The sequence below is a fragment of the Hemicordylus capensis genome, chromosome 4 (assembly GCF_027244095.1).
Source record: "Hemicordylus capensis ecotype Gifberg chromosome 4, rHemCap1.1.pri, whole genome shotgun sequence".
Taxonomy (NCBI): domain Eukaryota; kingdom Metazoa; phylum Chordata; class Lepidosauria; order Squamata; family Cordylidae; genus Hemicordylus; species Hemicordylus capensis.
Genome location: NC_069660.1, coordinates 274,545,808 through 274,617,896, shown reverse-complemented (window position 1 = coordinate 274,617,896; position 72,089 = coordinate 274,545,808). Strand labels below are relative to the sequence as shown.

The 72,089-nt window shown below is 43.6% G+C and overlaps 1 protein-coding gene across 1 annotated transcript; it reads right to left on the bottom strand.

Moving 5' to 3' along the window:
* Nucleotides 1-13,908: 13,908 nt before the first annotated feature.
* On the bottom strand, nucleotides 13,909-71,344 carry STMN2 (stathmin 2). Its single transcript, XM_053249448.1, has 5 exons — nucleotides 71,133-71,344; nucleotides 30,191-30,286; nucleotides 27,252-27,424; nucleotides 17,309-17,500; nucleotides 13,909-15,384 (listed from the first exon to the last, which is right to left on the bottom strand). The coding sequence occupies exons 1-5, from the start codon at nucleotides 71,149-71,151 to the stop codon at nucleotides 15,325-15,327; spliced, it is 540 nt and encodes a 179-aa protein (XP_053105423.1). The 5' UTR covers nucleotides 71,152-71,344; the 3' UTR covers nucleotides 13,909-15,324.
* Between the last annotated feature and the right edge of the window lie 745 nt (nucleotides 71,345-72,089).

Here is a 72,089-nt window from a genome sequence, read left to right as displayed (position 1 = left end):
TTATCTTGTTCTCCAATGGGTCTTTTATTAGAGTACTGCTAAAGCCTTATGCCAAACTGCATGAGCAATGCAGTGGTTCAGACAGTGAATAACAGCCTGCTTGCTTTTAGACAGGTTGGCAGGGAGACCGGAAGAGTAGATTAAAAAGTGTGGGTAGCATTGAAGGTCTTTTGTTGGCTGGTATACGCACACTTGATGTATAGCCAGTCCTTTTCTGAAAGATACCCATGAAGCAATGGATTCCATTGCTTCATTTCACTCTCACAGCAACCTTGTAATGTGGCTACTGCTATTACCATTTTTTAAAAGGGCAAATAGAAATTTAAGGAGATTGGATGACATTTGTACCCAAATTGTTCCTCTGTCTGTGGTTGGAACAAGAGGGAGAAGAACAACTCCCTCAGGTTCCTCCTATTAGTATTCTAACTTCCAGTGATCCAGCAGTGGCTAACATGTGGCTCTCCAACGGTTGTTGGACTATACTACCCATCATCCCAGATACATTAAATTAAAGCTGGGGGTAATAGGAGTTGTAGTCTAGTCCAACAACCGCTGCAGAGCCTTGGGTTGGCCCACACTGGAGGTGAACTGTGTGGCAGGAGCAGTAAGAAATGATTTTCGTATGAGTGTGGGCCACTCTAGCAGGCCCCCACCTATTAGGATTCTTCTTCTAGTTTATCCTTGCTTCCCACTTCACTTCCTCTTTGGTGTCCTCTGTGCCAATTTTAGATTATGAACCCCTGACACTGGTATCTGTCTTGTCAGTACTGTACAGATGATGCTACTGTATAATACAAATACTACTAATAAATGTGGCCCACATACAGTGCAGGGAAATGTGGGTGAGTTCAGCACGACCTGCACTGATGCATGTGTGTAAAACCTGTGAGAGGAGAGATTACTCCCTGTATCCCATTTGTCTCTTGGTTAGGTATTTCACTGGACACCAGTACCAAAGTTTCAAACAAAGCTTTATTTCAGTGCTAGCAAAAGCTTTGGGGTGCGGCTGCCTACCCAATCTGGCAGGCCACCCCCCACCTTTTTATACCTTTGAGTAAACAACTTTTGTACCTGCACATCGTATACAAGTTGAAGTGTTACTTTAATCCCAAAGGTTCTGATTTGGCTACAAGTGTTATATGTCCTATTTACACTCTCAAGACATCTGGCTTGTGGCCTTGGTTCCCCTCCCTGTTGAGACATACTTTTAAGCAGTGCCATCATAAAATCAGTATCAGCATCATCAGGAGAAGGCATAACCTCCCTAAATGCCTGCCTGGAGGCAGTGATGGGCTGGATGAGACGTAACAAGCTGAGGCTGAATCCAGATAAAACAGAGGTACTTATTGTGCGGGGTTGGAACTTGGGAGATGATTTTGATCTGCCCATTCTGGATGGTGTCACACTTCCCCAGAAGGAACAGGTACGCAGTCTGGGGGTGCTTCTGGACACAAAATCTCCCTGGTGTCCCAGGTTGAGGCAGTGGCCAGAAGTGCCTTTTATCAGCTTCGGCTGATACGCCAGCTGTGTCCATTTATTGAGATAAATGACCTCAGAACAGTAGTACATCTGCTGGTCACCTCCAGACTTGACTACTGCAATGCGCTCTATGCGGGGCTGCCTTTGTACATTGTCCGGAAACTGCAGTTAGTCCAGAATGCGGCAGCCAGGTTGGTCTCTGGGTCATCTTGGAGAGACCATATCACTCCCATCTTAAAAGATCTACACTGGCTGCCGATAAGTTTCTGGGCAAAGTGCAAGGTTTTGGTTATAACCTATAAAGCCCCAAACAGCTTGGGCCCTGGGTATTTAAGAGAATGCCTATTTTAATATGAACCACACCGCCCATTGAGATCATCTGGAGAGGTTCGTCTGCAGTTGCCAGCGGCTTGTCTGGTGGCTACTCCGGGACGGGCCTTCTCTATTGCTGCCCCGAGGCTTTGGAACACACTTCCTGTTGAAATAAGAGCCTCCCCATCTCTTACAAAGACACATAAACTTCAAAAATCACTTAAAAATCCCTTTGCCCAATTCCTTTCAAATAATTCTGATAGCTTCCTTGCCCCCCCTGGGAACTACCACCCACCACACTCCGCTCTAGACCACTCCTTTCCCCCCGACATGAAGCTATACATTTGCTGCAATCTTAATTAGTCCCTATGAGGAATTCAAAAATACTTTTAAAATTCACCAATAATCGGCGGAGTGTCTGATTGCCTTGGGGTTTTGTGGGTGGTAGGCACCCCTGGGTGCCTACCACCCACCCCACTTTTGTGCTCCTAGGTGCTATACAATAGGGCATACTGGGCTGGTTCAGGTCCCATTATACCCTATGAAAAAATAATTAAAATATTTCAAATATTCATAAAAAATCGTAGGAGTTTCTGATTGCTTTGGGTGGTTGGTGGAACCCATGGGTGCTCCACAATAGGGAATAATGGGATGGTTCATGTCCCATTATACCCTATGAGAAAAAAATAAAAATAAATTTCAAAAATTCACAAAAAACTGTACAAGTGTCCATTTGCTTTGAGGTTTGGGTGGTCGGTACCCATGGGTGCCAGCTACCACCCCACCCACTTTTGGAGGTTTGAACCAGTTCAAAATGGTTCAATCCTGTTCGAATCAACCCCCCAGTTTGGTTTGAATTCGAACCTGTATTTTGAACCTGATGGCTGGTTCAGTTCGAATTCAAACCATCAAACCAAACTGGTTCAAATTCGAACCAGTTCGCACATCCCTAATTTGTTCACCCAGGCTTTTAATTAGACATTGTTTTAACTGTGTTTTAATTGTTTTTTAAATAGTTTTAACATTTTAAATTTTAATGTGTTAATCTTTTTATTCGTTTTTATTGTCTTGTAAACCACCCAGAGAACTCGCGTTTTGGGTGGTATAAAAATGTGATAAATAAATAAATAAAATATCCCCGAGGCGTGGGGTTATCTATCAACAGCTGCAAGCTTCATTGATAAGGCGTTTATCATAGTTAGCTAAGTGCTGTGCAAACCAACCATGCTTTTTGGCTGTTGAGAGCAATTGCAAATAATATTCCAACAAACCTCACCTGCACTGCTGTGGAGCCGTACAGTTTCACAATCCGACACCCAGTCTTCGCAATGGGTGGTGTGCAACTGTGTTTGTGAACTTGAAGCTGGAGCAGGGCTGTTCAGTTCTGCAACAGCACATGTGGTGTTTTACTCACACACACACACACCCAGCACAGGTGGTGCTGAAGTTATGTATTTCCCGATGCTGTATGTTGGCCTCCATTAATCACCACTATCATCTCTGGTAATCTGTTCCTTCATGCTACTGAAAGTTACACATATTCATATGAAACATTTAAAAAAGTGTCTATGTGTAAAATCCAAAATGTGTAGGACCAGACTCCATGGCTGATTCCTAGATTTTATCTGGGGTTTTGACTTTGCAGTCTGGCTAGGCTTTCCAGATTCTTCCATCATGCTGGATAAAGGTTAGTGCAGATAAACATTCTGAAAGACATTTTGGCAAGAAATGGAAGCATCATTATTGTTGGAACTTACTGTGTATCATATTGTCAGTTCTTGACCTAGACATGCTTGTCTATGTGTATGTGTCTATGTTCAGGCTTGCTGGTGAAGTCAAGTTTCAGTTAAGCTTCTTACTTGTTCGGAATTTAAAACAGAGACGTTCTCTCTCACTTGCAAAAGAGACTGTTATGTTTGTTAGCTAGTATTTAAGAACTAATACATGTTCAAGCTCTTGTTTCCTGCAGCTAAAACTAAGCTTCCTGTGCAATTAGTTATAGAAGATAAGTAATCACGCTGCAACCATTATAACTTAGCAGTGCTTTACCAAGAGTCGTCAAACTTTGAAACTGTTCACATAGGAAATGGCTATGAATTATGCTTGCAGCATATCAGAACTGTTGCTTTAAGGTCAATGCACAGAGGTCAATGCACAGAGCAACAAGCTCGATGCATATCTTGAAATGTAGCTCAGAGTGATTGTGACAGGACTGTTTTTGATGCTATTGTTAAATGCTTCCTACTTTTAATTGATCTGAAGTTTCAAGGGCAGTGGTACAGGGTTTAGTTTCTGCTGAAAAAGTGCTCGCAGTGTCATTTTAATACTTGCCGTCTTAAAAATATACAAGCGGAGCATAGTGGAGGCAAATACATGCCTGTAAGCAGACAGCGGAGCTAATAATCCCCCATCAAAAAGCACTGCAAGGATGCTTCAGCAAAGGCAGAGCAGTCTTTGACTCATTCCCTCTAAATTCAAACTGCTGTCTACTTCAAAATGTTTCTCGCCACACTATCCAGATGGATGTCACCATTCCAAAATGTTCTGGATATTCTATTCCAAAAACTGGAGCCAGATTTTAATCATCAAGAGGGTATCGCTTTCCTCTTACTGAGGAAACATCACGGACCATTACCATTACCACCAGGACCATTACCAGGCTACCAGCTTAACAAACAGTGGTCTTCCATCATCTGTAATACATTGTGTTATGAATTTAAATTTATTCCAGTGATAGACTAAATTTGCTTTGGATACAGAGCAACAAAATAATATGAATTCAAGAAGAGCCTGTAAAGGTGTATGGGAGGGGATTTTTAATGGGAATGTTTTGCTTTTATACTGTGCAAAATGAACAAAGTTACTAATATAATAATATATATAGAATCAATAGCTTCTCTTCTTTAGTTTCAGGAAAATCAGCTCTTCTAGAAAAGTCTCTAAGGATAGGTTTATACATGTAGCACAATGAGGCAAGAGAGTGCTGAGAGGGCAGAATCGTCTGTATCACTTTGAGCTATAGATAAGCTATTCTATTCCTGAATGTTTCACTTTCCTTGTGGAAAAAATCTCTGCAAGTAAAAAGCTAGTGCATCAGGGAAAAAATTGTCTATTGTTCTGTTTTTCTACTCAAGGAAGTTTTTTTTTTAAATGTAGGGAAGCATAAAAATATGACTTACAACTGCTGTCTGAAGTGATTCCTACCACTTCACAATTCTGCTAACTTATTTCTACTTCATTCTCCCTTAATATGTAGACCAGGCCTTAGAAATGAACTGAAAATTCTAAGCATGGGGACTTGGTATGCTGTGGAATAATTAAAAGGTTATTATATAGCTATTCTAGCTATATAATTCTATAGAATTGTCAAAAAGTCCTGAACAATCTTCTTATGCTTTATATCTCTTTAGAATGGCTTGACAGAACTATAATAAAATGACTCTAAAATGACTCTATAAGTCATAAAATGACTTATATTATTCTAGGCTTGCAAACACAGATATTGTAGTATTTACTCAGAGAAAATCACCTTAAGTGGTGCAGTGGGGAAATGTTTGACTAAGAAGCAGAAGGTTGCCAGTTCGAATCCCCGCTGGTACTATATCATCTTATTTGCTTGTTATTTCTCTTTGTAAACCGCCCTGAGCCATTTTTGGAAGGGTGGTATAGAAATTGAATAATAATAATAATAATAATAATAATATCGGGCAGCAGCGATATAGGAAGATGCTGAAAGGCATCATCTCATACTGCATGGGAGGAGGCAATGGTAAACCTCTCCTTTATTCTACCAAAGAAAACCACAGGGCTCTGTGGGCACCAGGGTTCGAATTCAACTTCACGGCACACTTTACCTTTACTCAGAGAAGAGTGATCATTCCTTTTACTAGCCAGGTATATTCTCCTCTGAAACTGAATGCTATTTAACAGGCTGATGCCTCCGTGCTCAGTTTCTCTATAGTTAATGATCCTGTGATGCCCTCTGGTGATCAAGTAGAATTTTACAGATTTTTTAAAAATCCTGTGAAATCAGATTGTACAAATGAAAGTGTATTTTAGTAAAGGTAAAGTGTGCCATTGAGTCGATGTCGACTCCTGGAGACCAAAACAACTTAATATAATCATTTTGATTAATAAATTTTAAACATTTGAACTGGCTTTTACAACTTTTCTGGAAGACCATCTGGTTTGTGGAGTAACCACATTGTAAAGCTGCAGTAGAAACTGGGATTCAATCTAGATGGAGTTGTGCTTCTCCTGAATGAACAGGTTTGCATAGGAATGTAGGAAGCTGCCTTATACCAAGTCAGACCATTTGTCCATCTAGCTCAGTATTGTCCACGCAGACTAGCAGCAGCATCTCCAAGGTTGCAGGCAGGAGTCTTTCTTAGCACTGTCTTGGAGATGCCTGGGAGGGAACCTGGAACCTTCTGCATGCAAGTGTGCAGGTGCTCCTCCCAGAGTGGCCCCATCCCTTAAGGGGATATCTTACAGTGCTCACATGTAGTCTCCCATTCTTATGCAAACTGGAGTGGATCCTGCTTAGCAAAGGGGACAATTCATGCTTGTTACCACAAGACCAGCTTTCCAACCCTTGCAGTTGGAAGGACTATTAGATTCGGTCTTGTGGATAGATGAATCCTCAGGTATCCTCTGTGGCCCATAGCTCTTCTGACAGCGTTGACTGTTTTGCTGCCTGTGATTTGCTGGATAACACATGATCTGGCTACAGTTATCCATGCTTTACTAACGTATTGCAGTGTGCTCTACATGGGGCCAGTGTTCTCTCTAATTTTTTTTTCATCTGTGTGTTTAAGGAATTTGGTTCTGAGTATCAAGATAGTATGTGTGCACGTGCATTCAGAATGGGGCCTTCCTGATTCAAACTGAGTGGGTTCTAAAATTAACTGAGCAGACATTAAAAAACTTGTGAGCATGCGCACGTGCGCATGCCTTAGAGGGAACACTGCATGGGGCTGCTGCTTACATAGCTTACATAGGAAGCTGCCTTTTACTGAATCAGACCACTGGTCCATATAAAACTCAGTATTGTCTATGTGGTCTGGCTACAGCTCCCCCCCCCCGGTTTTAGATGGATATTTCCTAGCCCTACATGGAAAAGGACCTTCTGCATTCAAAACAGATGCATTTCCACTGAGCTTCAGTCCTTCACCTGTTTTTGTAGACTGTCCGGAAACTACAACTGGTGCACATGTAACAGCTTGTTTACTGACCAGCTTAACTATGAAGTAGCATATCATGCCAGTTCAATACAATTAAAAGTTCTGGTTTAAAGGGTTTCAGGCCATACATGGCTTCAGACCATGGCACTTGAAAGACTACCTGTCTGACTACCGGGGTCTCAGAGAGTCCTCTTTTCTGAAGTAAGATGGGTGGCAACAGAAGCAAGGCCTTTTTGGTTATGGCCTTGCCTCTGAAATGCCATTCCTCCATTCATTTACCAGGCTCCAGCCTCAGGGGCGTAGCAAGGTGGGAGTGGGTCAGGAGAGCTGAGATTTTAAAATGGACCCCTCACTGCCCTCCTCTCCTTCTCCTGGCCCGATGTCTCTGCTAACTATCCCAACTAGTTACAAGGTGTAAATAACAGCAGAACCACGCCAAGGTTTTTATTGTTTAACTGATTTTAACTGATTTTATTGTTTAAACTGATTTTCTAATCCCTGCTAACTTGGCAAAGAGATACCTTTTCACGTGGTGATTTTCTTTATTTAGCAGGGGGAGAGTAACTGGCCCTATCCACCCCAGCACAGTACTTCCAGTGACTGTTGCTGGTGTCTAGCTTATGTTTCTTTTTAGATTGTGAGCCCTTTGGGGACAGGGATCCATTTTATTTATCTTATCTATTTGTTGTTTCTCTGTGTAAACTGCCCTGAGCCATTTTTGGAAGGGTGGTGTAGAGAATGAATGAATGAAGGAAGGAAATGTGATTTTTATGGAGTTGTATTGTATTTTAACTTTTGTAAACTAACTAATAATAATAAATAATAGTAATCTCTCACTGCTTGGCATTAACTGCAAGCCTACTATTTAGAAGAACATTGTAACTCTATTTTAGGACTGGGAAGTCACTTTAGGGCTGCACCCAAACACTTCTCCTCATAGTAAAATTTAGTAGGACCTACTCCCAGGTAAAGACTACTCAAGTAATGGTTTATAATGAAGTAATGATAAAACACTACCTTTCTCAAGGCTTCATTTCAATATCAGCACTTGCACTTTCCCTCTTAAAGGCAAAAAGCCAGCCTGGGGGGTGGGGGAGGAGGGCAATAAGGCAAACAACCCACCACAAAACTAAGAAGGGATTTAATTCTCTGAGGACTTCAAAATGAACTGCTGCCTATTGATCTTGGGCTGGTTCCTTCTTTGGAACTCTGAAAAGAGCTTTCGCTTCCTTTCCCAAGAGCCAGTCAGTGCCACGCACTTTATTATATGTACGTCTGTGTGTGTACACACACACAGACACCCCTCCCCAATGCGAAGGGCTCTCTTGGCTTCTTGTCTCCTCCAGCCGTGCACCTGCCCGGGCTTCCTTCAGTTGTATTCATCCTCCGAAATTGATGTGAGTGTTAAGGCCTGGAGCTACCAGAACAGCATGTCTTTCTCTAGTACCATTAAATGACTTGCATCATCCACAATTTACAAAACCTTTAAAAAATAATTTAGGATGATGTTCTATTGTGGCACATAGGTTAGATATAGATATAGATATAGATATAGATATAGATATAGATATAGATATAGATATAGATATAGATATAGATATATAAATTTTACTATACTTTTTGTTACTACTATTCAGCCTCATTTAAGATTTCTTTAATTCATGAGCTGAGCTTCAGTGAGGGGGGGGCGGCATTTTACAAACTTGTCTCTTGCCACTCCAACCTTGCTACGCCCCTGCTTAGAGGCATCGGAGGGATTGATTGTTGTCTTCTGGACATCCCACTCCCTCCCAGACACTGTACTCACCTCCGTGAAGAAGTTATCCATGGCTGCTACAACTTGCGGGAGCCCAATCAAACTGAAGGCAGCTTCAGCAAGCAGCCATGTGTTGTCAAGTGGGTTCTTCTTATTCGTAGCCAGGCTGAGGGACTGCAGTTCGTTACGCCCTTTCTTCCCTTGCTGCCATCCTTTGGCCTCCTTCGCCTTGTCTTGCCCTCTCTCCTCTCCAGCCAAGCGGCCACCAACACGTTCATTCAGACGAGCAGAGCCTTTTGTCTCTGGTGCAGTACTCCTCAAAGCTTCAGCAAGTGGGGGTTGCTGCTGCACGAGGACTCTTGGGGGGCACATGGCTTCTCCCCCCTTGCCCCCACGAGCACAGAGCAACAAGCCTGGATAGATTTAGAAAGGGGGGGGGATCCAAAGGAAGGACTGGAAACAGCTGAGAAGGAAAGCACACTGCAATTCTCCCAAAGTGATTGACTCCTGGCTCCCTGTGCAGCTGCTGCAAGTCAGGGAGAAGGCACTCACACAGCAGTTCAGAGCGCCGCTTCGCTTTTCCAGGTGGTGGCAGTTGCTCAAGGGCCCTCTCGGGTCATGGCAGTGGAGTCCCCTGAGATTAACAAATCCCCGCCCTGAGAGCAAGCGATCCAGCCAATCGCAGGCAAGCACCTCTTTGGAATCTTCATCTAGGAGGCACAAGAGCTGCCTTTTTGACTGCAGTGGGATGCAGTGTGGTGGCGGCAGCGAATTCTTGCACACTGCTGCAGCTACAGTTGCTCCTGTTGGGGGCCACCCAACAGGCTGCACAGGCGCAGCTCCTCAGATCTTGCTGCGGCCCTCCTGGGCAGTGGGTGGGCTGCTATTAGGCGGGTGCTGGGGAGTTGAGGTCATGTGACTTGCCTCTGGGGGGCCTTTTTGGGTGGCAAGCCAGGAGACAACTGTCTCCCTTTCCGCAATGGAACTTACGCCCCTGTCCAGCCTTATTGTCTTTTAGATAGAGATTTAAATCAGTGCTGCTTTGATCAGCTTTTATGGGTAGTGTTTTCCTGAGCTGACATTGCTGATTATTTTAGCCTGCCTTTTCATGTTTTCTTGCTTTTTAAATTTTTTTACTGTTAGCCATTTTGTGAATCACTTTGGTTAAGCAACAGAATGTACATATTTGTGCAGTGCTGCATCAAAATGGCCACCACCATTTTCCCTTCCCATTGCCAGACAGTGCAGTCATAGGAATCAATTCAGTGATTTCTTGGGCTGGGGCGGGAGGCTGGCAGGTGGGTGGACACGAGTCACACTTTCTAGGGGTGTTGCTTCTCCTGCTGGTTGTACAACTACCTCCCCCCCCTTCCCCTTTTCCATTTGCACAAAAGTCTCTGGAGAAATGGTTTCAGGGCACTTTTCATCTGACCCCTGCAACCAGAGCTAAAATTTGTCAATAGACAACTTTTGTCTCAGCATTACTGTTTAACAACAACATTAATCATGATGTCTGATGATGTCCCTGGAGAGCATCTATCTATGTGGTTGCTAAGAGTTGACACCGACTTGACGGCACTTAATCTATCAATGATGATGTCTCTTGATGTTCAAGAGACAACAACCATATTCACATGTAAACCCACATATTTACTGAAGGTTGTCTCTAGCTACCAGCTGCTGAAGTTGAAGCCCAACCCATACCTGCTCAGGTGCTATAAAAGGACTTCTCCATCTGGGAGAAGGCAGAATTTACTGTTTAACATCCATCCAGTTGCTGATTTGGAGGTCAAACTGGGGAGTCAACTTGGGGTAGACGGTCTTCCACCTGAAGGGGGCTGGGACTGCGGATGGTGGATGTGACGTCATTTCCCCTCCACATATTCAAATAATATGCAAAAGGCTCAGGACTCTTCTACTACAACAACAAATATTATATACGACTGTTCAACAAAAGTTCTCAAAGCTGTTTATATAGAAAAATAATATGATTCCTTGTCCCCAAAGAGAGAAACTTTGTATGTTGATGCATGATTATTTCCCCCTGAAGAAGAGGCTTTCTACCCTGAAATGTGTTGGGACTTGTTTCCCCCAATAACTCACTTTTAGACCATTCCGGCTTTTCCCTTCTGCTTCTTTTGGTATGGTGCGTCCCCTCCCATTTGTTTTAATGAACTATAGGGCCTCCTGAAGTCCAGTGCTGTGCTCATTCTGGTTGTTAAGTCACCATAGAGAGCCACTGGTCCTATGGCAGGCGTTTCCACAGTGCTGATTTGTAACTGTAAGTAGCCCTACTCCTACAAAATGGGAATTTGGGAAGAGCCTAGAGGATTCTGGGTTGCTTGCTTGCTACATGGTGGATGTAGGCCTTTTACACCATATCAACAAGGTCAAGAAGGTTTATATGCCACATGATATGTGTACCTGAGGTCATTCACACATCTGAAAAATGGGTAGGACAGGTGTACTACCCAGGTTTGGGAACTGAGTGTGCTCCCAATTCTTAGTTGTGTGGGAGCAAATAAATAGGTAGGAGGAGGGATTGTATGTAGAACTGATTGTATGGGATCAAGGTAGGAGAAAAAGCTGGGTAAGACAGCATTGTCCTATCGAGCATTTGATCAAGGTAGGAGGAAAAACTGTCCTACCCAGTTTTTCCTCCAGCCTTGACTCCACAAAATCATTTCTCCCACCTCCTACCTAGCTATTTTCTCCTGCACAACTGAAAATTTGGAACACACACACAGCTCCCTAACCGGGGTAGGACACTTGTCCTACCCAGTTTTTGGTTGTGTGAATGACCTCATTATGTTGAGAAGACTGCTGAGGACAGGGCTCTTGCAACTGTCTCTAAGGAAAAGGGTAAGCTTTTCCTCTCTTTTCTCACTCCAGGTACCCTCCCCACTCAACAGTGGTTCAGGTTGTGTGGACTTTATTCACTTTGGGGTGGACTATTATCATTACATTAGAGCCCTTCGATTCACATGCCCCAATCCAACAAAACTGGACTGATCTCAGCACAGTGATGCATCAGCTGGTAACCTCCAGGCTCGACTATTGCAATGCGCTCTGTGTGGGGCTGCTTTTGTTCATAGTTCAGAAACTTCCATTAGTTCAAAATGCAGCAGCCAGATTGGTCTCTGGGGTAACCAGGAGAGACCATATTATGCCTGTCCTCAAACAGTTGCACTGGCTGCTGATATGTTTCTGGGCAAAATACAAGTGCTGGTTATTACCTTTAAAGTCCTGAATGGCTTGGGTCTGGGCTATCTTAAAGATTTCCTTCTTCTGCATGATCCCCATCGCACATTGAAGTCATCTGGAGAAGTCCAGTTATCACCAGTTCGTCTGGTGGTGACTCGGAACTGAGCCTTCTCTGTAGCTGCTCCTAGCCTATGGAATGCACTCCAGGCAGCTATCCGCAGTTTAGGGTCGCTGTTGGCCTTTAAGAGAGCCTTAAAAATTTACTTGTTTGGCCTGGCCTTCCAAGGTTTTTAAATTTTGTTTTAAAGTATTTTAATTGGTTTTAAATGGTTTTGAATTGTTTTAAAGTTGTTTTTGTATTGTTTTAAGCAATGTGTTTTAAATGGTGTTTACCTTTTGGATGGGGTGGTCTATAAATGTAATAAATAAATAAATAAGATCCATGTAAGCAGCTTTTAAAAAATCACTGCCAGTGTAAATGAACATTGAATAGTCACTTGGAGCTATCACAATACGCATCCAAGTCTGTTGGATGAGTCAGTTCATAGAGTCATCCTTTGCCAACCATAATTTTACCAATTGCGGGTTTGAATATATGCGAATGGGTAATTGTGACAGGTCTTGCTAACCATGACCCGAGTATCCATGGTTGGCGAGGGTTTTTTTAGTGATTTTGGGAGGGTTTCAGTGATTTGGGGGGTGGGTTTCAGAGGTTCAATCTGCTTATTCCTCTTGGTGATGCTTGCTGACCTTGCTTTCCCTTGCCAATTTAAAATGCCTTTGAGTAATTTTAGGGGCTTCAAAAATTTCCAGTGGTTTGATCTGCTCATTCTTCTTGGTGATATTTCAGGATTTTGTTCTACCTGGGTTTGGGAGTTGCGTGTGCTCCCAGTTTTCAGTTGTGTGGAAGCAAGGCAGGAGGAAAACCTGGGTAGCTTTTCCTCCTACCTTGCTTCCAATCACTTCTACCCAGGTTTTCCTCTTACCTTGCTTCAACACAACCAAAAATTAGGTACACACCCACAGCTTCCAAACCTGGATAGAACACAGTTTTTGATTGTATGAATGGCCTCATTGGCTGACAGCCTGACTAAATTGTTCAAGAGAAGTCATGGCTATCTTGTCTTATTAATTTCAATGGGACTTCCACTGAGTAATTTAGTCAGGATGTTAGTCATCACGATTTCTTTCATTGCTTCTCCCCTCTCTTTGTTTCTGATGTGCTTACATTGGATATGATCTCAAACGCTTCTAATGATGGACTGGCTGAAAAGATAGAAAAAGATAAATTGGCACAGTTGTCTCGTGTAGGACTGCCAACACTCCAGGATGTAGGACTGCCAACACTCCAGGACAAGGGCAGCCCAAGGTATTGCAGTGCCTGAGGCAAGGTGCCAAATGCTGACTTGCCCCACACCCTTGGTGGGATGAACTGACTTTCAGAACTGACCCTTGCAAGCACTGAAAGTAATGCAGGGGGCAAGGAAGAGGGAATATTGGCAGTATATCTTCTCTCTGTGTGTTTCTTGCAAGCTTTCCAAGGAGTGTGAGGAGAGGCACTCTTTGCAAGGGTCCAAAGAGCTGCTCTAATGGTGGAGAACATCTTGCCACCCTGCTAGCATCCCAATAACCTGCCACCTAAGATGACTGCCTCACCTTGCCTCATGAAATGTGCATCCCTGTCTCCAGGAACTGACATCAATCTCCTGGTGAAAGTGGCCATGGAGATTATAATGGGTTGATTTTGTGAACAATACGGGGTGGGGGATATTGTGTGTGTGTGGGGGGACTATCCAGGAACAGCTTCAATCAAAGGTGGCAATTCTAGTTGCATTCCCAGCTTGCAAGTGAGTTACCTGATCCAACGGGTAACTCATACGTTCCCATTATTTCTGTTTTTAGGGACTTTCTGGTTGTTGTACACTGTGATACCCTTGATCTTGGGAGAAGAAGTGGAGTGAGACAAGAGACCAGTCCTTTTTCAGTTCACAGAACCCCAATTCTTTATTAATCACAGCTTGCTCACAATGACATACAGGAAAAATAGCACTAATGAAGAATAGAATATGCAGGCAGCAATTTCCAGGAAGGTTTGGGACCACTTCAGACTGACAGCTGTTTGATGGGATGTGCATATTGATTTGGTGATACCTTACTTGGCACAAGCACCTCACTAGCACCCTGCTGCTTCAGCCCTCACCCTTCTTGGTATCTTAAGTTAATTAGGCAGTAGAGACTAACACCAGAGAGCAATAGTCAGCAGGATTAAACATGATTTCATTGAGTCTGGATGAAAAATACTCCAAATAATATGTTCTGTTATGAAACAGAGTAGGTCAAGGCTGTATTCCTGCCCGCAGTGATGCACCTGGCTATCTCATTGATTTCAGCAACTGCAGGCAGGACTATGACCTGAAATAAATCGAACAGGTCATGGCATCTATTCCTAAAAGCTTCTTGACTTGAATGAATGTATTTTGCTCAGCAGTGGAATTTTAAATGAGCAAGTTAGAGTCATTTTGAATTCTAGCATTTTAAAAACCGTGTGGTTTTTACAAGATAGAGTGTTATTTTTCTGGTGCATCCAATATCTATTTTTAAAATTCAGACCCAAATCGTTGCCATTTGCTTCATCTTTGAAAAATATTTTCTCTGAAGGCAGAGTAAATGATTACTGTGAATACCAGTTTAGGTTACAATCCTATATACACTTACCTAGGAATAAGTCCCATTTAATACTGTGAGCCTTACTTTTGGGTAAATGGATATAGTTTTGCACTCTGATATGTAGACGTGTAGAGCTATGAGGCTCTAAATAAATTATGGCTGCTTAATGTTCTAAGAGTGTGTTTTCAGGACCACTTTGTCAAGTCAGAATGCCTGTAATTTACTTATTGGCTTAAGGAAGTATATTGATTGCAAAGCTTTCTGGGTAATTAGGCAATGACTGGACTCTAGCACCACAGACCTTCTACTGACTTGGTTGTTCAACTGGAATGAAAATAGCTCAGCATGGATTTTGCTGCAGAGAACCTCATAGGAACAGATCTAACAAATTCAACTGAATGGAAATAGACAACATCAAAAGCCTGTTACAGGACATGTAAAGATTATGAAATAACTTGCATAATGCAATACTTGTATTTTTTAACAAAAATGTAAGTATTTACAAAATAAGATCCCGGTTTTATTTTTAAACATCAAGCAAATCATTCTGCAAAGACTGCATTGTTTTTAATTTTTTGTTTTGTTTTTATTGAGTTCTTGATTCTTTTTTTTTTTTAAACCATGTCATACATTTCCCATACTAATATCTCATGATCTGTAGTAATATAGGCAGGGGAGTTTGGGGAGTGATGGGGGAATTCCCCATCCTCTCCACTGCTGGGCTCAGCCAGACAGTTCCACCTGGAGCTCCTTGTTTCTGCGGACCTCTGCGGCATGCCTCTCCTGTGCGGGGGGGGGGGGGGAGGCAAGAAGGGAAAAGTCAGCCATGCAATCTTTCTCCAGAAATATTTTCAATGACTAGTACCCTTGGTTTCATGCGCTATTCTACAGGAATATAAGAAGTTGCTGACATACAGAGCAATGATGCACTGGTGCAATGAGAGTGCTGCCTAACAGAACTTCCCCACCAACTGCGCAGTGCAGTGCAGAAGCAGCAATTTCGGATATCCTCCTTTCCCTCAGAGCTGGGTCTGCCCTGGTTTGCATTTGAATGGGAGACTATATGTGAGCACTGTAAGATACCTCCCTTAGGGCATGGTGCCACTCTGGGAAGAGCACATTCATGCTTGCCTGAAGAAGGCTCCAAGTTCCCTCCCTGGCATCTCTGGAGTTCCCTCCAAGTCTCTGGAGGTTGGAAGACTTGTTAAGTTCTGAACTAAAGCAGCATTAGCACACTCATGATGGTGCTGGTTGACAAATTTTAACAACTTCCCCTTCCCCCAGAAGCACTCCATGCCACCTGGAATTTTGTCCCTGAGGGCTGTGTGATGCTTAGGGACATATTTTCATGTGGCACAGCATGCTTCTAGGAGAAAAGTAGGTCGTCAAATTTTTTCCCCTCTCCATTATTGCAGGAGGGACTTGTCGAAACTGTAAGCCATCTGTACTTGTTGAAACCATAAACAGCACCAGTACTTCTCATATAGCACTCACACTTTCTAAGGCTCGATGTCAGCCTCTATGTATGCAGAGCTTACATATGGTAGGGGCTAGGACAGTGAATGTCTGTCCTTCCTCTAGGTCCAGAGGACTTCCACAAGTGGGATGCAATTATATTTGCACAGAACCTACATGTGTAAACCTCAATACATGAAGGCCTGAACACTGCAGTAATTTCCAGATTTAATGTGGGTTACTCATTCTTTGGACCTATGAATACTGGACTTTATTAACATTAACCCTATGCAAACATTAAGTCCAATGTGTGGATATCCAATGAACCTAAATGCAGGACAGCCACATCCAGGACAGTGGAAGGAGTGAGGACATGTGATCTTCCCTTATTTTAGACCGTTTTTCCTATGCTGTACAATGATAAAGTTCTTGTGGAAATCAGGTAGAAAAGGTATTGCTAAATAAATTAAAAAAACCCTGACCATACACCTATACACTATGCATGCAGTAGGAAATTTCTCTTGATCCCTTTGGGGAGAAAAGAAACAACACTCAAATACTGAGTCTGATTTTGAACCTCAAAGTGGGAACATTTTTAGCACCTTACACTGAGTGACCTCAAACAATATCAGATCACTAGTTACAGAAAACTGCCTCTTAAGATGGATGCCTGAGTGCAAAAATCTCTTTACACCGCCTAGAGATTTTATAATCGGCGGTATATAAATTCAATAAATAAAATAAATAATAAATAAATAATTTACACACACTTGTAATTTCCCCCTGTCCATCTGACCTGAAAGGTAGTGCCAATATATTGGGGCTATGAGGAACTGCCTATAGGCACTTAGATGGAAAGAAGCAATAAGGTAATGGGTAGGGCCCTATTCAGACATTATGTTGTACGTTCGTACAGGTCTGTGTTTTTCTGTGAATGACTGCATATGCGTTCATTTTCAAAGTGAACCTGGATAAAGGCCCCCTCAAATGCACAGTACAGAAAGGTACTACTCTACATGTGCTACATATATGAATAATTGTCCATACGGATCTGTATGTGCATAAATAATACACAGATTGTCTCTGTGTTGAACATAACACATGGACGGCTTGCATCTGCTGTCTTGGCTTTCTTTTCTACTACTCTGGGGGGAACCAAGGTAGTGGCTATTTTCTTTATGCTTGCTATATCTATAAAGAGAACACCTAACAATAACCTACAGCTTTGCCCCAATAATCTCATCCTGGTTACCTTCTCCTGAAGGCGTTCAACAAGAGCAGCTAGGTTAGCTTCACGGTTTTCTTTTATTTGTTCCATCTTCAGTATCAGTTTTTCCTCTGCCATTTTGCTGAAGTTATTGTTCTCTTCCAAAGCCTTCTGAAGGACTTCTCGTTCATGTTCCCTCTTTTCTGCCAGTTGTTTCAGCACCTGGGCCTCCTGGGACTGGGTGGGGAATAAAAACGATTTGGTGGTACAGTCAGTTTCAGAAGCATTCGGGCACATTTGACAGAACATATTCTGTTTGTCAGCCGCAAAGGGATCCTATAAATTTGGGTAGAAGAGGAAATTTCCCACCCTTCTTTGACAAGCTGTACACACATCCACCTCATGAATACACCTATTGAATTCAATGCACAGAATCTCTAGACTCCTTTGCTTCTTATCTTCCTAGCCATGTCTGTTCCTTCCTTGCACATCTTGTCTGTTGGCATGAATTTTAAGACCATGGGCCAAAATATTTGGGGTGATGACTTCAATATTCATTTTATACATCTAGATGAGGGGTAAGAAAGAATGCACACTCCTATGTGGTAACAGAAACCTGGTGACATTTTAGCAGATGCCATATTTTCAAGGGGCTTGCTGTAAACCAAGGGCAGTTTCAGTAATGGAGAGTTTAATGTATTCACATGTGAGACAGGAAATGCTAACAAAGTCTGACAATTCTGAGAATACTGAAGCATACGGATTCCTGAATTATGTAGGTACTCCTGATATGTGCCCAAATATTTCTGCCTTATGATTTTTCTTAACATTTTATAGGTGATTGACTGGCATACAGAGCAATATTCTGTCTGGCTTGTAACAGAGCATGTGCACAATCAATGACATAAGAACAGCCCTGCTGGATCAGGCCCACGGCCCATCTAGTCCAGCATCCTGTTTCACACAGTGGCCCACCAGATGCCGCTGGAAGCCACAGACAGGAGTTGAGGGCGTGCCCTCTCTCCTGCCATTACTCCCCTGCAGCTGGTACTCAGAGGCACCCTGCCCTTGAGGCTGGAGGTGGCCCACAGCCCTCTGACTAGTAGCCATTGATAGACCTCTCCTCCATGAAGTCATCCAAACCCCTCTTAAAGCCATCCAGGTTGTTGGCTGTCACCACATCCTGTGGCAGAGAGTTCCACAAGTGGATCACGCGTTGTGTGAAAAAGTACTTCCGTTTGTTGGTCCTAGACCTCTTGGCAATCAATTTCATGGAGTGACCCCTGGTTCTAGTGTTGTGTGAGAGGGAAAAGAATCTCTCTCTCTCCACTTTCTCCATGCCATGCATGATTTTATAGACCTCTATCATGTCTCCCAGCAGACCTGGTGGAGGCCCATCTAATTTAGCATCCTGTTTCCCACAGTGGCTCACCAGATGCCTCTGGGAAGCCCACAGGCAGGAGATGATGAAGGCATGCCCTTTTTCCTGCTGTTGTTCCCCTGCAACTGGGATTTAGAGGCATCTTGTCTCCGAGGCTGGAAGTGGCCTATAGCCATTAGACTGGTAGCCATTGATAGACCCGTCCTCCATGAATTGTGCAGGAGTGCACAAAATGCAAATATTGTGCAAATGCAGTTTCATGATGGATGGCCATTGGAAATAATGGCCATCCACCGTGCAGTTACATTTGAGCAATTCTTGTGTTTTGTGCACGAGCGCTCCTGTGCAATGGTACACATATTCCATTACAAGGCAGAGGGAACGTTGCTCAGTATATCAGTCACTGTCAGTAAAAGGTTAGTGGCTGTTTTAAAATTACATTTCAGTAGAAGTTGTACATACATATATATTCAGCCCAAGTTATTTTTCTAAAATATTTGTTTACATAGTTGCAAATAGTCTTGAGAAAACATTCCCTTAAAATGATCTAAGCAAGTTAGACCTTCAGTATGTCTCAGTATGTTTTCTTTAATTTGGATTCAAAACAATGATTTGCAGCAGCAAGTTATTTTGCTTAACTGAAGAGCTGGAATGTGTTTATAAATCTTACATACTCAGAATGTTGCTTATTCTTTTTAAACTATGCTAGTGATTGGCTCCAGATTTTATGATCTGGACACTCCTCCATAGAGATACATAGATATATGGAAATAAAAGTGCGTAAATATGCTCAAACAGGATCTGTAATTTTTCAAGCTTGGGTACATGGTCTCCCCTTACCCCCACCTTGCTTGGGCATGAGTTGCTGGTAAAAACCTGGTGGAGGCCACCTGCAATACATGACAGACTTAAACTGCTGATTCAGGACGCTCCTTTCAAATTAATTTAGCTTGCAACATGTGCAAAAAACTGCAGGTTGAACCAAAGCATCTTGGGATGGATGCAGAAGGAGTGGCTACTCTCCCCAGTAATGGCACGGTGCTAAACAAATGCCGCCTCCCCTCCCTCGCCCCTCTGGCTGGGCACCCAATGCTACTTCCCTTCCCTGTGGGCTTCTCTCTCTTTTGGTTTTGTTTGCAATGACGGCAACACCAGCTGTCTCTTCCCTAGGTAAGCATGCAAACACTCATACCCATCTCTTCCTCTGTCTCCGTCTCCTGCCTGGCTTGGTGTGCTCCTACCTCGCTTACATGCTGCTGATGGAATTGTATGAAAAGAAGCAGAAACAGAAGAGGAAATGATGTAAGAAAGGTAGAGTACAGGGCATGCTCTATAGAGCATGCCCTGTACTTTATGCTAGCTCTACAGAGCATCATTGTACACTGCTTCTCTTTCATCATTTCCTCTTCTGCTTCCTTTTTCTCATCATTATCCATTGAGGGGAGTAGGAAGATGCATGTTGGACTAGGTGAAGGAGCCAGCAGCAGAAGACCATCTCAAGGTGGTTCTTTGAGGAGTGCTGGTTGTGCCACTATTCTGCAAAGATGGCAGTGGGCAGTAAAGGGAGGTGGTGGAGTGGCAGGAGGTATCTTGCCACTGCCCAGGTGCTCCCCACAGTTGCTGCTTGAGGCAACTACTTCAGTTTGTTTCATGGGAGGACAATTCCTAATTGTCCGTTTGGATGTAACCCCTGTTTTTATTAGGTGACCTCTCAAATCAATCATGCCAGTGCCACAGTTTAGATTTTTTTTTTAAAAAATGAACCAATGCAGTGGCTTGCATTTTTTCCTTATCTTAAATATTTTGTGTGCTTTCACTTTATTTAATTAAATATTTAAGACTGTATATTAGGATGGTCAAATTCTCAGTGTTTTTCTTTTAAATGGAGTTGACTTTTCAGTCAGGCTGATGAACCATCATGATGATAAAAAATGATGAGATCTGCTTGTAACTGTGGATTGAGTGTCTGGCTGTGATGAGTCAATCATATATAGGTACCAGCGCCTGGTAACTGCATAATTATTTGGTCTGAACAGATGAAGCTGAATAATCTGCTCTGGCTCTCGGGTACTGTATGGGGGCAAGCATTTCCAATGCACACCTCTGTGTGGGACCCAAATACTTCACTGACTGGTTTAAGGGCCCCTTAAAGAGCAAAGATCCCTTCTGTGTTTCTGCACCACCTACCATTGCAGAAGATGTGTGGGGAGTGCTGGGAGGTCAAGTTCTTTCCTAGCTCTTTTTCCATTGAGCACACTTCCATTTGGTACTCAAGGGGCTTTGTGGATTATTTGGCTTTTGTTATCAGAGCTGAGTAATTGAACAGGCCTCACTATCACTTATAGGACTGAATTGTGTACACACTACCATCATATACCACTCTAAATGTAAGTGTGTCAGGCAAACAAAAACATACTGTGCATGTAGCACCCACACACAATCAGGTCACCATGAACACGAAGCTAATGGCGCCATTCAAACGACTGGGTGGGTAGAGGGGAAGAAGGTTGGTCCAACTCAGCTTCCTCCAGATGATTGCTGAAATGTTACTGGGTGCACCAACCACACTCCCAGATTATCCGCACTGTGTGACACAATGTGGAGCTCCAGAGGCTGGGATGACATATTCTGGCCTTCAGATATCCCATAATGCACTGTGTGCCATGTGCGGTGCATTGGAAGATTTCCTGAGGAGATGGGTACTCTAGGCACCTGCCTCTCTGTCCGCTTGGGCTGAACACAGCCTGAGCAAACACATGACCCCAGAGCCCAGATTAAGGGTGTGCTCACACCTTTAGCCCTGGCTAAAAGCTGGGTTAAAAAGCTGGGCTACGCCGTGTGGACCCGATCCCAGTGGTTCTTGTGTGCAACCCAGCCTGGGATTAGGCTGTGCGTGAGAACAGCCTCAATGTACCAAGTGAGTATGACCAGCAATTGCGTGAGTAATGGGCTTGTAAATACACAGCTACCTTGCTTGGGTGAATAGTTCATCATCATCCTTTATTATGGTCACTGACCAGGACATTGTGAATGGTTTAATATGAATTCAGGGTGGGGTCCACTCTAATTCAGAAGACTTCAGAAAGACAGTCTATTGAACTGTTAACAAGGCTGAGCTAGTACATAACCTGTCATGAACCCCAAGTCTGGACGTGGAGACAACACTGAGAACTCGTAGAATGAAGAGGGGTTCAAAGGATTTTCTATCTGGGTGCATCACATTCAAGATAAAACTTACAATTTAATGGGAGGTTCATTTATTATTTTAATATTATTTATTTATTTAGTACATTTATATACTGCCCCATACAAAAAAGTCACTGGGCAGTTCATAATAGAAAACCATTAGGATAACCTATTATTAAGATAACCTCACTTTTCTATCTCCATAGAGACACTTATTTCACATTGAGAACTCTGAAATTACAGGAAAAGGAGATTAGCAGTGAACATCAGAAGAGTCATCTAATATTTTAAAGGTTGCGGCAAAAGAGAAAACAGGCATTTTTACTCCTTGTTTTAAGATGAGATTGGCTACCACATATAACAGAGAAGACTTTGCCAATGACCAAGTAGAATCTCTTTTGCAACATAATAATTACAGTAAATGATATTAGCCAGTAAAGGACATATGCTAGCATTCCAAAGGATTGCTGACAGCACTAGTGAGTAAGAGGGTGATCATTATCCTCCATTCATTGTGATATTAAGCAGCAGGGACTTGTTCAATTACATTTCATGCAAATGCAAAGCCATTAATAGGATCACATCTAATTTCTGCACCATTCTCCAAAGACTCGTAGGGATGAGCACCCCTTTGGAGTATAATTCTCATATTAATATTCTGATTAAGGAATGTCCTGCTGTGCAACTCAGTTGTAGATTTTCAAACCTTGGAAGTGGGTGTGGTATTTTGAGCCCAGCAGTTATGAATAGAGAGACATCATTCAATTCACTCTCTTTTCTATTGCCATTAAGAGACCATTAGAAGTTTCTTGATGCATTTGGCACCATGGTTTTGCATTTGGATGGATTATTCTTGTAAAAGTGAGGGGGCTGGCAAAATGCTCCATCACTGTATAGCACTACCACAGTCAACTGCTTCCAGTCACCTAGTAGCAAAGTCAGCGTTCAGTGTGGGATCAACTTTACAAAGTAGCATGGAAATCAAAATTATTAGCCTAGTTTAGATGTAACTATCCCAGCCCAACAAACCATGGTTTTTTGGATTGACAAGCCATGTGACACTCCTCATTCCCTTTATCTTATGCCACAATTTAATATTTTCTGGTTTGTTAAACCACAGTTTCTCAGAAACTGTAGTTCAGAACAAACACACAAACCAGGATATAAAAATGTGGTTGGTAACCTGGCTTGTAGAGATTATTAAACCATAGTTTAGATGGCACAGGAAACTGTGGATTAACAAACCAGGAAGTATTGATTAAAGTAATAACATTTAGAGATTAGTTGTATATTTAGAATTCTAGCCAGGACCTCAAAACTGTTCAGCAAACAAGGTTTAGTAGATGTATTCTCACGACTAGCAAAAATTGGGCTAGGAGAGCCTAGACCGATTTTTGCTGCTTATGTAAACCACCGGGCTTGCAGGCGAGCCCGGTAGTTTACAAGCAGCTAACTAGCTTGAGAAGCCCTCCCCTTAGCCCAAGTTAGCGGAGTAAGCGCTCCACTAAACTGGGGTTAATGGATCATGTGCTGCCGCGGCATGGCTCTGTGCCACGGCAACTCACAAGGAGACCCCTGACCAGGAGGCTAAAAAGCAGCCTCCTGGCTCGGGGGTGTCTCCAGCATGCTCTGCGCACTCACACAGGGCATGCTGAAACTTCCGGGGGTCGCATGGCCCCCGAACTCCCAAGCCCCTGCCGGCTCCATGACGGAGCTGGCAGTTGTGTGGGTGGCCGATCCGGCCGCCCAGGCAGGGCTTGCTGATAGTCTGCGAGGAGTGCAGGCTTAGCCCGCTCTCCCCACAAACCCTTTCAAAGTGGGTCTCACAGATCGTGAGACCTGCCTCGTTATCTTTTTAAGTCTGGCAGCTATCCATCTCATTATCTTCAGTATAATGAGATGGATAGGTTCACACATAACACAGAACCTACTTGCAAAGTTGGTCATTGAATTAACTGTGACCATCTGAATCCGCAGCAAGGCAGGAGCTGGAGGTTCACTTGGGGCCTCAAAGCTAGATGTATAACCAAGATTTGAAGTTGGCTTAACAGACCAAGTGCTGCTTGCTTTGAGTAGAGATGTGCACTAAACAGATTTTGCATTTCGTTTTGAGCCTGAAACAAAGCACAGATGGCTGAAATGTTTTGAAAGAGTGACTGGCTGTTTTGAAGGAACAAACTTGAAATGTTTTGAGTGCTTCGGCCATAGGGAGCAATGGAGAAACCCGAAACACCCCATGTTCCCCAAGGGTAGCTCTTAGGGACATCAAAGTGGGTTGTGGGGCATGATGGGTGTTACCTACCACCTGATCCACAAAAGATATGGGCAAGTGGGCAATTATTTTTTTTAAACTTTCTGTAAGGTCCCACCTCCTCCTGTGTATAGGGTTCCAGAGAGCCTCAGAATTATGGCCATTGTGGGAGCGTTATTCTACTGACTGGCACTGTCTGTTCCTTCCATTGTCTGTTCCTTTCACACACTGCCCCAAGGAACTGCTGCCTCCAGCTCTCCAAGGGAGTCACAGAGCTCCTTCCCTTGGTAGCTCTCCTCCTGGACTGGCCCCTCATCACTGGCCAGCTCTGGTTTATATAACCTTTTGCAGGCGGGACAAGTCTTGTGACAACTCAGGCCGAGATCTTGCGTGAGTTGCTCCCGGTCCTGTAATGACTCACTGTCTTCAAACGACAGCACGCTGCTATCCTGTGGGGGCCAGGCAGATGCTTCCTGGCTGGGGCAAGCAGCCACCTCCAGGGCTGCATGGCCAGGAGGGACCAACACTGGCCACATTGGTAGGGTAGGTTCCTGAGTGCTTGCCCAATTTTTTGCAGGAGCTTGAGGCCCATCGGGGGATCCCTGACACTTCCCCCCAACCCCCCCATAGGATCTTATGGGGAAAGATTAATTTTTTTAAAATAAATTGCCTGCTTGCCCATTTCTTTTGTTAGTTGGGTGGTAGGTAGCAACCATCATGCCCTACCACACAACCCATTTTGGTGTCCCTAGGAGCTACCTAAGAAGAACAATGGTGTTTTTTTGAGGTTCCCCATTGTTCCCTATAGCTGGAACAAGCTGCACACACAGAGTGCACACAAGTTTTACATTGCAATTTGCAATGCATTTTGCAACCCTGCCTTGAAAAACACTGCAGAAGCACACAGTAAAAGGGAATCTATCTTTCCCAACAGAGAACACACATTTCAAAAAACAGTCCAAAAATGGCCAAAAAAGAATCACTGACCCAGAATCCACTGCCAGCCACAGTACCTGTGCTTCAGTAACATCATTGGCACAGGTTGCTTTCTCACACACAATTATAACTGCTTCTGTTACTTCCTAGCATTGGAACAGCTGCCACGACAGCATCCTTAGCAGCAAGCATAGCCAGAACAATAAGTTATGAGCCATAGCTCAACTAGAGCAACTCCAGCCACATTTTGACTGAGTACATCTTGTAATGCAGATTGCAGAGCTGATCAGAGCAGTGAGTGAAGCACAAGTTTGTCTCAAGGCCAGACATGGAGCTCATCACAGTAATCACCAAGAAATATTAAACACCGCTCCCCGACACTGTCCAGTTCTCACCACAACACTATCTCACAAATAAACCAAACCACAACTCAAGGCAGGCAGGCACCCAAGCATAGGAAAAGGACAGAGAGCTCTGTTCTGTACTTTGGAGGTATTTGCAATATCTACGAAGTCCAGTATGACTGCCAGTTGCTTCCCTTCTCTCCCCTCCAAACTGAGAAGAAGCATGATGCTTACTAGGACAGGTGTTTTCCCTGATAAGAATGGTAGGTCAATGTGTGTCTTTATTTCTCTAAGGGTCCTAGTGTTGTAATAGCAGCAGCAGCAGCAGCAGCAGCAGCAGCAGCAGCAGCAGCAGCAGCAGCAGCAGCAGCAGCAGCAGTACTGGGATAATATACTGGGTCTTCAAGAATTGTGAGTAGGACTAAGATGTAGTTTCATAATAAACAATAAATTCTCCTTAAGTTTAGCACCAGTAAACTGAACAATATTCATATTAAGAGAGTCTATGTAGAGAGTGGTATTTAATATTCAGTATTTCCAACAATGCGATATGCGGGGGGGGGGGGGAGTTAGTAAAGAGAAGCAAGAAGAGATGAAATGAATATGAAGAGCTGAAATCTTAGAGTTGGGAGAAAATGGGCTTTGATTTTTATGATTTGTTGACATTTTCACAGGAGACTCATTGTTTAATAAATGCTCATCTAATTAATAAAGAATGGTTTAACTCAAACATACTGTGAAGTCAATTAACATGTTTAAAGGCAATTTTCTTTGTAAGCTTTGCTTGGTTGTTGTTGTTTTTTAACTGGAAGAGACATTCTCATTGTGGAATATATATTTATGAAGATTGTTTTTAGGCTCTTGTACACAGAAAAGCCCCGGCAAACACAAATGATGAGTAACCTGTGAGTGTTGATAGCAATGATAACCTAATAAAAAGGGGAATGGAATACCTGGAATTATGCTACTCAATGAATTCGTAGCTGACTCTTGACCTAGGTACATTCAGGCTCACTGATCATGTATGCGATATACACTCGCTAGATTTTAATAAATTGTGTTAGAGTTTATTTCTACTCTGGATGTTTGGAGACAGTGTCTGACATTGTGACTAACTGAGAGGGTCAGGGCGATGTTTCCAGTCCAACAGTGCTTCTGGAGTGCTGGGAGAGCTCTGGAGAAATTGTGCTCTTGTGCACGAGTGTCTAACTTTGGAACCATGGGGGCTAGTGCTGCATGTATGCTGATCATGAAGCATGCAAGCAGCCTTAGTCAGGATGTTAGCCAGCATGCCAAAGTTAAAACAAATGTCTTGTGGTCTTGAATGACTTATAGTGGCATAAGATTCAGTTGAACTGCCCCCTCGGGCAATTAAAGGATGCCCTGTGTCAGGGTGGGCACACTCTGGGTGCAGTGTTCCCTCTAAGGCATGCACATGTGCTCATGCTCACACATTTTTTGATGTCCACTCAGTTAATTTTAGATCCCACTCAGGTTGAATCAGGAAGGCCCCCTTCTGAATGCATGTATGCACATACTGCCTTGATACTGCTGCCCAGAACAAAACTCATTCTGCACACAGATGAAAAAGATTAGAGAGAACACTGTCTGGCTGTATCACCAATATTATAGCGCATGCTGGCTGATGTCCAAAGCGACCCAAGTCAATTCTGAACTTCCACAAAGTGCAACACTCAGAAAAAGGATGAATAATTATATTTTTCGTAATCTCTACTCCACAGAACATGTATTATATAGCTTAGAAGTGGTACATTATAATTTACAATGACAATAAAGCTTATCGGAAGAAGATTCACTGGGGTTATTTTTCTTTCAACACCCCCCCTCCCCTGCAATTGTATTTTGGTTCTAAAGTAAGCAATTGGATACCTTTCTCCTTTCCTCTGCAGCTTCCAGTTTTTTCTGGATCTCCTCAAGGGACAAATCTTTCTTCTTGGGAGAGGCTAAAGTTCGTGGTGCTTCTGAGACTGGAGAAGGAGGTTTTAGGATCAACTCAAAAGCTTGGCCAGAGGCACGCTTATTGATTTGTTTAACTTCCATATCTGTAAAGGTAAAGTTAAAATATCTAAACATTGTGCAAGTAATTGCTACTGTGGAATATAAAATGAAAACAGGCAATTTGGGTGATTTCTTTACTTGAGCATGCAAGAGAAAATATATTATGAGGAACTAATGAACAAGAATGGCTATTCCATGTATCTTGAATGAAGATACAGTTTTACTGGGCGGTGCCTTAAAATAATTTTTGAACAACCAAAACACTATTTTTCTTTTCAACAAATGGTTTCAACTTGTCTTCACAACAAAAAAGAGTGGGAAAAGGGTTTCCTTTTCCAAGGGAGCTCACAAGGGACAGCAAGAGCCACTGGAAAGATGCTGTGTTGGGTTCAATAGGGACAACAGCTATTCTCTTGCTAAATAAGCAGCCACTGCTTTAAAAGGTGCTTCTTCTATCCCTAGTTAGCATGGTCACGTAACCATAGGCGGAACTGGGGGGGGGCAGGCAGGGCACGTGCCCTAGGTGCCTCTGAGGTGGGGGTGCCATGCCAGTTCCCGCCACCCCCACCTCATTGCCCACCTGCTCAGCCCCAGGGCCCCTCAGCCACTTGCCTCCAGCTCCGGCTGATCGGCGAGGCCTAGGATCGGCAAGGCCTGCAAACTGCAGAGCTCTTCTCTCCCCGCCTCTCAGCCGATCGGCAGGTGGGCGGGGCTTCCAGAGAGGCCTCCGAGTAGGCCTCCCTGAAGCCTGTACTCGGCAGGCCAAGCAAGCCAGGAAGGAGGAAGCAGGCAGAGTTCTCTGCAGCAGCAGCAGACCCTCTGCCCAGACCATCCAGCACAGCTTTTGCCAGGTAGGCTGTGAATTCCTTTTTGTGGTCCCCCCACCCCTATAGGAATCTGCTTGCCATAGGGCTTTGATATGGGGGGTGGGGCGAGACTGAGAAGTCTCTGAATATTTAATTTAAAACAGACTGAAAATGTGCTGGCTTTAAAAATAAAAACTATCTAAAAATGCCTATAAGTGGCTTGTTTCAGGGCAGAAAATTACAAAAACTTCTGGAACAAGTATATTTTATTTATTTTCATTCATTCATTCATTCATAAATGCACTTATGTTCAAGTTGTTTTGCAACCCAGAAGGTCTGAGTGAGAACTGTGAAGCATGTGTTCTGCTTTTATTTTATTTTATTTTTCTTGTGTGTGAACTACTCCCCAATAACTTGCAGGGACTTCAGGGTAAATCTGGCCAACATGTGAATGCAGCACCTCCATTCTAGAGATGTGTGTTAAAGGGCTTTAAAAGCCTCGTGTGAAAAACCTCCTGGAATCAAACTTTACTGAATTTGTTCAGAATTCTGAGAAAACAAACATAGGCTCACCCAGCATGGTTGAAAGTCTCCTTTGCTAATCTGCAGCGAGGGGGCCATTTTAATAATTAGCGTGGCTAGTGTGTTCTAGGCATTAAAAGTAGCACAAATATATAGTACTCAATGTATATCATTATATACTGTGAAGTGTGCATGTGTGTATTCAGTGAAATGTATTTCCAGGCAGCATGCTTATTTTGAAATATCAGACTTAAATCCTTGGGGTCTGGGGTGTGTGGAGGCCCTGGACTTTGAGGGGCTGGGGGCCCATTTTAAAATCTCATCTTGGCCCATTCCAACCTTGCTATGCCCCTGGCGGTCACTACACCCTGCTAAACCCCTGCTAACTGGGCAAAGAGGCACCTTTTACCGTGGTGATTCTCTTTATTTAGCAGGGGAAGAGTAACTGGCCCTATCCACCCCCAGCACAGTACTTCCAGTGACTGTTGCTGGTGTGTGTCTTATGTTTCTTTTTAGAATGTGAGCCCTTTGGGGACAGGGAGCCATTTTATTTGTTTATCTCTCTTTGTAAACCGCCCTGAGCCATTTTTGGAAGGGCGGTATAGAAATCAAATTAATAATAATAATAAATAATACACATGGATTTCTGCACAACACCTGCACAGAAGAAACTTCCATGTAGAAAATGTGTCTCTTGTAAATTGACCCTGAATTTTCCATCCATGACTGGGATATCTGAGAGTTAGAGTCAATAATAAAAGAACAGCACACTGCTCGTGACAGGAAGGGGCAAATTACAATGATTTCTTAGTCTGGCAGGGGCTGGTTTTGGCCCTGCAGAACTTGGCTGTCTACTCCTGTTGCAAATGCCTCTGTCTAGTGCGGCAAACTAATGTATCCTCCTCCCTCTTGGTGTCAAAGTAAGCACTGGTGTGGTGAATGCATATATACCCCATCATGAGCCAACAGTCATCATAAGACAAAGGCTGGCAGGAATCATTCACTGGTTTACACACACACACACACACACACACACACCACCACCACCTTCTTCTTCCCCTATTTTGCTATTGGCTATTTGGCAGGTGATCCTCTAGGACAAAGTCATGTTTTTTAATGAATGAGATGAGACAGAGAAAATGACACTTGGAATCCTCGCATAACTCCTGACTGTTGTTCTAAGTCTTTTACAGAGATGGCTCATGTTTTCAGGTTTTGATCAACAACCATGTCTAGATGGTACAGTGTTCCTTTTAACAGGGATTTCCAGATATTGTTGACTACAAGTCCCATCATTCCTGTTTGGACAGGGCGCAATTTCAGTGCTTGCCCTAGGCGCCATTTTCCCTAGTTACGCCTCTGCACGTTAACAAAAACAAAACAAAACAAAACAATTAGAAGCGATGAGACATCACATCATTTCTCAGGACAGTCCACACAAGCTATTGCTAAACAAGATGATTTCCATGTACAATAACTCACCGTCATATGTATATATATTAATGTTGCGTGGTTCAGGGTAAAAACAGGAGCAGATCAAAGACAGCATGGACAGCTCTTTCATCTTTTCCTTGTAGGCTGAAATGAAAGAGAATGTATTAGTAGTATCTTTCACCTTGCCCATTTTTTGTCTTGTGGAATGTTTAATTCAGATGATAATTAGTGTTGCTGGTAGATTTGCAAAATTATTTGCTTGACAAACTTGACAAAAATACTTAAAGTGAAAGTTGTTCTTAAATTGTTGCTTTTTATTATTCCCTTTAAGAACCTTTATGAGGGCAGCAAGACATCTTGCTGCCTGAGAAAAAGAATAACATGACATCCCTCCCATCACTGCCTCAGCAGCATGGCCTGAGAGTGGGCACTTGGCATTCTCAGGCCATGCTGCTGAGGTAGCTATGGTGGCACACAACCACTTTCTGAGGCATTCCTATCTCATATTGGTGGGAGAAGAGGAGAAAGGTGAGGTGTGCCCCAGTGGAGCAAGGAGGGGGAAACTAACATGTCCCAGTGATGTGGTAGTGAGCAGTAGGGAGACCTGTGGCAGCAGGGGGCAGGATCACTTGCTGCCCCTGGACCTCTTTGCACCCACATTTGAGGTGACCACTTCACTCTGCCTCATGGGAAGGCCACCACGTAACCTTGAATAAACTAGAACTAGACCTAAATCACTATTCAATGATCTTAACTTCATTTCTAACATATTCTTGGCCCTCAGCAACTTATTGAAAAATACTCATCTTGCAAAGCAGCCTCTCTTTAAGTAACCTTCATAGACGTTAAAGCGGCTTTTGACTTTATCTCACGAGTCAAATTGTGGGAGGAGCTGGAAGCCTCCACGATTGATCGGCGACTGTTATTTCTAATTCACATGTTAGAAACCGGCATGATGCTTAGGTAAAGGTGAGGTAAAACCCCCAGGGGCCATTGAAAACGTGCCACTGAAACAGGTCTCACAGGTCTCACAGGTGCCATTGAAACACGGAAGGGCATAAAGCAAAGCTGCATACTGGCCCCACTCTTATTTAACTTCTACATCAACACCATGGTGGGCTGGATCAACAATCTAGAGTTTCACCCCCCCAAAACTAGCAGGAGCCCATATTTCCTCCCTACTATACATAGATGATGCAGCAATACTCTCAAGGGCCCACATTGCTCTTAAATGAACACTGAGGGCCTCAGCACCATACTGCAAAGAAGATGTGCTGGAACTTAACTACCATAAAACCAAAATCATGGCCTTTGCCCAAAGGTCTAAGACTGACTCTTGGCATATAGACGGGCACAGGATTGAACAGGTCCCTTGCTTTAATTATCTGGGGGTAGTCCTTCACTCCATTGCCACCAGAAGGGCACATGGGGACTACGTTGCTTTAAACATACAGAGGAGTTCTTCTGCCATCCTTAAATTTCTTTGGACAAGAGGTGACCACTACATAACCGCAATGCCTAAATTGTAGTAAGCCAAACCACGAGCACCAGGGGCGTAGCGAGGTTGGAGGGGGCCCAGAGACAAGATTTTAAAATGGGCCCCTCACTGATACACACACACAAACACACTTCACAATATATTGTGCACTCACACTCACATCCCCATTATTAATACGGTGAATATCTAGTTCACATTGAATCTAGTTTTTTTACTCTCTGCTCCTGCCAATCTCCAAGAGACTCAACATAATTCATAGGGGTTGCAACATGGGCGGGTGGGGAGTCATGTGATGTGACTCTGGGGGGCCCCTTGAGGCAGTGGGGCCCCAAGACGACTGCCTCCCCTTGCCTAATGGTAGTTACGCCCCTGACGAGCACTGTTTCTCTATGGTGCCCAGTGTGGTCCCTTCTCCAACTTTGCTCCACTGGAGTACATGCAATCAAAGTTCTTAAGAGCAGCCCTTCAAGTCCCAAGATATCTCTAATGTTACCCTGCAATTGGAGACTGGCCTGATGAAAGTGGAGGCAAGGGTATGGATTACCATTCTCAACTACTGGCTCAGGTTAACTCACTGCCCCCTTGGTCATGCCCCCTAACCCTGAGTGATGACTTCCACTCCAGCGGGAAACGGTCAATAAGGACTAAATTATTGTCTCTGGGCCTATCCCCTCACTCCTTAGATAGCATGGGCTATGATCCGGCCAAGACTCTCATCAAACAGCACATTACGGACATAGAGTGTCGAACTGATATAGGCAGGGCTCCAAATTTCCTCACCAGTGAGGGACTTAGATATTCTGCCTCTCCTGTGGCATACCTAACTCAGCTGGAAGTTCCAAAGCACAGGAGGGCCTTCATGCTGGCGCGCTGCCATATTCTCCTCTCAGCAGTGCTCGAGGGACATTACAGGAAGATCCCATTTCCGGAATGACATTGCCCCAGTGACTCTGGGCAAGTAGCAACAACTGAGCACGTCCTCCTTCAGTGCTCATTTTCAGAGATATCTGCTCCACCCTCATTCAACCACTATTACATAAATATCTAGATCATACGGACCAATTTTACACCTCCCTACTGCTTTCCGACTCCAACACTGACATCACCTATTAATTTGCCAGGTTCTGTGTGGCAGTGATTAAAATCTGGCGGTTGACGTCCTCCTGCCCAGCAGCTGACTTTATGGACTAATTTCAGCATGCCCTCTGCCTGCTGCCTCAGAGTGATTCATAGCAGCCCCGCACTCCTTCATCTCTACAACTCGACAGCATTCTGACTTGTTACCCTGCCCTAAAACTTCTATCATACTATAGTTGCCCCTGCATGATTGTATATGTCTTTTAATAACTTTTTAATGCCTCTTATAGAACTTTATAATGCATTTTTTGCCTCTTTCTATGCCTCTTTCTCTTAATTTTATTTCTACTCCTGATTTTTATAGCTTTTTAGGATATGCTTGTGGTGGTGTTCACCCACAGGCTTCTAATATTTACTCCTTTTTAACCATAGCTTTGTTTTGAATTTTACTTATGGCCTTAAAATAGGTTTGTATCTTGTATTTAGTCATTTATCTACAGGCTTTTAATATTTGTTATTTTATGTAATCACCCTTTTAACTTCATGCTGGTCTAAGACCGTAATATTGATTGATTGATATTCCTGGCCCCTGTTATAAATACTTCTTTGATAAATGCTAAGGCTAGTGGTTTCAGTTTCAACAAAGCAGGCAACTGAAATAAAGTTATTTAGTTTCAATAAACCATTTAGGCAGTACAGTAAATCATGTGTTTGTTTGTTTCAAACCCTTAATTGTCTGTCTTGAATAAGAGGTATGCCAGCCATCTTCCTGTAGCAACTTGGCTAAGTATCTATTAAAATATATTTTTACCAAGATCCAAAGTGTACTTTGGGAATATTCAGCACCTTTGTTTTCCAGTGCAACTATTCTACTGGCAGATTCTGAGCTATTATAATAAACTAAAACTCTTTTTAATTAAAAAAAATTTTGCCATGTGGAACTGATGTTCATGGAACCTATCCAAGGCCTCTTGTACACTTCTTTGGATTTAGACTTTTGATTAGAATATAATACAACTCTGAATAGCATGCAGAATATTTGAGGAAATATATTTACGCAGGGCTTTATTTATAAAAGACTTAATGGAATACACACCATAGATCTAGATAACTAGAATTTCTAATAACTGGGAACAATCTAGCTTTCTCTGGACTCACAAATGAGGGATGTGTTTACAAGGTCTGAGATTCTTCCAAAGGGACCTTTGTTGAGATTTGCCAAACAATAGAGGTGATGAAAACACTGGTGAATGCAAAGATACTACCAAATAATTATTCATAAGATGAGAGCTAACTAGTAGGTACTCATATAATTTGTGACAAACTATCTAAATGTGTTATATCAAAGAATTTAAAAAAAACCCTCTGCATTAAAAAGAATGTCAGCCTATTGATACAAACAAACTGGAGTGTGGTGTGGTATCTGTCCCTTAGGAATATGGTTCAAAACAGACAAACCTTTCTTACCTCTTACTTTTGTATTGAGCTTGCAACAAAAACACATTGATGGTGGACATGCTTTTCCATTATGGACAATGAGAGAATTAGTATGCTTTATCATGCCTTGAGAAATAGCTGTCAGCTCCATTTTCATCATGATTGTCATTCCTTGGCCTAGTGACTCCTCCAGCTATGTTTCCTCCTCGGCCTGAATAATCCTGCCAAATTATGGAGGCTGCTGCAATACTTCCATTGAAACATATGGCTGCCACAGGAACGATTTAACACAAAAGCCTTCATCACAGATGCACGAGGTGTGAGGATGGTGACTAAGGGGTTATGCCAAAGGCTTCATAAAAGAGGTGGATTTTGAAAAGAAATTCAAGGTACATTTGAGTAAGGGTCCTTAGGAAGTAAGAGAAGTGGCACGACAGGGATTTTGGGAGAAAGTTCCAGACACATTAGGGAACATGAGAGCTGGAAGTAACATCGATAGGATATAAGCACTGGTGGTACAAAGCCATAGCTGAGTGCTAGAACATCTGTTTTGCATGTGGAAGGTCCCAAATTCAATCCCTGGCATCTCCAGCTAGGGCTGGGAAAGGGCTCATCCTGAAACTTCAGAGAGCTGCTGTTGTTGGCTGTCACAGGATGTGGTGACAGCCAACAACTGGATGGCTTTAAGAGGGGTTTGGATGACTTCATGGAGGAGAGGTCTATCAATGGCTACTAGTCAGAGGACTGTGGGCCACCTCCAGCCTCAAAGGCAGGATGCCTCTGAGTACCAGTTGAAGGGGAGTAATGGTAGGAGAGAGGGCATGCCCTCAACTCCTGTCTGTGGCTTCCAGCGGCATCTGGTGGGCCACTGTGCGAAACAGGATGCTGGACTAGATGGGCCTTGGGCCTGATCCAGCAGGGCTGTTCTTATGTTCTTATGTTCAGTCAGTGTTGACAACAGTGAGCTAGATGGACCAATGGTCTGACTCTGTATAAGGCAGTTTCTATGTTGCTATGTAAGGCCATGTTGTGCATTGAGCTAAGGCCAAGGACGTTGTGTGGCAGTGACTGATGTCAACTGATATTGCAGAGATAAGTTAGTGGTGGTGTTTTGTTTCCTATGGACAGCATCCCACTTAGTCATGACTAAGCACCATTGAAATCAATGAGACAAATGACTAATTCAGTCCCATTAATTTCAGTTAGACACTATCTTAATCTGCCCTAATGCTTTTAATTGCCTTAATATTTTACACAGTATTTACAATGTGTTTTCAACTGATCAGAATTGTTTATGCTAATGAATATAAACGTCCTTGAGAACTCTGTTATAAAGGTGAGGCATAATTATTAATAATTATAAATATATAAACATAGCTAGAATATAATAACTACTCTTAATAATTGTGTGTGTAAAATTCACATTAGGGAATTTCACACTCTGATCAAATACAATGATGCAATGATTATCAAGGAAATCTGGAGACATGCATGATACCACATTGATAAATCAACAATCTGACTCGTGCCATATCAAATCAAGATGGCCCAAGTCTTCTTTCCTGTGCCTGTTCTACACAAATTCATGGCACCCTTCACACACAGCTGTCTATAGCAGGGCTTCTCACACTTGGGTCCCCAGATGTCAGACTACAGCGACCATCATTTCCAGGCACAATGGTTGAGAACAACCCCTGCCCTATGGCAGGATCCTACATGACAAGGTGCTGCCTGTGAAAAGGGACAGTGCTATGGACAGGGCTAATCACATGCCTCTTTCCACACAATCATCATCCTTGTTCCCATGTGGCTGCATCATTCACATACAGCTATATGGGAGAAGCAGATCCCACACTGGCTACATGGGATGGAGTGCATGCACCATTTCTTCTTGGACATTTTGCCTGTTTTTTGTTTTTTGTTTTAGCAGCAATTTAATAGGGTTCTATTCAAAACTTGTTTTCTGTGAGAGGAAGAATTTTCAATCCTGCAATGGGGCAATGATTTTTGCCAATTCTCCTTTCCTTAGCTAGCCCTCGAGCCACATATAATCTTGTTCCAAATCCTGTCTTCCATATGGTGGGAGAACCCACAGGAGCAGATTTGGGGGGGGGGGCTGCTGAGGAAAGCGGGGATCAGCAGAAATCAGTTCCTTTTCCACCATATGGAAGACAGGATTCGGCTATGACCCAATAGCACCTAAGTGACATTGATTGGCAACTAAGTTTATGATTGGCTCCAGTGACATGAAGTTTATGATTGGCACCAATGGTAGGTTTCCTTCTGAGACTAATGGGAGCATGGGGGCCACACTTTCATTGTGGCATGAAAGGAAATGATTAAATGCCCTTTCCTTGTGCACAGTAGTCCTGATTCCCCTTGCAGGTGCTATCTTACTTTTGAAAAGAAAAGATGGAGGGCCAAACCATACATTTAATGTAATGAGTTATACCATCAAATTGGGTTGTCGCTCAGTTATGCCTGTAGTGCCAGATGTATTGATTGAAGGCACAAAGCGACTGCTGATTCCTTTGTGGTGCTTTTTGGTGGGTTCAAAGCATAACTTGGGCCAGGCTCACCACCATATTCATTATATAGGGTGTCTTTCAGTATGTTTGAATTCCTGACCCTGAATGCAGTTTCATTTTCTGCTTTGAGAAAGGCACCACAAGAAGCAAGAGAGGAAGAGAGAAAGAGAGAAAGAGAGAGAAAGTTTCAGATTAGATGGAGAATGAAATACAAGCCACACAAGGGCCATATTTCCTTAGTGTACCATAACTGTATTTACATTGAGCTCTTGGTGATTCATTGATGAAAGCAGTCTTTTGAATGTTGAAGGTTAGTGATTCAGATGTGCTGTGTGCTTTTAGGTTTGTTATTCAGTCATTCTGAAGCCTGTGTGTGTGTGTGTGTGTGTGTGTGTGTGTGTGTGTTTAGCCCGCTTTCCAGTAGCTTATGAAATCACCCGGTATTCCATGTGTGTATCCTCCCCACTCCCCTCACCACCTATCAACTTTGCAACGCCTGGGCCAATATAAACCAAATCGGGTACAGCTTTAGGCACACCTCAATGGCGCTGTTTGTGGTGATGTCATCCAACCCAATTCAAGATGGCAGACACATGAACACTGGAGGTACAAGTGGGCTAACTTGTGGAGCATCTAACTGATTTGAACCAAATTTGGTCCACTTGTAGGGATACTGAGAGGAAAGTGGGCAGATTAGGTCTTACTAGAACCACTTGTTTAATTGTCAAACTGACACATACATGCTTCGCTGGTAATTTTTTATGGCCCAATTCAGACATAACATGAAAACGGAGGTGGTGAACCCACAGTTTCAATCTGAAATTTTAAATTGCACCACAGATGTTCTTCCAACCATGCCCCGCCAACCTCTGGTTCCAGGAGAGGGGAGCCCCTCCCTACTCCTTGCGCACTGAGGCCAATCCCAGCAAGCTCCATGGCCACGCTGTGGGCAAAGCATCAGCACACCAGTGGAGCAGCCATGATTGGCCATGACATTGAAGGGGGCATACCAAGCGGGATAGTGCATTTTTTGAGCCATCCACCTACCATCAGCACTGAAAGGGCATTTAGATCCCATTAAATGCCATGCCAGCACTTGTTTAGGCAGAAATGACAACACCGCCCTCCAAAGAGCCCTGCACCTAAATAGTCCCACACAATCATGATTTTGGGGTGGGTGGGTGGATATTGGGGGGCATGATTTCCTTGTTACTTAGGATAGGGAAACAGGAAGACTTGCTAGGAGGGAATATGTATATGAGGGAGGCCAAAGGATCTATGGTGTGTGTGTCTGTCCCACAGTGACCTAGGATGCTATTGTGAGAGATCACCACATCAAAGCAGTCCATGCAGACCAAACTACATTCTTGCTCTGCTAGCAGCTTGCTGCCAGTAGGCTGTTCTTCTCATGAGAGGACCATTCTACTGGGGAGGACCATGTGGCTGAAACCCCTAGGTCTCCCATTGGACTGCATGCTCATGAGTTGCGCTAACCCAACAATGGGGTTCCCATGCTTGTGTGGGCCCCCAACTCTCCATGGTAAAAGATAGAACAGAAGTGCTGCAACACCCCTTTCCTGTGAAGCTTTACACGCACCCAAAGAGGATTTAGACACTCCATGTATTGGAGCCTGGCTGTGTGTGCAGCCGGGGGGGGGGGGGGGGACACATTGGGTGAATGGATCTTTAAACCCATTCAAAATTCTTGGGTTCGGTCCAGCGTTGAACTGTATACAGATCTGCTGGCAAAGGGAGTTGCAGGAGAGAGGAGCCCTGATCTCCCAGGACCCTGGGAGAATGAGGGCACTGTTTGGGGGTACAATCAAGGGTACACATGCCCACATGTATGGACGGGCTGGCAGAGGGCAAGCTTTGACAGCTACATGGTGGCAGTCACCAAGACAGGGAAAGCAATCACCAGGGTACTCGTCCATGCAGCTTTCCTCTATACAGCAACCTGGCTCGATACAGAGCCCCAATGGCCTGACACTCCTGTGAGAAAGTGGTCTGTGGGAGAAGAGGTTGTTTTGTCATCACACATTAGAGATCTTGCTTGGCAATTCTCTCCCCTCCCCTCTGACAGTTCTTCTCATGAATTGTGAGGGGGTGTCTCCATGACCTGGCACTCTCTTGAGCCACCTCAATCTGCCTCTGGTTGTCATCCATTGACCTCACATATGTCAAATTGATCCTTTGGCTCGGGCACTGCTGACCCTGGTGACTGGGCCTGCTTATGAGTAAGACTAGGGACTGCAAACCCCCAAGGGGGAGGGTCTGGGCCCCATTCCTCAACCTTTCTGTGAAAAAAAAAAATAGACTTGGCTGTTTGAGAATCCCTAGTTGAGGCTTCCTTTTAAACCCAATGCCGGGCACACACCCCAGACATTTGTTCCCCTCCCAGTGCTGTGATGGGGTGCACTGCTTATGTTGCCAGCTGCAGTGTTTGTGCTTGTGAACATACATCATTGTCACTTCATTCTTGGGGAGCAAAGCACTTACTGCCCATCCTGTCATCCCATCCCCTTTCCACCAGGTAGAGGGGAGCGAGGGACAGAGTGGGAAGAGAGCATGCCCCTGTGTGACTGCCGCTGAACAGGCTGACAAACCTGGGATGGGACCTGGCAGAGTCCCTGTTGTTGGTCAACTCCATAGGTGGATAGGTGACAGGAGTGGCAGGGCTGCTGTTTGGAGAGGTGGCCAGCAAGAAGCGCCACAGCCATGGAGTGGCCAGGTTCCCAGGTGGGAATTTATGATGTCAGTTTAAAAATCGGCATGAAGGTATGGTTATAGTGGCATTTGGGATTGAATGTAACACTTTGGCAGCCAAACCAGAGGTCTCGGTGGCGAACTTTTGTGAAAACTGAAGGTTCAAATTGGAGTCCAGTGAGCCAAACCACAGGCCACCTTCAGCTCAAAACTGCAGATTAGGGGTGTGCACGGAACCGCGGAGCTGCGGTCCGGCACTGGGGTGGGGGGTTCCATTAAGGGCGGGGGGGTTCTTTGCAAAGTTCTTTGCAAAGTTCTTTGCAAAAGTAAAAGTACTTTTGCAGCCTAGCAGGGAAGGGGGTGGGAGGACATCTCCCTGCCGCCCGTTTCCCTGCCGGTCTGCAAAAGTACTTTTACTTTTGCAAAGAACTTTGCAAAGAAGAAACAGTTCTTTGCAAAGTTCTTTGCAAAAGTAAAAGTACTTTTGCAGACCGGCAGGGAAATGGGCAGCGGGGAGATGTCCTCCCGCCCCCTTCCCTGCTAGGCTGCAAAAGACTTTAGGAAGGCTTCTGCGCGCGCACGCGCAGAAGCCTTCCTAAAGTCTTTTGCAGCCTAGCAGGGAAGGGGGCGGGAGGACATCTCCCCGCCGCCCGCCCGCCCGCGTCTTAATGTTATCGGGCATGATTTAAGGGCCCGGGGTGAGATTTAAGGGGGTGGGAGGGGGCTTCAAGGCAGCAGCAGGGGGCCAGGGCTTCAAGGGGGCAGCCATTTTTTAAAATTGGAGGAGCAATTTTTTCAATAATTACGGCGGCAGTGTGTGGAAAGCGCGGGAGGGGTAAGTAAAGCCCCCCCGCCCTTAATGGAAGCCCCCAAACTCCCCACCCGAACCAAAACCACCCCGTGACCGGACCGGTCTGGAGGCCTTTAGAATGGCCTCCGAACCGGTCTGTGCACATTCCTACTGCAGATGTAATGGAGTTCCAACCTCTGCCCCATTTAACTCCAGTTTTGTGTTACGTCTGAATTCGGCTTATGTGCGTGTATATGTACAGACAAAGGAAACTGCATACTTCTGATCAAACACAATGAAGACATTATAATCAAAGAAACTGCATTCAAATAACAGAGACACACAGAAATACTGAAGCTAGCCGTGCACTCCCTCAAATGTTTCTGTTTTTAAAATACTGTCAAATCCAATACTTTGTCTAGATTGCTCCACAAAATAGAGCTACAATTATTATATTAAAAAAAATAGTAACATTGTCACAAGGGGAACTGATGTTTGTCATTTAATTAGCAAAGAGTGTTCTAATTTGAAAAAGGTGTTCTGTTCCTCTGCTCTGTGAAATGTGTCACAATAACACAAATGAGAAACTTGAGCCACCTTTGGACATCATGCTGAACCTGAGGCAACCATGCCAGAGGTTCAGGTTTGTTGTCATCCAAATGTGGCAACCTGAGGTTCCATAAGAAAAGTGACCTGAGGTTTCCAACCCCAAACCTGAATTCGAGCCCTCAGTTGCGCTTTGGTTTTGCTGTTGAAATCTTTGGTCAGAAAGCGGCATCATGTTGTCTGAAGGCTGCCACTGTTTGAAACCAGAATTGAGAGTAGGAAGCTCTTCCCTCTCCCCTTATCCAATTGGCTGCTGTGGCTTTCCTTCATGGGAAGGAGGAAGCCTGTGAAGCCAATTCCTCCCCCCGCCCCGCTTTCAGTCTCCCAGACTCCATATTGGGATTGTCTGGGATCATGGGGTGGGGGGAATGAGGGCAAACTGTGGATCCGTTGGATCCGTGGTTTGCTGTTATGTGTGAAAGCAGCCTGAGACTCTGAGGCACAACTTGCCTATGACTTCAACATCTTCTGCATGATCCCCACCTCATGTTATCATCTGAGGAGGTCCTTCTCCAGTTACCACTGGTAGGTCTGGTGGCGACTCAGAGGCAGGCCTTCTCTGTAGCTGCTCCTGGGCTGTGGAATGCACTCCCGGAAGACATCCATAATTTGAATTCATTATTGGCCTTCAAGAGAGCTCCCAAAACCTCTCTGTTTGGCCTGGCCTTCCAGGGTTTTTAATTTCTTGTAAATGTTTTTAATTTGCTGTAGCCTGGTTTTCTAGGGTTTTTAAACTGTTTTAATGTTTTAACTGTTAATTGTTTTATGGTGTTTTACAGTCTCTGTTTTTAATTGTTTTGTTCTGTTTTAACGTAAACCGCTCTGAGCCATTTTTTGGAAGGGCGGTATAGAAATAGAATACATAAGTAAACAAACAAACAAACAAACAAACATGAGCCAGTAGTGTTTGGGCCTTGGTTTCACTGATCCAAAATCAAGTATTTATCCATAGACTACATGCCACCTCTGAGAATCCACAGTGCACATACATGTCTCCATCCACTCTCAACATACCACACAATACATATGGTGAGCAGAGCTATAACATACAAAAGGTACTGCACTGAGCTTAGAGAAATGAAATAGGTTACTTTTCTTATTATAGAATGATTCTATATTACCAGAATCAGTCCTAGAAGAGCTTTCATTCGTTTAGGACATGTTGATATTATCCAGATTGAGCCATGGAACAACTGGATAGCCTCCTGGTTGATTTCTGGCATGTTGAATCAATACCACATGGAAAATACAAGCAAGAATGATGTTTGTGTATAAGATGTGTGACTAGCCACTTGGCAAGAAGCTGTCAGTCACCATGTTGTAATGTAGTCCATCCACCATGTGGAGTGTCCATTCATTATCATTGTTAGAGATGACCAAAATGACCAAATGTTCGTGGTAAAAGAAAGCAGAAATGAAGAAAATCAGTGTAAAAATAGGTGATGTGAAGTCAGTTGATTTTAAGTAGAGTTTTTTAAGTAGAGTTGTAGAGATTGTTGAATCATTCAGTCTTGGGACTGGTCTCATCTTGCAGTTCATGGAGAAGCCAGCATCCAAATGTATTTTTCAGTGATCCCTACATGGATTCCATTATGTGTAGGGCTATTCTGTATACTATGGTCATCCACATGGAGGCTTTTGAAAGATGCTCCTATGAGAACAGGTTCTCTATGGGCTGGGTCATGCCTATAGGTCCATCACTCGATTTCTTTAAACTTGATTTGTGTATTTTTGACCTGTGGCAGCAGCAGTATGTGTGGACTGATTCCATTGTAAAGACTGTATTTATGGTGATACTTGTCTATCATGTCAGATCTTTGACAGACTAGTCACAGCTGATGTTTATGGCGAACATGCATATGTGAATCAGTCCTAAGTGGTAGGTTTTTTGTGTTATACTGCTTACTATGTAAACCCTCTGTGTGGCACTACACCACTGACACAGTGTGTGGAGATTCTTCATACAAGGCAGAGGATGCATATGGTAGGTAGTACTATGAGTTACAAGCCTCCTAATGGCACAGCGGGGAAGTAACTTGTCTAGGGAGCAAGAGGTTGCTGGTTCGAATCCTCGCTGGCATGTTCCCCAGACTATGGGAAACACCTCTATCGGGCAGCAGGGATATAGGAAGATGCTGAAAGGCATCATCTCATACTGCACGGGAGATGGCAATGGTAAACCCCTTCTGTATTCTATCAAAGAAAACCACGGGGCTCAGTGGTTGCCAGGAGTCGACACCGACTCGACGGTACAACTTTACTTTACTATGAGTTACAGCCACTCCAAAGGAGCCTGTCCAAAGTAAAAGCATTTTTTAAACAGCTCCATGACCTAGGTCCCAGGACTCAATGGTGACAAATTGCAGCAGTAGAGTGGAGTCTGGGATGCCAAGGGCTCTGAGTTTGGAAGAGACTTTCTCTGGAGGAAGTCACTTGGGAACTCCTGATGCTCCCTCCATCCCCTGCACCTGAAAATGTCTCCATGACAGACTTCCTTCTTGCATAGTGATCCTTATCCAAATTAACTGTCCCCTCCTGATTTCATTATCACACCAGTCTGAGAGGGGCCTACTAGGTATGTCAGGTTATCTATCAAAATGTATTTGTGGTTTGCATTCATGTCACACTCCTCCAGACCGGATTCAAACTGACCTGGCCCAGGCTGAGGCTTGGCTGAACCGGGTCCGGTCTGGTGCGGCCACTGAGCTGGCTGAGCTAGCTCATGGGCCAGCTCAGGGGATATACTTGTAAAGGGGAATCCAGCTGGGATCCCCTAGACTTAAGAAGTGGGGCTGGAAAAGGGGAATATTTACCCTTCGTTTCCTGGCAGGAATGGCAGAGGTGGGGGTGACAACATTGGAGCAGATGGGGGGGGCATCCGACCCACCCACCCACCTCAGCCTCTCAAATGATAGGCCGGGCCGACTGAGGCCTAATTCAGGCCTCTGTACATGCAGCAGCCCAAATGCCAGGCCTGGCTCAATGAGAGCCAGCTCGCATATCCCTAGCCCAACATCACCCAATGCAAAGCCCCCTGCTGCTCCACAAAGCCTCCTGCTCCTCACCATTGCCATGTGTGGGTTGGCTTCCATGTGTGGCACTCTCAGTGATGTCCCATGCACTGGCCACCACCAGTGCTCGCCACCACCAATGCTACTCCTCCTGCCACCACTGTCACTTTCTGGCTGGCTCTTGTGGTGGTGAGCAGATGGATGGCCTTTTCCTTTTTCATGTGAGCAACGGAGGAAAAAGTCCATGGTGCTGCTCGCTGCCGCAAGAGCTGGCTGAGAAACGGTGGTTGCACATGAGTCCTGATGGGGCAGCAGAGGGAGGAGGAGCAGTGAGTGGTGGTGGCAGCAAAACGAGTGGAGCTGAGGGGGTTAGCAGCACCAGCTCCCACATGGAAACAGCAGGGTGGCAGTGAAGGGGCTTTTACATCAGGTGGATATTGTTGCAGGGGAAAGGAGAAGGTCCCTTGTTGGCCCCTCTTCTTGGGAGGGCCCCGGGTGGCTCATGTTCTTTAAACACATCTTCCCAATTACAGTTACGTCCCTCTCTGCTGCTAACTGCACATGCTATGATATGTGATCTGAGACAACAATGATCAAGTAGCCCAATGCTAAGTGAGTGGATGCTTGAGTTCCTTCAGGGTTTTACACAAGGAATTAGAAATTTGCTGGATTTATGATACATATAAGCCCACAAAAATGGACACAAAGAGTACTTGCACTCAGTTTTCAGCATCTGTAAACTAACATTGATGGAGATCTGATGGATATACTAATAAACCAGTAGTCATTTCAGTGGGAATTTTGCAAAAGCTGAATTATGTTTTTAAGGTACACATTAAGGTGTGAATACTGATTTTTCACTTGGCTTTCTGATGCCAAAATGGTAATACGAGGCCTGAATTTTTTTTATTTTTACTGTATTTTCTATTCACGCAGTTCTACTGTAGCAAGCTACAGAAAACCCATTTATAGACTCATAATTGTTATGGTTGTTCCTGATGTGAGTTAATGGGATAATTTTGCTGAGCTAATGCACACACTTGGTTAAAATGAAATTTTAATGGAGGTTTCTATTTTCCACCAGGGGAAGCAAAGCCACTTGCACTGCTTTTGATGTGACTGAGAACAGAGGTGTATATGTTGCCACTCATTTGATGCAGACAGATATGAAAACCAACATGTTAAGCGACCTTTATAATTGATTTATATTTCAGCCAACCATATTTCAAGAAGCATCAGAAAGAAGCTACAAGATGTCTGATTCTGGGCTTTGTCTGGGGCACCGAATGGCTTTATTGGACTAAACTGCTGTCATCCCCACCCATATGGGCTTGCGATGGTAGCTGTGTGTAAAGGAATTGCAATCCAATAATGTTTGGGAACCCCTGGTGCAGATGATTCCCTGTAAAGCAGGGGAGGCCAAACTGAGGGTCTCCAGATGTTGTTGAACTACAACTCCCATCATACCTAGCCACAATCGGGGGCGGAACTGTCATCGTGCTCATGGGTTCAGAGAACCCACGTGCAACTGCCACTGAGGCTGCCTCCAGCACTGACTTTACCAAGCCATTTTTTGTTGTTGTTTTTTAAAAAGGATTCAGATTTTAATTGATTTTATTTATTTGGGGCAATTTTGGATAAAGTCTTAATTTTCAACTTCGGATTTGCACAGACCTGCAATCTGCCCACCCTGTGAGAACATTTAGATAGGCTCTGCTCTCCTGTGTATGCAGCTGCCTTCTGTGGTGAATTTTTGAAGCAACGTGAAGCAGGGCTTTCTCATTCCTGGCTCCCACTCAATCTTTCTCACTTAGGAGATTCAACTAACATCCTCTCTTTTAATGTTCTGGTGGCTTGTTAAAACTTGGTTATATTAGCAGGCTTTCTTTTACCTTTTGTAACTCTCTTGATGCTCTTTTTATTCTGTCTTTCTGATGTTTTTGCTCTTCAGTCTTGGCTTTTTGTCTCTTCTGTACCACTTTAGCATAAAGTGAAGTGAAGTAAACTGTTCGGCCCAGAGACGCAAGTTTTGGGCGGTATAGCAATGTTATTAAATAAATAAATAAGTAAGTAAGTAAAGTAAAAAGTAAAGTAAAGTGTGTTGTCGAGTTGGTGTTGATTCCTGGCACCCACAGAGCCACCTTGGTGGTGGGGTAGAAGCACACCCTTTAGTGGCCCAGAATAAACTGGTCAAACCTAGACATCATGCACTGCTACTTCTGAAAGTAAATGGTTGCAGTGAAGAATCAGTTGGAGAGTTTGAGCCCAGCACTATCCATCCAGGCCTGTTGCTTAGCAGGACCCTCTTTTAGGCTGGGCCTTAAAGGAGAATTTTGGGTCAGAGCACTAAATGTGACAGAGCAGGAAATACAACTCATCAAAAATAGCAATTTGGAACAGTGTTTAAAGTAACCGGAGTCTCAGAGCCCCTCCAGGATGTGGAGGTTAAGCAGTATTTTACTACTACATCAATAAGAGAATTGGGTGTTGACTCGACAGAAGCTCCAATAGATGGCACTGCTAAAACAACAACTGGAACATACAATCCTGAAATATGCAAGTGTGTTTTCAGGCCCCAATCAAGAGATTGGAAGATATGACCAAGTGTACCATAAGATTGTACTGAAGTCTGAGAGTGACCAGTGAGATAGCCTCCATGTCAGATTCCTCTGGCATATCAGGCCTCAGTGAAGGAAAGTTTGAACGATGGATTGATAGAACAATCTAGATCTCCTTGGGTTTGCCCAGTAGTGATTGTAAAGAAGCCTAATGGAGATTTGAGAATATGGCCGCATTCACACGTAATGGGGGACCGGAGTTGGAATGACCCGTGATTTCCTTACCGTTCCATCTGAAACCAGACAATGCTGGTCCTGTCCATAGCATGACCTGAAGTCGCGCTGACAAGACTCCATTTTGAACCCTCCAATTCGAACCTTTGGTAGTGAGTTTCACTGCTCCAAACTGAGGATCCATGGAGCCTCCTTTTCATCCGAATACAGCATTGGAGGCTGCATTCGGCCTCCCGAATTGAGCTCCTCCCTCTCTCCCTCCCTGATTGGCTGTGCGGACTGTCCTTCAAGCAAGTAGGAAGCCTTCTCAGCCAGCTCCCCTGTCTCTCTGACACTTTCCAGTACATCTGGATGTGGATGGGAGAGCAGGGGGAGGTGGTGTGGAACTGTGGGTCCATTGGACCCATGGTTCTGCATTGCATGTGAATGCGGCCTATGTGTTGATTCTCTCTTCTATCCGTTCAGTCGTGTCCAACTCTCAGTCACTATGGATCAATGCACTCCATGCCGTCCTATCTCGTACAGCTTTTTTTTATTCCACCATGGTCATTCCAGTGTCATTTTTTATAATATCCAGCCACCGAGTACAAGGCTGTCCCCTTCTCCTTCTCCCGCTGATGTGTTGATTACAGACGGCTTAATAAATGGTTCAAAATAGTTATCAGCTTCCTAACATGTTAGACACTTTGGATAAAATGTCAGGAGCAATTTTTTTTAGCTGTTTTGATTTGGTTTTTCTGGGTATCATCAGATTCTGGTGGCACCAGATGACAAGGAAAAAAACAGCCTTCGTTACACTCTATGGACTCTTTCAGTTCTGCAGGATGCCTTTTGGACCTGAATGCTCCAAGTACCTTTCAAAGGGTTGTTAATGGTCTTACTAGGGTGCTGAAGACTGAAGATATTCTTATCTATTTGGACGACTTCATTTGTTTTCATAAAATGTGGACAGAACATCTGATGGGCCTGGAATGGATTCTCAGCCTATTCAAGGAGTTTGGCTTTAAATTGACAGGCAATAAAAGTCTGTTTGCAAGAAGTTGCATCATCTTTCTGGGACATATTGTCAGTGATAAAAGGCTGTAGCCTCATCCCCAGAAGCTGGATGTGATTAAATCATGGTCGGTACCTGCAAATTTGGAAGAGCTGCAATGATTCCTTAGTTTCTATGGATTTTACTGACGTTTTGTGAAAGACTTCTCTGAGAAAGCAGCACCTTTGTACCATCTCACCAAGAATAGCTTCACCTGGGATGCTGGACACCAGAAAGCATTTGAGTCAATAAAGGAGGGTCTGCTGAATTGTGTGATTCTCCAATTTCTAGCTCCTTCTTGCCCATTCATGGTCACCTGTGATGCCTCCAAAGTGCTATTGGGTTTTGCCTTAGAACAGATGGATGAGTGGGGCAGGCTCTGGCCAGTAGCATCTGGGGGCCAGAATTTGAATGCAAGAGAAACTCAGTATTCTGCAACTGAGCTGGAGTGCCTGGCCATTGTGGAGGCCCTTAAAACATACTGACCTTATTTATTGGGCACAGAATTCACAGTGTACACAGACCATAGTGCTTTGCAGTGCCTACTTACCAAACACAATCCAGAGGGTTGCCTGTGGTGCTGGATCCACAAACTGTCTGAATACAACTTCACGATCTATATATATAATTCTCTAAGGTGTACTCATGGCTAATCCTATGCGTAGCACCTCTCGCAAGATTTCCTGGCTGGGCAGAACAGAGCAGAGCAGAGCGCAGCAGGGGGAGCCTCTCTCTGAGCCAGCCTGACAAGGAAGGAGGGAGGTCAAGGAGGCGGCAGCAGAGCCACTGCAAGCCTGCAAGTGGGAGAGTGCACATCAGCTCCAACTGCCTGCCTCCTCATGAGGACAGCCAAGCAGGCGATGGCACGGGTGGCGAAACCAGGGCTGAAGGGATGGGGGAGAGAACGAACTGGCTGAAGGGATGGGAAAGAGAACAAACTGGCTGAAAGGATGGAGGGAGAGAACAAACTGGTTGAAGGGATGGAGGGAGAGAACGAACTGGCCGAAGGCATGAGGGGAGAGAACGAACTGGCTGAAGGGATGGGGGGAGAGAACAAACTGGCTGAAGGGATGGGGGAGAGGACTAACTGGCTGAAGGGATGGGGATGAGAATGAACTGGTTGAAGGGATGGAAGAGAGAATGAACTGGCTGAAGGGATGGGGGAGAGAACGAACTGGCTGAAGGGATGGGGACGAAATGAAGATGGGGCAGGGAGCTGGACTGGTTGGTGGTGGTGGGGAGATAGGGAGAACTAGGGGCGCAGATGCTCTGCACCGGTCAGCTAGTTCACCATAAACCTGGCAAGCAGAATGTAGTGGCTGGATGCTCTCAGCCATATAGCAGCAGTGAAAACAGATGCCACATGATCTTGGAAAGAAGTTTGCCAGGATCAGTGTAGGGATGCTGAACTGTGCATCATCCATCAACAGCTTCACTGGAAGCGACCTAGCCTAGGGAGTTTCAACTCCATCCAAAAGCACTTATCCATTGAACCTGTAACCAATTTATTGGTTTATGAGGGACACAAAGTTATCATGCCAGTTTCTTTGAAAGGACAGTGCCCAAATACTGGCACGATAATGATACAGTGGGTCACTTGGGGTATGAGAAGACCCTTGACCAGGTTTCCGGGAAGTGTTTTTTTTTTTTTTTTGGCTTGAGATGGTGGTGGATGTTAAACAGTGGGTGCAGCCTTGTCTTACCTGCCAGCAGAAGAAGGCCCTGGCTAGGGGGAAAAGGACTCCATTAGGGGAAATGCCACAGCCTACTAAGCCCTGGGAGTATATTAAAATAGATCTGAAAGGCCCACTTCCTGAAACATCCACTGGGAATCAGTATAGGTTAGTGGTGTATGGTAGGGATGTGAAAACAGGCTTGAATCCAAACCTGTTCAACATTGAACTGACTCGGTTCAAAGGTTTGAGTTCAAGCCAAACCATCCCCAGTTCAGCTTGACCCCAGACCAACTCCCCCCCCCCACCCAGTTCAGAGGTTCATTGAGCCTTTTTGTAAAACAAAATTTGGGGTGGGTCTTTTTAAAAAACTTACCCCCTCTGGGGGCTTTTCCAAGGTGGCAGGGGGTCCACAGAGGTTCCCCCTCCCCCCGCCAGCCTTCCTCATTTAAAAAAAGCACCTGGTTCAGGTGTCTTCAGTCCTATCTGGGCCACTCAGGGTCCGACTGCACAGGTAGAGTGGCCTCCAAAATGGCCGCTGCACAGGGGAAAAGACCCGGAAAGGGCCGAAGACACCCAAACTGGGTGGTTTTTTTAAATGAAGAAGGCTGGCGGGGGAGGAGGGAACCTCCACAGACACCCCACCACCACCTTGGAGAAACCCCCGGAGGGGGTAAGCTTTAAAAAATGCAAATTTTAAATTTTTTTTCCAAAAAAGCTCGATGAGCCCCCCGAATCGAGCCGAACAGGAGGGACTTTGAAGAGGGTAAAAACAAACTGGTCCAGTCCAGTCCAGGTCCAGCTCAAACTCGAACCAAACTGAGCTAGGTGGTTTTGTGTACACCCCTAGTGCATGATGCCTTTTTGAATTATGTTGTGGCACAATGTCTTAAAAACAAAAAGACTGAGATGGTGACTGATGTACTTATGAAATCCACTGTGTTGCAGTTTGGTTCCCCAAACTGTGTTTGCAGTGATCAAGGGAAAGAATTTGAATCACTGCTGCTCCAGGAAGTCTGCCAACAGCTCCAGATTACCAAGGTGAAGACTAGTGTGGCCCATCCTGCTAACAATGGGGGTGGTGAGTGAATGAACTGGACCATTGGTTCCATGCTTAGGGTTCTCGTTAATGAGGACCAGACTGATTATTTAAAAGTTCCATATTTTGTTTTTGCATGCAATACTAAGTCTGCATTTCACGATTCAATACTCACCCTATGAGATTATTGTTGGCCTCTGCAAACCCATGCTCCCATGTGCCTTGGTGTTCCAGCAACAAGACCAGCCTAAGCTTCTACTCCCAACAGAGGGCGATGTTTCTGCACATGCTTATGTTAGCGACTTTCAGGATGCTTTTGCTCATATCAAACAACAAATGAAGGGTAAATGGGAGTGCCAGAGAGCCAGCGTGGTGCATTGGTTAGAGTGCTGGACTAGGACCGAGGAGACCTGAGTTCAAATCCCCATTCAGCCATGATACTGCTGGGTAACTCTGGGCGAGTCACTTCTCTCTCAGCCTAACCTACTTCACAGGGTTGTTGTGAGGAGAAACCTAAGTATGTAGTACACAGCTCTGGGCTCCTTGGAAGAAGAGACGTATATAAAATGTAAAAAATAAAATAATAAAATAAAATAACTTGTTAAAGACAAAATGAACTCACTGCGGTGGGTTAGTGCCACCTTCTTGAGACTGTTGCAGCTGAGAGGGGAGACACCTACACTTGCTCAAGGGGGCCCCACTTTTGAGGAGGAATTGCCAGGAACCTTTAGTAACCCTGAACGAAGGCCACTAGAAAATAACATGAGTGCTGAACCACTCTGCCCAAATAACTCAGAATCAGTGATACATGTCCATCCCTGGAATACAGAACTTGGGTGGGCAGGAAAATACAAAAGTCCTATTGGCTAGCTGACTATGAACATTCTTAATTTGTGAGGTGCTTACTTTAGGAGAGGGAAGTTGTAATGATTGTATAAGTGACACTGCCAACCAATAGGTGGTGCTGTTCCATGCTTTACTGTTTAGTAAGGTTCTATATCTTGTCCTAGCTGTTCTGTTCTACTGTTATTACTCTGAGAGGGTTTCCCTCCAAAGTGAGGCCTGTGTGAAGAATTGCAGGCCCATAATAAAGTTCTCCTGTTAACCAGTGTTGCACTATTCCTGGACTGGCATAGGACAGGTGCCATCTTGGCTGTGACGCAGGGCCAGTTTGATGATGTGTTGGAAGCAGCCCCCAACCACATGCAACATGGGATATGAGTGCAGATATCCTGTTCCACATGCATCATCCTATAGCCTCATAATTGCATGGGGAAGTTCATCCAAACCACTGTTCAGTTTAATGTGGTACTTAAATTACATGTGAGGGGTGACTTAGGTTATGCTTTTTAACCAGCTCCTGTCCCATGTGATGAGAGATGTGAATCCACGTCACCTCTGGCTTGACAACCTGGGGCATCACTGCCTAGTTGTGTGTGTGTGTGTGTGTGTGTGTGTGTAGTTGATCTGAACCACTCCTCCATGCACGATTTAAAAACTACTTAAAAATAAGTCCTGATTTGTTCAGATTCATAGTCCAAGTTGCTATGCATACTCATGTTAATTGTTGCACCCTATCTGTTTATATATCCAGGTCTATTATAATATGCAGCTGAACACATTTTGTGCAGTGCAAAACAAATTTGTGCAGCGGGAATCAAGCTTTTCTGCAGTTGAGCCTAGGGAGTTTGATAATGAAATTGTTTGTTTCTTATAAGAAAAGAGAAAAAGAAACAATATAAAGAAGAATATTGTTTCTTTTCAATCTTCATAACTGTGTACAAAAATATAAAGCTATATTAGTCTTCCCAACTCACCCCATTCTTTGCAAGGCACCTCCCCACCTTGCTTCTCGAGCCCCATACAGATGTTATGAGCGCTGTGGGCACTCATGATTAGAAAGGGAAGAGCAAGGAGGAAGTCCCACCCTGCTGCTTTGCTCACCTTCTCCTACAGGGTGCACATGCTGACAGCACATTTTATCCGAAGGGGGAGATGTTGGAGCTAGGACCCTGGCACTATCAGCTCTCAGCTGCAATGTCTCACAGTGACCCAGGGGGTGGGGTGCAGGGTTATGGTCATGGATAACAATGCTGGACTCCTCTCCTCAGTCTTAGTCTCCACTTTGTCTCTCCAGAGATGGCTGTTTGTTTTAGTCTCTCTTCAGCCATGAGCTACAGCTGAAATGAAGCTGCAGGCTTTTTCACATTTGTTTGTATCCTTTTCTTTAAACAAATCCTTGTAGTTCTTCAGTGCTAAAGAACTGTCTCCAGACCTCTTGCTTTGCTGCTTTCCCACCAACTGGTTTTGCTTTGCTATTTGGGGACTGAACTGCCATTCTTTCCCTTCAGGAGGCACCATAAGCATGTTCACCAGAGATTCCATGAGCTGCAACCTGGATCAATCCATGTTGCAGCTCATGGAATAGCTAACAAACACGTTCATGGTGCCTCGCCTTTCAGACTAACAGTGCTGCAAGTGTGTGCATCCCATGGGAGGAAGTGACAGCGGCGGGGTGGGGCAGGAGTTCCTCTCCACTTTTCCTGCTCTAAGCATGAGCTCCTGCAGTACTCATAATGTCTGTATTATGGGACTTCTGTGTCTGGCTTATTTTTCCCTCCCTGCCTGCCTCCCTCTCTTTTATTTTACCCCTGTCTCTTTCATTCTCATTTCCCTTCCATCTTTCTTCTTGTATCTTAGAAACTTCTGGAATAAGAGGATGCTCATGCAGGTAGGCTGCGCATAGACACAGACACACTTTACAGGTGTGCACAAAAGAAGGAAACACAGTCACTGGCCACTACTAATAAAGAAAAGAAAGACAGAGAATGAGACAACATCAATGGGATACAGAAGGGAGTGAAAAAGGTGGTGGCTCAATGGCCTAACGAGATCTACATGAGTTTAACTGATGCTTCTTGTAGACTCCTCTTTGGAAGGGCTCAACGGCATCCTAACAGTGAATACTTTGCAATTACAAAATATATACCTGTGTGCCAGACAAAACACAAACAGCCCTACCCCAAACCTTCACACACACAGTCAAGATTCATTTATGCACTATATGCACCATACTGGAATCTAAATATAGAAAGAGGTGTTTTAATCTTTGAATTGTATTGAGATCGATAATGATTTCTGAACAATTTCAGGAAGTCTAAGATTCTTGCTATTGTTCTTGCCAAGTAATTACCTTGACAATTCATTTTAGTGATGGATGGTTGGTATAAAAATAATCCTCATAGATTTAACCTAGATAAACTACAAATATTTTATAGTGCTATGAAGAGCCGGGTTTACGCTGAAAGAGCTACTTATTTTAAGAAAATAATCCTGATAATATGGCATGATCTCCAAGTATAATTTTCAGCATTTGGTATAAAAATACAAATGCAAAACTCAAAATATTCACAACCAATTCCATTCTTCCTGCTTCACATATGCTATTGTAAATGCAGACACAACTACATAATAGCACAGAGCGAGATTAAAATAAATCCTGGTTTTGTTTTTGGATTTTAAATTGCTCTAGGATATTTTAACAAAAAACCTCTTATCAGCCTAAACATGGTTGGGTTAGACAGCATGCAAATGCTTCTGGCTGTCATCTATGAATAGGATACAAAAGCTCAGAATAAATGCCTTATTATTCTACAGCTGAGCAAAATGTGCTCAGAAATGTCTCCAGAACAGTCTAAGGCATACAAAAGCCATGTAAATTTATTCAGACTTCCATTCAGAATGGGTTAAATTAAGAGTATCTATTTTTAGATTTTGGATTGCACTAGGATATCTTAACAAAAAAACTTTGTCAGTGGGACTGAGCGACTCAGATCTGAGGCAATGTACATATAGTAGTGGTTGGAGAGAGGCAGTCGTCTTTCAGAGGGGTGAATGTGCTATGTGGGGGCCATTGTTGCCCATGGTGTTCCCATGGAACTCACTATTATCCATGTTAATAAGTCCAGCACATTTTCAAAGACTTTAAGGCAGTGGGAGCACCAGAAAGGGGGCGGGGGGGGGGGGAGGAAAGGATACAGAAGGGGCCAAGTGCATTTCTGGGTGGGCGAGTTGTGTCTCACATGTTAGAAACAGAAATAGTAGTATATTTCACATTAACACTCTCCTCCTGAACAGATCTTAACATAAATAAATTGTATGGAGTTCATAAATAGGGGGCAAATAGGGGGGCAAACTACTTGTATGGGTGATTGCTTGACCCCCTGAGTCACCCCTGCATGAAGGTGGTATTCCAGAGATATTGTTGCCTATTGAGACATGCAATCATTTCTTATGTCCCACAACAACCCCAGCTAAGTGAGTAGAAGCACCTTTAAAAGTGGTGATTCTCTTTACATTTCTCAGCAGAAGAGCCATGGGCCCTATTCAAGCCCAACAAAGCATCCCTCCAGGGGCTGCTACTGGTGTCTACCTTAAGTTTCTTTTTAGATGTTGAGCCCTTTTGAGACAGGGAACCCTCTTAGTCATTATTCATTTTTCTATGTAGTCCACTTTGAGGATTTTTGTTGAAAAGTGGTATATTGTCTGTCCAACAGGGACAGTCATTGTATGTCCATCAGGGTTTTCAGGACGTTGCAGTACAACAAGAAACTTCAAGGCTGATCTGGCTCCTGTTATATATGCTTTGGCTACATCCAAGTGAGATGATTGCAAAGCACTAGACTAGTTCACATGATCCTCCTCAGGGTAGGCGGAGCACCCAGCCAGGGTAGGAGAGCTGGGCGCACTCCTGATCCATTGTCATGTGATCTAAAAAAACAGGGAGGAGGAGGGGAGAGTGATCGTGTCAGAGGCAGGAGCTAGGTTGGACTGTCTTTCATCCACCCTTGGTATGGAATGCTGGGAAGAGTCTCTAGGGTAGGATGTGTCTGTCCAACCCAACTCCTTCCTCCCATATGGCCACTCTACCCTCCTCCAACCTTGCTTTTTTAGTTCACACAACCATGGATTGGGGGATATATCTGGTTCTCCTACCCAGGTGGGTATTGTGTGAACCAGCCTACTCTATGTGGGACTATCTTGACAAATGTTTGGAAATGCCAAATGGTATATAATGCTGTTGCCAGGCTGTCAATTCAGCCCTCTTATTTGTATCTGCTACTATCCAAACTGTGCTACCTAATGGTGCAGTGGGGAAATGACTTGATTAGCAAGCCAGAGGTTGCTGGTTCGAATCTCCGCTGGTATGTTTCCCAGACTATGGGAAACACATATATCGGGCAGCAGCAATATAAGAAGATGCTGAAAAGCATAATCTCATACTGTGCAGGAGATAAGAACATAGGAAACTGCCATATACTGAGTCAGACCACTGATCCAGCTAGCTTAATATTGTCTACACAGACTGGCAGCAGCTTCTTCAAGGTTGCAGGCAGGAATCTCTCTCAGCCCTATCTTGGAGAGGCCAGGGAGAGAACTTGAAACCTTCTGCTCTTCCCAGAGTGGCTTCATGCCCTGAGGGGAATATCTTGCAGTGCTCACACATCAAGTCTCCCATTCATATGCAACCAGGGCAGACCCTGCTTAGCTATGGGGACAAGTCATGCTTGCTACCACAAGACCAGCTCTCCTCTCCAAATGACTGCGATGGTAAACCCTTCCTCTATTCTACCAAAGACAACCACAGGGCTCTGTGGTCGCCAGGAGTTGACACCGACTCGGTGGCACACTTTACCTTTTACTTGACTATTCAGTCTACCTTGATTTCTGGTTTGAGCCCATTGAAATTGCTGGTTGTAACTATAAGACCTGAGCCCAGGATATTTACAGGATCACCTTACCCTATTTGCCACCCACTAGGATAATCAGGGTAGATTCTGCTCTGTGTCACTCTTCTGTCTGTGTCTCTCCTCTGTCCTGGTTAACAGGACAGGGCCTTCTTGGTTAGGGCACCTTGGCTCTAGAATTCACACACCTGAAGCATGCCTACCTCTCTCTCAGTATTTAGGACAGGGATAAATAAACTTGGCCCTCCAGCTGTTGTTGACCTACTCCCATCATCTCCAGACACAATTATTTTGGCTGGGGATGATGGAAGTTGTAGTCCAACAACAGTAGGAGGACCATGTTTGCCCACCCCTGCTTTAGGAGGACTGTAGAGATGGCTCCTTTTATACAAGTTTTTAATGTGGCCTGATTCTCTTCAGCTGTGATTGTTATTGGTTCCTTATTAAAATAAAGATTGCTTTTAATGGATTTAGTCATATTGATTTTTAAATTGCTTCCTCCTTTTATTGTATTTTGTATTCAGCAAATGCTGATATAAAAAATTAAAAATTAGATAAGCAAACTTGCAATTTATATGGACTAGTCCATAGTAAGGAAGGGGAGTAAAGCTTGGTTTTCTAAGGTATTTCAAAAAATAAATAAATTGCAAACATCGTTTGGCCACAGAATATAGTGGGGCATAAAATGAACAGCTATCTTGAGGCAACATGTAGCTCAATAAATGTTTCAATGAAGGGGTGGGAGCACAAGCAGAACTTTATCCCTTGAATGCCAGTGGCTGATATCCTGACTCCCAAAGCATCCACAATTCAACAGCAGCGAGGCTTATTTTAATGAGTCAGGGGGCATCAGATGTGGTGCAGCTGCCTCTGGTTCCTAGCAGCCCCGGTTGCGCCCCTCTCTCTCATCTTACCCCACGCCCCAGCATTAACGAGAACCTCACTGCCTATAAGCTGGCCATAAGTTAGCATCACCTATGCTGGATTAATCAATTAGCAGAGGTAGCATTTGCTACGGGCCCCGTGTTTACGAGGGCCCCGCACACCTGGCTTCCAAAATAAAAGTTAATTTTGTTGACCACTAGCTATTCCTCATAGGCACTGGCAATTATCTGCCTGCCCTTTGTATTGCAGGAGGTAACAGAGCCTCCCTCCACATATTTATGTGCATTTTTTGAAATTTGGGGCCCCTTCATAACATATACTACAGGCCCCGCACTAGTTTAATCCAGCCCTGAGCATCACTACATTGTTCAGGCTGGTGTCAGGCTGAGGTGGACTCTGGTACGTTCTGTGCTGGTACATTAGTGGGGGCAGGCATTTTGGAAATCTAAAATGACACCACCATTCCAACTGCAGACACAGTGGTGCTAAAAGCACTGACTGCTGCATGCACTGCTGACCATTACTTCTGTTAAGTAACCCCTCAGCTGGGCTCTGACAAGTTTACTGGGCAGCAATGGGAAGAAGCAGACACTCCTTCAATTATGGTACCAGATGTAATGACAGGACACTTAGTTTGGCCAAACAACTTGCTCCTCCCACGCTCTGCATCTGTGAACTCTCCAAAAGGCCCGGCATCATCACAGAGCCCATTGGCAGGTGAGGGAGGTGGGGAGAAGGAAGTGATGAAGTGATTAGCCCTATTCAGACATTATGTTGTATGAGTCTACAGAAGTCTGTACACTCATACATGTTTTTGTGTGAATGACTCTATCTGTGTTCATTCTAAAAGTGAAATTGGGTACAGGTCTTTAAATTGCATGCTAGAGATATGAAGTGTACTGAGGTTCAATGTAATATGTGGATAGCAATAACTGTAGTTCTGTAGACTATACACTCGTTGTATGAGAGCCAGCGTGGTGTAGTGGTTAGAGTGCTGGACTAGGACGGGGGAGACCTGAGTTCAAATCCCCATTCAGCCATGATACTTGCTGGGTGACTCTGGGCCAGTCACTTCTCTCTCAGCCTAACCTACTTCACAAGGTTGTTGTGAGGAGAAACTTAAGTTTGTAGTACACTGCTCTAGGCCCCTTGGAGGAAGAGCGGGAAATAATAATAATAATAATAATAATAATAATAAATTATAATAATAATAATGAATATAAGATATAGAATAGAGATAACAACAATAAATATTTATATACCAGTTTTCAACAAAAGTTTCCAAAGCGGTTTACATAGATAAATAATTAATAAATAAGATTGATCCCTGTCCCCAAAGGGCTCAGAAGTTAAGCAACAGTCACTGGAGGTACTGTTCTGGGGGTGGATAGGGCCAGTTACTCTCCCTCTGCTAAATAATGAGAATCGCCACAAAGAGCAAAGGTGCCTCTTTGCCAAGTTAGCAGGGGAGATATTGTCTTAGCTGAGATATAGAGATATTGTCTTAGCTGAGTGAGTCACTCCACACTGCCACTGCTGACACAAAAAAGGAGACAATGGTCTTCAGGAGGTGACGGTGGGCTATTTTATAGCCCTGGGCCCTCTGTTGTTGAAGTTGATCAACCCTTGACTGCTGATGACACCATTAGAAAGCATGCTGCAATGCTGATCTGTAACCTGGGGAATTTACAGTTAAATGAACAACTCCCATCACCTTATCTAAAAGCTTCTTCGGTAAGCTGCATCTTTTTTTTTTTTTTTAAGAACTGAATACAAGATTAACAACCCAGTGCTAAGCACATTTGTAAGTAGTACATTCGATTGATTTAAATAGACCTTATTACTTCCAAATAAGTGTGCTTAGGATCACAGATTTAATGACTTTTCCAGCACAAAAGATAATGTGATCTAGCTCCTAATCTTGTGCCTTAATCACAAACCAGACTTTCTTTCAATAATGATTGAATAACAATTTGCTGCTGATAACCTTTGGAATTTGTTAGACTGCAATCATGCAATGCTTTCAACATGACAGAAATCATTTTTAAAAGGAAGTTACCTAAATAGGCCTAATGCGAATGTATTAGCAATACATTTTTTTCTGTGTTTTGCTAATTTAAAGAATTATTAATTTTAAAGGTATACCTGGTTTTAAGCAGGAAATGAAAGCCACATTCACACATTATTATTTCTTGTTTACACAGTCAGACAGGTGTTATTGACTGGTTTGTTTTATCCAGACATCGAGTCCTTCCCAAGGACCTGGGATGGCTGAATTATTATTATTATTCTTGTTGTTTACACGGTCAGACAGGTGTTATTGGCTGGTTTGTTTTATCTAGACATCGAGTCCTTCCCAAGAACCTGGGATGGCTGAATTTTATTGTCAATGTTGTTGCTGTTGTCATAGATATCATCGCAGAATATATTATTATTATTATTATTTTACACAGTCAGACAGGTGTTATTGACTGGTTTGTTTTATCCAGACATCGAGTCCTTCCCAAGGACCTGGGATGCCAGAATTTTATTGTCAATGTTGTTGCTGTTGTTATAGGTATCGTCGCAGAATATAGGCTGTTCCCAGTACAGCTGCTTTTTGTAATTGGCTGATGGTGATTTCTGTGGCCCCTATGGTGTTGAGGTGCTCTTCAAGGTCTTTTGGAACTGCACCCAGGGTGCCAATGACCACTGGGATTATTTTGGTCTTTTTCTGCCACAGCCTTTCAATTTCAATTTGTAGATCTTTGTATTTGATTATTTTTTTCTATTTCTTTTATTATTATTATTTCTTGTTTACACAGTCAGACAGGTGTTATTGACTGGTTTGTTTTATCCAGACATCGAGTCCTTCCCAAGGACCTGGGATGCCAGAATTTTATCATCAATACTGTTGGTTATTATAGATATCGTCGCAAAATATAGGCTGTTCCCAGTAAAGCTGCTTTTTGTAATTGGCTGATGGTGATTTCTGTGGCCCCTATGGTGTTGAGGTGCTCTTCAAGGTCTTTTGGGACTGCACCCAGGGCGCCAATTACAACTGGGATTATTTTGGTCTTTTTCTGCCACAAACTTTCAATTTCAATTTGTAGATCTTTGTATTTTGTGATTTTTTCTATTTCTTTTTCTTCTATTCTGCTATCCCCTGGTATTCTTCTATTCTGCTATCCCCTGGTATTCTTCTATTCTGCTATCCCCTGGTTGTTATTATTATTATTATTAATTCGATTTCTATACATAACAGCAAAGCCTGAGGTTAATTCTTGTAACCATGAATCGCATCGCAGATGTTCATTCAACTCTAGCCCGGCAACCTCCGGATTCAGGGCAGGGGAGCCCCTCCCTCTTCCTGGTCCATTGAGGCCACATCCCAGCAAGCTCTGCAGGGATCACATTGCCAGACTGTGGGCAAGATGTCAGAACGTCTTCAGGGTGGCAGCCACTGGCCACAATCTTCAATGGGGTGTACCGAACACAATCTTGCCTTTTCAGAATGGACTGTCTGCCTTTGACATGGAAAGGGGATTTAAATCCCTTTAAATGGCTTTTAAGCCCTTAAGAGCCCTGCAGCAAAACAGTCTTTCACAAGCACAATTACAAGCAACAGGGATATGGAGAGGAGCACTGTTTTTCTGTTATTCCTGGAAGGGATCATGATGACTTCCTAGGAGGGAATATGTATATGAGGGAGGGCAAAGGATCATGGGGTTTGGACCACTGTGACACTCTTATGATGGTTCTTATTCCTGGCCAAGCAGTCCAGGAACACCCAAGCACACTTCTGCCCCTATGTTGGCTTGCTAGCAGGGCATTAGCCCTCTCATGAGAGGGCCAGTCCACTGCGGAGGACCAGAGGCTCAGTGAGCTTCCGGCCTCCATTGGACTGAACTCTCATGAGGTAGCTCTCATCAAGGGGGCAATGCTTGTGTGGGGCCCCCGTTCCCTCTGGTAAATAATAGAACTTGGACACTGTGATCACCTCCTCTCCAGGCAACCATTTCATACTCCCAAGGAGTAGTGACTGCTCCATGTTTCCAGGTGGTTCTGAATGGGCAGACTAGGGGAACACTGGGACCGGGGAGAGATATTTACTCTCATTCAAATTTCCCGAGTTTGACTGGTATTTTGGTATACGCAGATCAGCCACCGCGGGGAATCTTTTCACAGGCTTAGAAGCTTGGGATGGGACAATGCGGCATCCCTGTTGCCGGGCGATGGCTTGAGGAGTGAGGAAATGTGGGGGGGGGGCAATGCTCAGAGAAGCAGCCAGTGAGAAGCGTGGCAGGCATGAAGCAGGTGTGTTCCCGGGCAGATATGGGCTGCCCACCCTCTCTTTGATTTTGGTTCCAGAAACATCTAAGTGAAGATGGCATCTGCACTCAGACATTGTGAGCCAGCGTGGTGCAGATGAACCAGCGTGGTTTAGTGGTTAGAGTGCTGGACTAGGACCGGGGAGACCCGAGTTCAAATCCCCATTCAGCCATAAAACTAGCTGGGTGACTCTGGGCCAGTCACTTCTGTCTCAGCCTAACCTACTTCACAGGGTTGTTGGGAAAGAGAAACTAAAGTCTGTAGTACACCGCTCTGGGCTCCTTGGAGGAAGAGCAGGATGTAAATGTAAATAATAATAAACAATAATGCTGCTTTTAAACCTCAGGTTGGAGCAGCGAATCAGGTTTCACTCTGGGCTCAAAACTGCGGTTTCACACATTCAGATGTACACGAATTCCAATCTCTGCCCCATTCAACTCCGGTTTAGTGTTGTGTGCGAATGTGGCCGATGTGTCAAGAAGACAGTGAAAGATATGGAGGTTGATATTATTTAGTATATTATACATTGTGAGTCTGTCCCAATCATGTATTAAGCATGTGTTGTGTGTGTGTGTGGGGGGTCTAATTAAAAAAGTAAAAAGGAAGAGAGTGCCAGGAATACTGAGCATATACTGTTTACCTGATGGTAGACCTCCCCCCACCCCGTAACAAGTAAAATTTACCTATTAAAATTGATAGGTAAGTTGAGGATGGAGGGAGGATTTCGTACTCCTCACTCACTCACATCTTTTATTCTTCAAACTGGGCTATTACTTCCCAATTTATAGATGATCGGGACATACCTTTTATGTTAGAGCACCAAGAACTGTCACCTGCATATATGGTTTGAAAAAGGCCTCACTTGGCGATGATTGAGAGGAATATCATGGTGGAAATTGCTTCATTATAATAGCAGTATAGCAAACAGTTGGCTAGATTATCTTACTGGGGTGAACTTTTCATTTAACAGTAACCACAGTTACTTAATAGTAACCAGTAACCACAGTTATTTAACAGTAACCACAATTCATCCCAACAACAGGGTTTTGCCACTAGCCTTTATATATATATATATATATATATATATATATATATATATATATATATATATAAAAATATATAAAATCATTAGGCCCTTTCCATCACAATATCCTTCTTATAGCAAACTCCAAAGAGTCAGGCCTTGCTTAGTTCTCATAGGTTCAATCCACACATGATGGATGAATCATTACTGAATCATTATTTAGACTGAATCATTAGGTTTTTGAGTCACTGTTTAGATAGTGAATTATCTTGATTTTTGAATCCATATTTAAACATTTTAAATATCTGAATAATATAATTAGTAAATTATTGGTAAATACTTTTCGATATTGGGAAATGGAGATGGGTAAATGTTTGGTAAATACTTTTAGATATTGTTGGCAAATACTATTGGTAAATAGCTTTAGCTGGTAAATATTTTTAGATATTGGGAAATGGAGATGGGTAGTAACTTCTCTTTTAGAAGAAGAAGAAGAAATAGAAACTGCCTCTGATGGATCAAATCCTTGGCATAAGATACAAAGAAGACCTTGTACATGTGGTGTTACAACCATATCTATTACAGTATAATGACAATAGCAGTATAGCTTTTCTTCATAATATTATATCAGTGGACAATTGCTTTGACTTTTAAAAAAGAAAGTTGCACTTATGTGAGGAGAACATCATCTAGGAATTACTGTGATGTTAATTTTGATGTAGAAAGCCAGTAGGGTTAAAAGTTAATGGGTAAATTAAGTATATTGCGGAAACCAGATTAAAATTCTTATGACAACACTAGAGAATCACAGTCCAAGGACCATCATATCAAGTATTCTGTTCTCACAGTGATCAGCCAGATGCTTCTGGGAAGTCCACAAGCTAAACATGAAAGCAATAGCCTTCTCCAGTTGTTGTTTACCAGCCCTGGGAAGTTCCATAAATGACTTGGGTCCAAAGTACTGGAAGGACCGCCTTTCTTCATATGAGCCCGCCCATACTCTGTGGTCATCTGGGGAGGCCCTCCTATAGCCCTATTCAGACATTGTGTTGGACTTGCATTCAGATATCTGTACACATGTACGTGTTTTTGTATGGATGACTGTACTTGCATTCATTTTAAAATTAATTAAAATTAAAATAAATACAAGTGAAACTGGATAAATGTCCCTCAGACACACAGGAAGTGTACTGCTATACCTGTGTTCAGCATAATGTGTGAATATCTGTACCGCTTTACAGATCTGTACCTACACACAGATTGTAAGAGTGTTGAACATAAGGTGTGAGTAGGGCTTATGTGTTCCACCTTTGTTGGAGAGACATTTGTCAGGCACAGGTGAGAGAGCAGAATCCATGTTATGCAAGTTCCCTTCCTTGGAAGGCTCACCTTGCACCTACTGTTTCCTACTTCTGCTGACAGCTGAAGCTCCATCTTTTCAAAGTGGCTTTTACTCTCTATCAATTTCTGTAGCCTTAGTGGATGCCACCTTCTGTCTCCTCTTGCTTTAGATGTAGTTTTTAAATATTTGATTGTATTGGTTTTTGTTTTATATATTGGTATTACAAGCCGCCTTATGCAGTTTTGAGAAAGCGAGATAAAAATATTTTAAATAAATAAAATATAGCCACAAAGATATATATCCATTCATAGATCTTTCTTCCCCAAATCTGTCTAATATCTGACTAAAGGAATAGATGGCTTCCTTCCAAAGGCATCCAAGCTAGTGGGCCATCATTACATCTTTATGTCTGTCATGAATTTCTTCCCAGTCAGTTTCACTGGAAGAAGGGTATGGGTGTGTATGTCCAGTTCTGACAGTAAAAGGGGCACATGAGTAAGGAGTATCCATGTATTTCCCCACTCCCCGCAAATCCTCTCCCCAAGCATTTTTCTCCCAGCCAAACTGACTTCCAGCACCTGATATCAGCTGAGGAGAATAACAGCTGGTGCGAGTATGGCTGGGATGGTGTGTGTGTGTGTGTGTGTGTGTGTGTGTGTGTGTGCGCGCTAACAATCTCAGTCCATACACTTCTTTTGCTATTAAATTCAGACTTCACACCCCAGCCGTATTACTGGGGTGTACAACTGGTTGAAATCTGGAGTTAAACATATGAATATGCTCTTGTCATTTCATATTAACTTAACCTACCTCACAGTTTTGATGGAAGAAGAGCACAATATACATGTAATAAATACAATACAGCATAACGAAATAGTTGGGGGGGGGGAATATAAGTGGCCCTAAAGCACATTTATGCAACCACATATAACAGGGCTGGGAAAACATTTTGGATTTATCCTGAAATATATTGAAATGCCTAGACACTAGCATCAAACTTCCAGGAATCCTGGCAACTAGTCACTTGGTTTCCATAACACAACCTGTAGGACATATGACTACAGAGATGGAATAGGCCAGTAGAGAGGTTATACAAAGCTTTTAAATGTCTAATCCTCAATCTTTAATGCAATTCTTGACAATTTTCATGGATATGGATTTTCAGATGCGTTTACTGGATTTCGATTAGTATATCCAAATGCCAATATCAATGGTCAGGACAGGCCTTTCATGAGGGGAGGGGAGGGGAAGCAGTCATCTCAAGCAGTAGATTTTTGAGGTTCCAGCAGAGTAGCAAGATGCCTCCCACTTCCTCTTGCCACTCGCCTCTGCCACCCATTCCCCTTTCCCATTCCCACTGGGGCACAGCCACCAGTTGGCAAACAGCCACCCTGACACAATCCTCCTTCTAGCCCACTGTACTTTCCAACCATTTTTGTATCAGGCAAGGAAAAAAAGAAACATAAAATAAAAACCAGCAACAGCCACTGGAGAGATGGTGTTCTGGGGATAGATAGGACCAGTTGCTCTCCTCTGCTAACTGAGCAAAGAGTTACCTTTTAAAAGTGGTGATTCTCTTTATTTAGCAGGGCGAGAGCAAGCAGCTGTTGCTGGTGTCTATCTTATGTTTGTTTCTTTTTTATATTGTGAGCCTTCTGGGGACGGAGCCTATTTATTTATTTATTTATTTATTTGTTTGTTTGTTTGTAAACCACTTTGGGAACTTTTGTTGAAAAGCACTATATAAGTATTTGTCATATTCGTATTCATATGAAATGAAGAAGGAAGTGGACGAGGAAATATTGAGAGGAAAATAGAGTGCAGGAGATACTCCATAAAACATCTCCTGTACTCTACTGCAGCATCTCCTGTATTCTAGTGCCCTTTTGTCATTTCCTCTTCCACCCTCTTCCCCCTTTAATTACTATCCCAGTGCAAGGGAGTTAGGAGGCTGCACACTGGGCTAGGAGGAAGAGGTGGCAGTAGGGTTGCCATATTCTGGCTTTACAAATCTGGGTGCCTAATTTGCATATTATGTAAATTGGCTTGAAAATAATTTTTGAGCAGAATAGTGACTGCATGTTTGCTCCATAACTCAGTTTCTACAAGGGCTAGAGCTTCGCTTTTTATTATTATTAATAAAGAAAGCTGAAATCCGGGTGAATCTGGGTGGGGTAAGCAATCTGGGTGAGATGCTTAAAATCCGGGTGAAACCTGGAATTCTGGGTAGCATAGCAACTCTAGGTAGTGGTGAAAGTTGAGGTGAGTGACACGTATTTTTCCACACACTTATCTTGTGAAGCAGTAGTGGCTGTTGCCACTTGCACCACAACCACAAAGGAGGTGCTTAGAGAAAGGTGGCATTTGGTGCCAAGGTTTTGAGCCACCACTTCATGATTCTAGAAACAGGATAGTAGGATTTTATTTTAGAGAGACTCGTATCTTAAAAACAAACAAACCCAGGATACCATGGATTAGCTTAGCACCAAGGGCCAATGGACATTCTGAGAAACAAATGTTTTAAGTATGTTTAGGCCGACTTCCTGTGCAAATAACAGGCCTGGGGCCTTCTCTGAATATGCTCCCTGTTGAAATAAGAGCATCTCCTTCTCTGCTTGCTTTTTAGGAAGACCCTCAAGACATACCTGTTTTCCCAGGCTTTTAACAGAAATTTTAAATTTTAATAGGTTTTTATCTACTGAGTTTGTTTGTTTTTTACTTGTTTTGTGAATTTTAACTGTCTTGTATTGTTTTACATTTGTTATGTTAACTTTGTACACTGCCTAGAGATGCCTATATCAGGTGGTATAGAAATATGATAAATAAATAAATATTTAGCACATTTATGTAAAGAATGATGGCTATGATCTAGATATTGAGTATTATAAAGCTATAGTGTTCAGGATATGGTTTGAGGGCTATGGCCTAAAATGTTTCCCCATATTAAATCTAATATTTTCATAAACTACCATAATAAAGTTGGGAGAAGAAGCACAGTTCAATATGTTAGTTTAAGCACTTAAGGATAGTTATCCAAATCACATGTCTGGCCCTACCTTTTATATTTGGAAAGCTCTGAACACAATAGTCTGGATTGTTAGGTTTTAATAGCTCTAGAAGATAAGAGCACCCATGACTAAAGCAACAGCAAAATGCCACGGGATAAATGGAAAAGCCAAATTGATATTTATCAGAAGGGAAGTATTCCTAGAAGACATTAATTTATTTACTTAAAATTTAATATTCCTTAAAAAAACCAGGAACAGTTTCCAGTGATGCATTGATATACTTTTAAAATAAATACAAGTAATAAAAATGAGAATAAAACATCACAGTTTAAGATGAGATCACATTCAACTTCTTTGGCAGATTAGAAGCTTTCTTAAACAACATTTTAGCTTTTTTTCCATAAGGCAAGGAAAAGCTTTGCTAAGCAGAGAATTTCATAGAACCACTGTAAAGGCCTGTTCCTTGTACCTGCTGATGTTAGCTGTGTTAAGATTCACACATTTGAACAAAGTATGAGTTACATGCAAATGCACCAGCTACATGGAAAACCACATTCAGAAGAAGTACATTTTTTATTTAACACATGGTGTAAAAATTTATAATGGCCATCTTTATCACTATCATACCCTGTCCTGTGAGCTTCTGCAAACATCCTGTTTTATTGTAATTTCAAATAATCAGAACAGTTCAGTAACATAGTCAACCTTAACACATCTTAGATAAAGAGCAGGACTTCCAGGTATATTAAGCATTTTCTTTATTTATTTTAAAATTTTATATCCCACTTAAAAGGTGTTCAAAGTAGCTTATAACAATTTTAAACTAGTCTGGGGAAAAATAATTAACAATACAGCAGTTAATAAAATAGCATTCAGTATTCCAGTGAGTACATCATCTCACCTAAAAAGAACCTGTTGAAACAGGAGTGTCTTTAGTTGATGACAAAACACTAGCATGGAGGGGGAAGATCTCTATCCTGCAGTAGGGAGGGGAGAAATCTTCTGTGATAGAGAGTTCCACAGAGTTGGCACCACCACTGAAAAGGCCTTCTCACATGTCACCACCAAACAGCCCTCATAGAGCAAGGCAACATTTGAGAGGCCCTTCCCAAGTTATTTTAGGAGGCAGGCAGACTTCCATGGGAGCGGGGACACAATCCCTAAGCAGTTCTGGACTTCAAAGATAATGATCAACATATTGAATCATGCCCATAAATGAAATGGAAACCAATGTAACTGAACATTAGTATCATATAGATGATACCTCTCTTTTTGGAATTAGTCATTGGAGAAGAGATTTATGTTGAGCTACAAAGATCAGAATTCATGTACACTCAAGCCCCAGTCACATGTTATGTTCAACACTCATACGAGTGTGCAGTATGCACAGGTACAGATCTGTGCACAGGTACAGTGTTTCACATGTTATGTTTAATGCAGGTATAGCAGTACACTTCCTATCTGTATCATGCATTCGAGGGGCCTGCCCGAGGTTCACTTTAAAAATGAACCCAGGTACAGTCATTCACACAAAAACATGTATGAATGTTCAGATATCTGTACACAAGTACAACATAATGTCTGAATGGTTTTCCATTTTTAGAGATTCACATATGGTGAAAAGTTGGTCTTCACCATGAATTAGAAGAAAATCTTGTTCTTCATCAGTTCATGACTGTTTCTTCCACAAGCTAAGTTTCCCCTGCATTTCCTAAAGTACAATTATTTCATTTTAAAATAACACTTAATAGTCTTCCAGTACAGTGGGAATCATTCGTCCACTCTAATGAGGGCTGTATAGCATTCGTCCACCCTAATGAGGGCTGTATATCTCTTTCCTCCCGAACCTGAGGAAATGTCTGTGCAAAAGGACATTAGTCAGCTAACTTTACCATTGAGCTGTCACCTTTGTTCCTGATAGAGCACTTGTTTCTTTAATAACCATATAACAGGCTGAAATTCAACAGATGCCATCCTATCACTGTGTGTCTGCAGGAAAAGAAACAGAATCACTGCCAGGAAAAGGGTGGCAGCTATAACCAGTGGAGTGGAAATTCATCCAAATCTGGATGGTAATTGTTTTCCAGAACCAGTTTTCATTTGAGACATGGTAGTCATATATGCATTAATTAAAAATAACTGAGAAAGCTATGCTTCCCATTATGATGTAATTAATTGCCCAAAGAAGCAGAAATATAATCAGTTGCATATATTTATGTATGTCTAGTTTCTGTAATGAAGGACTGGAGAAATGGGGGAACTGGGATGGTCTATGCATCAGAAAATCTCTGAGTGCATCTACTACCTTGTTCGTTTTTTGCTTTGTATACTGCGAGATCGCTTTAAAGGGGGCCTTTTGCAGCCAGACATCCCCTACTGACTACAAATTATCAATACAGTACTGATTACCTGATTGCTGCAGTGGGGAGGGAAAGGAAATGGAAGGCAAGGAGGCGACCCCAGCACTGCAGGGCTGGCCAGACTCCCATGGCTCCTGTCTGCCTGTATTTGCATAAACAGCTGTCTCAGATCCTTCCCTCGGGAATAACAAAGCCACCAGGTTGGTATGGCTTCCTGTGCTCTCGAGCATTTCTAAGCCCCAGGGAAAATAGCATTTAGTAGGAAGGGATCAGTTGGCATCCATATTAATTCTGGGCAACTGAGCAAGAGTGGCTAGCAAGATGATTGCCCCGCACAGTTGATGAGGCTTTTGTTTTGGGGGGAGTGGAGCAGGAAGCAGGAAAAGGGATTTTTGCGTGTCCCACCCCCCCATCTACCATTGATACTCGCGCGTGTGTAAAAGGGTGGGGTTTTTTTGAACACCGGTTTCTCCCATTTCAAACCCACCCCCCCCCGTTTTTCTTTTGCAAAAGGAGGAGAAATGCGCTTAATACACTCGTTAAAAAACCAAAAAAACAACAACTTCCCTCCAAGGTGTGGGGTCCATTTCTCTTTCTCGCCTCATCTTTCACTGCCATATCGGTTTTCTCAACCATAAAGAACCTTTTATTGCAGGTTCGGTGAGGGGGGGGGAGTCATTGAGGGGTAGGTCTTGCACTTTTATAAACGAACCTAAATCGGAATAAACGTTCTGACTGGGGGGGGGGACATACCCTCCTTTCTTATAAATGAAAACCCGAAGGCACAGCGAAACAGCTTCCCCCCGCCCCCCACAAACCTGGAGAGCCCTTTAGAGCCTCGCAATGATCCGGCTCAGACGCAAAGAGAGGGAAGGAAGGAGGCAGCGCGCAGTACAGGGGTGTGGCTGGGGTTTGTTGAGTCTGCACTGGAGTGGTGGGGGGGGGGGGGCGAAGGCTCTTGCTCTAATGAGACTAAATACAAACAAGCTCGCTGGAGCCTTTGCAGCGAGTGGTGGAGGAAACGGGCTGCGGGGCGGCGGTCAGGTTGGAAAGGCAAAGATTGACAATCCAGTGACCTACTTTTTGGACAATCGGCCCCAAATCAGTTGCTGGAGCTCAAAGAGACCGCAGAGGGAGCTGCAGGAGCGAAGCGTTAGAGCAAAAGGGGAAAAGATAAAAAGCAATAGTTGGGGAAAGGAGAACATCATTAGCTTTGATGTTCGACTCCAGTCCCTTCGCGTTTCTGCCTGGCTGGAGGCTCTGAACAGACTAGCTGAAAACCAGGGGAGGATTCCCCCAGTGCGCCTGTGAGGAGGTGGCGGCGGCGGCGGCATCGGCGGCAGCAGCGAGATGGGTGGGGTTGGTCTGCATTGTGCTGGGCTGCTGGAGTCTCTGGCGCTGAGCTCTCTGCAGGTGCGCTGTTGCCGGGAACGCCCGGAGCAGCGGCTGAACGAGCGCTTTACACAAAGAAACCCACACCACGCAACTCTCCTCTTTCCCCACCCTACAGAAAACCTTCCATCTTCCAACACAAAGAAAGTATTAAGCAGTGCAGACTGAGTGCCCATTTCCCCCTACCCTCCTCATCTTTCGCAGGAGCAGTAACCACCGTGAGACGTTGAACGCCGTCTCCAGCTAATTCACTCGCTTGCCCCGCGGGCTAGCCACGAAGGCTGGTCAATTTCACCCGGTACCGTCTCTAAACTCGCGTCCGTTCTACCAAACGATTGCAAATACAACCACCCGACCCGCGTTAATGTGATTTGAGGGCTGGCAACAATGCAGTACCGAAAACAGAATAACATTGTTTCCGACAAGTACTCTGAAACAGGATCCCAAGGGTTTTTTGGACCCACGAAATAAGACTACTAGGATTTAAATCGGATTACATCGAAGCTGAACCGTGGTCGCTCTGTAAAAAACCGAGAGTAAAAACCTTTAAGAGAGCCTATGACTTAGACCCCACGCCTTCCCCTCTCGGTTTCTGCTCCAAAAACCGGGGCAACTCATAATACTTCTCTTTCTCGCTTCATCGGGGCTATTGCAGCACCAAGGACAGCAGAGAGCTTTAGAACAGAGCCGCTGCTTTATAGGATGCCAATAGAAGAGATGCTGTTTCTTACCCATTGCAGTTTTAGCCATTGTCGGGTGTACAGATGCTCAGAGGCTGTGAAGGCAAAGAGGTCCACCTACAGCAGTGGAGAGAGAGAGAAGACTAAGGCACTGAGTCAGCAGAGTGGGGCTGTGCAAAAGAAGGAGCAAGAGGCAGGAGCCCATGAATAATTATCACTCCTCTATCCACGCAGATTGGCTCGAGAGGTCCCCTGACATGACTCCTTCAGAGCTAGAATCTCCAGGCATTAAATATTGATCCACCAATGGTGCTGGAGTGCAAAGTGCCAGAATGCAGTTTGACATGGAAATCGGTTCTGGAAGACTGTTCTCCCCCCTTCACTTTCCTTTTGGTAGTACATTCCATGTCAAATGTTCAATGTCTTACATGAAAAGCCTGTTGGGCTTGAAATCCCTGGCTGTTGCTACCTGTAAAACATGCAGAAATGCACTTTAACGTATTCTATGATTCTAATAGGACTAGGCAGGGCGGATAATTCAAAGGGTGTTTTTTCCCCCCTTAAGTCACTTAGCATTACAGCTGATTTTGCATCTGTTCAATGAGATAATATATTTGTGTGTGTTAACATGGTCGTCTCTTGCTTTTTAATGTCCTGATCTGTATTTCTCAAAGTCATTTTGGGTATGGTGTGTGTCATAAAAATCACAAATATGTGACATTTCTGAAAAGCTATTTAGAAAGTGCATGAAATCATTTTAACAAAACTATACAAGTTCAAATAAGAATGGAAGCTTGATATTCTTATTATTATTGAATAAATGGAATGATAAGAGGGAGTAAACATGGGAAAAAATCCATGAAAAATTTATATACAGATTCATTCTCTGATGCATGGCTTCAATATTTATGAAAGAGGGGAATTCTTTTGTGAAGCCAGTGTGGGTCTGATATGAAGTAAACAATTCCTTCATTTTAAGAAAATCTTATTTTTAGTATTAAAACACAA

Bases quoted from the DNA above. Each gene is read 5' to 3' on its own strand.
- STMN2 (XM_053249448.1), bottom strand. The intron at 17,501-27,251 runs GTATCCAATTGC...TTCCCCACCCAG, and splicing joins CTGCAGAGGAAAGGAGAAAG to TCCCAGGAGGCCCAGGTGCT. The intron at 15,385-17,308 runs GTAACCAGGATG...CCCCCCGCACAG, and splicing joins TTGAACGCCTTCAGGAGAAG to GAGAGGCATGCCGCAGAGGT.